The following is a 72,089-nucleotide window of genomic DNA, read 5'->3' on the forward strand; positions in this document are numbered from 1 at the left end:
GATACAGAGCCATGCCCATTCATTGGCTGATATAATTTAGTGTGTACGTGTGCACTTGATTTGTGTATAAGCATAATGAAGCATATGAGCTTATCAGAAACTCCCTGGCTTAGAGCCAGGGACCTTCTCATACTGACCACTGCTCCTCCAGGTTGAGCCATAGGAGGAACTGGTGTTTTTAGCCTGCCATGTTATCTGGAAGTCCTTTCCCATGATCCAGGTCAATTATGGGCTATTTAAGCCTATTACTGAGTTCCTGTCTTGTAAGTATGTTCCTTGCCCTGTCCTTGTTCCTGAATTCCCTGCTTTGACTTTGGTCTGTTATAGTGAATTCCTGATATAACATACAGATGTGTCTTGCCTCCATATGTTTGTGAGTGGTAGTTACTCAGCACATCAGCTTCTCACAACTAGTTTAACCAACAATCAACAGAGTGAGGACTTGCCTTCAGAGGCCTTGCAGTGTTTCTATTTGGGATTATCCAATGGTTTATGGTTTATGGCTATAAAACAGAAATATGTATTTGAATATTATTTATTTCATGTTTTACATATGGACTGTTTGATGCAATATCATTTATTGAGACCTGAAATGTTCAGAGTGATAGTTTCCCTTCAATTTCAGTTTCAAAAATATTAGTGTCAGAAATACATCTTTCCAAAAATGAACTTTCCAAGTTCTTGTAATCAAGTTTTTTTCATATAATCAAATGCAACCACCTTTGATCCCATTAGCTCAATATAAGGTTGCCAATATATAAAAACACTGCTGTATTTGCAGTTTTCCCACATTCCATCATAAATAAAATTAAGACTGTGCTTTCAGAACAGTATAGTTAAGAAAATAGACATTGTGTCCAAAATACATCCTAACTTGCATTCAGACTTGGCCTCTTCTTCCACCCCTATTGGTCTTCCTAGATGGCCATAAGATAAAATGTAATTGTCATAAACCAACACTACACATCATTACAAAACACATTGCAGTGTCAGCATGTTTTTATATGTAACCGATCTTGCCAGATTCATTTAGTTGCCTTTTATGGGGAGGTGAGCAGCAACATCGACATTGGGATGGCAGTGGATGTGATCTACTTGGACTTTGCTAAAGCTTTTCATACAGTGTCACACAGAAGATTACTGGTTAAATTAAGGAATATTGGCCTTGGATAGAGAACTGGCTGACGGATAGATTACAAAAATCATTTTAATTGAACCTGTTTTGTTAGTGGAGTACCACAGGAGTCTCCCATTGGTCCTTTGCTTTTTAACTAGTTTATTAACTTATTGATTAATAACCTGGAGGGGGTCATTGAAAGTAGGCTAGTATGGGTATAATCTAGGTGTATGGAAAATGTTATTAATCTAGGCAATATTGTTACAAATACACTCACATGATTTATCACTGCACAGTTATTTTTTTCATTAATAGGGGTTATTAACTAAAGCTCAAATGTATCTCATGTTTTTATTAAAGCAAGCACAACCAAACTCCCATCCACAATTTTATCTTATTTATCAATAAAATAACTAAAAAAATTCGGAACGGGAAAAAACTATAAAATCAAGCAAAAGCACCCGAACCGATTAATTTTTTCAGCTAATTGCCCAGAAACCAAGAATTTGCTGGATTATCAGGCTAAACCCAGAGCAGACGATGATATGCTCAAATAGGGACCTCTCCCATTGACTTATACATGACCAAAAAAACTCAACCATAAAAAATTATGGTTTAGTAAATTACCCCCTTAATGTTATGAAACAGTGTATGTAATACAACTTCCTACTGAAAAAGGTGCTGTTGCAATAATACAACAATAAATTCAACAATGAATACATTTATATAATAATGAAGCATACTAAATTGTGAAATGTGAATTTATATTATTTGGATAATGAAATGAAGACAACATTTGAACCGCATAGAATGTTTTGGACATAAAATGGGGGTTGAAGATGTAAGAGTAGATGTTGAATTGGGAGATGAATCTGGGGGTGTGGTTTCTTCCCCTTAGTAGGTTTGAAGTAAAAATCCTTATTCATTGGGTCAGAAATAACAATAATATTAATTGCAGATATTAACTGTATACGTCACAGAAATAAACTATGTTGCTGTATCCCTCAGAGAGGAGGGGGAAATAACATAACTCTCTGAGGGATACAGCAACATTGTTTATTACTGTGAAGCTTTTGTTTGGGCAGAGGAGGGCCCTAAAAGAAGTTGCTGGATTTTGGGGGAACTTCAAAGTCCCTACTATCAGCAGAAAAGTTGGATAACACAAATATGCTGAATAACACAGCAAATTTAGTGGTGAGGGTTGAATGCTGGTCCCTTTTAAAAAGTTTTGACCATCTACCTAAAATTGAAGAAATTTGACTGATGAGACTCACAACCTTCTCTATCACAGCTCCTTCATTAATATCTAGTGCCTTCTTCAGGTGCAACATTGACGAGATATTCGTCCTGTGGTTGGTACTTAGGAGCATCTCAAAACATGTGTTGATGATATAATGTGTCCTCCACCAGAAGGTTAACTATGCATGAGAATGTTGGAAGCAACAATTTTCTAGATGTGACTGTGTATAAGACTGGGCTTTCAACTGACTCCAAACTAGAATTTGACAGAAATCAGCCAATAGAATTTCTTTGTTAGGTTATACCAACAGTAGTTCTTAGCATTTCTCGAACTCCCATCCATGATTATAGAGGGATTTGGGTAAGGAATTAATTCCTGAGGACAGGAAAAGGGCCTTGGGAAATATTTCAATACATTTTCTAGAAAGGTGATACCCAGCGGAGTGTGCGGGCAGGAAAAGGGCCTTATGCATTCTGGGGGCCTCTGAGGATATCTGGTAAAGAGAATGGTCCAAGGAGTGTCTTGCTTTGGTGCCCAATCTACAGGGTGAGCCAGGAGAGGTAAAACTGGCCCTTGCAGAATCTTCCAGAGAGAGTGAGCTGCCCAGAAACATAGACAAGGGTGTCTGTGTAAAGATGATTTGGGCTTGGCTTGGAGAAGAAGCCTAGAGGTCCAGCTATATAGGAAGAATCCTTCTTGCTCCCTGCCCAGCTTTGTAAGTTATGTCCCTAGTGTGTGATCCACCAGAGGAAAGTTATTGGAAGGCACCAGTGTCTGTTCCTCTGTGTGAGGACAGGTCCTTACTGTGAGCCAGCTACATGGGTACAACTGCCTTCTCCAAAGGAAATTAACTTTGGGGCAGGTAGTAGTACCTGGGGTGGATCAAGAGCATTTGAAATGGAGTGTGGGACTGGTGGCTCTTTAAAGACTGTGCTAATGAGTTAAACAGAACCACAGGTCCCCAGTGCAGGGATTCTAATTGCATTCATAATTGTTGCTTGCTTCATCTTTATATAAAGTTTATTTTTTTTTCCTGCAAAACTTTTTGTGATAATTATTTCCATGTGGAAATCCCCTGAAATGTACTCCTTAGTGCCCATTAGGTGGAGGCCAATACTGTGAATTCCAATTCCCCGTATATTTCATAAGCAAAGAGGTACAAGTGTGCTGAATTATCACAGGAATCATGCCAGAGTTAAAGTGAGTGTGATCCAATTCTACAGGAGTTTGTCAAGAAAGGGTTACAGGTACTGTATGATGGAGATTAAAGAGGAATGGATATGATCATACAGATGTCTGAAAAGGGCAGCACACAAAATTAGTCTGAATATAGTTTAGCAGGATGTTCTTTTATTCCTTATATGTTTTTGGTTTATAGCTAAAACTAAGGGACAAAGGTCCACACACTCATTGTGGTTACTACTCTTGGTTACATGGTGTTTCTGTGCTGTTATTTCTTTGGGAAATCATTGTTTGTACTTTCCATTTTTATTATTTACAAGTTGTGTTGGAGATCTCTCCCTCAGGACACCAGATACAGTCATAGCAGCAGGTAAACATTCCAGACCTTGGGGCCTTTCTGAAGCCGGGGACACAACTGTCAGAGCATTGAGATCTGGGGACCTAATAAAAAGAAACATCAATTGCAAAAAGATATGCTCAGTAATGAGGTCAAATGGATTGTTGTCAGAAATACTGATAAAAGATTGACTGATTTTAGAAGCCACAGCTTTTTTGATGTAAGTTTTAGCATTCATATGTAATAAAATGCAATACATTTCCACAGGAGCAGTAACCATGACAACCAATAAGATGTTTGCTGTTAAATCAAGACCAGTTAATGCTACCAGCTGATTGGCTATTGGTGATTAATCTAATAGCAAATTTTGCCTTTTAGTCTCAGTTCATCCATCTGCCTCTAACAACCGCCTTTTGCTTTGGGAGGAGCCCTCCGCTACTCAGATGCCCCACGTTTTCTCGTGAGAGGACGCAAAGGGAGGAGTTCTGAGCAGGCAAGGGAACCAGGGTGTAAGAACAGATGGACGGGATCAATCAGTGCATAGTCAGGGGACAGACTGAGATCAATACCTTGAGAGCAGCATAATAACAGAATCGGTATCCAAGTCATAGTCAGGGGCAGGCAAAAGGTCAGGACAGGCAGCAAATATCAGAGTCAGAAGCAGGCAAGAAATCACACATGAAAATCAGATCCAATTCACAACCAGGATCTAAGCAAACAGAACCTACGTTGGGAAGTGTGTTCTTGCCCATGGCCCCTTTAAATATTAACATTTTGCTCCACATGCAATGACGTCCACTGGTGCATGCGCACAAGAAAGACCTGATTGCAACGATTGTGTGCACTTGGGTCCTGCAGGCTTCCCAAATGCCTTCACACTGGACCACCAGGGACCACTAGACCACCAGATACTCTTACATTACTGCCCCTCTAGAGGGGGCCACCAGACTCCTAGACTTATTGGGAAACTTGGCATGAAATAGGCATGAATATCAGAAGCAAGAAACCCAAGATCTCTCCTCAGGACCATAACCCCTCCAGTGTACTGGATACCGTAATTTGCCTCGGGATAGGCGAGAGTCAATTCGTTTCTGTACTAATTATTCATAACTGGAGGAGGAGAGTGCTGATGCACAGATCTGGCAGACTTCAACAACGAAACATAAAATTATTATTAAATTTACGTTTGGGCTGCAGTTTGAGATGAACAGAAGCAGGATTAATAATGTAAGAAACAGAAAAAGGACCAATAAATGTTGGTCCTAATTTAGCAGAAAATAATTTTCAAAGGAATATTCCTAGAAGACAACCAGACTTTATGAGACATTTGTTTGTGGGTGATAAGGCAGCTAGAAAAGGACAATTCAGTGGCCATAATCAATCAAAAAGCCCCCCAAAATTTGGAAAGAAATTGAACCCCTCTATCCCGCAACCAAATTCAATGGGAGCACCATGAAATTAGAATATACAGATGCAGCCAGCCTGGTTTGTACGTTTGGCACGCTGTAACTAAGCTGGATAGGGCGCCCTATTCGCGCTGAAATGAAGATCCTCGCGCTGCCTTGATGAAGCAGAAAGATTTCCACTTCGTTTCCTTGAACTGCAATTCTTTAAACAGACACCAGGTGGCGCATGGAACACTTACGTCATAGGACAGAACGTATTGCAGAGAGAGATCCTTCTGGTGTGCAAACTTCTCATGTCTAGCACTGAGCTCTATTGTAGCCTAATGAATAGGACTTGAAAACTGCAGGTCTTGAGTTCAAAACCTGTAACATCTACTTTTTTAATTAATGTTTGTAAAGGGCAACTAAGCCCAGTATTGACAAGCCACTTTTAAAGGGGAACTAAACCCAATATACGAGATCACACTTTTTATAGGGGAACTAAACCCAATATATGAGATCACACTTTTTAAATGGGAACTAAACCCAATATAGGACATCCCACTTTTAAAAGGGGAACTAAACCCAATATAGGACAATCCACTTTTTAAAGGGGAACTAATCCAAATATATGACATCCCACTTTTTAAAGGGCAACTAAGCCCAATATACAAGATCACTCTTTTTAAAGGGGAACTAAACCCAATATATGACATCCCACTTTTTAAAGGGCAACTAAACCCAATATCTGACACCCCACATTTTAAAGAGCAACTAAGCCCAATATAGGACAATCCACTTTTAAAGGGGAACTAATCCAAATATATGACATCCCACTTTTTAATCGGCAACTAAACCCAATATATGAAATCCCACTTTTTAAAGGGCAACTAAACCCAATATATATCATCCCACTTTTTAAAGGGCAACTAAGCCCATATACAAGATCACAATTTTTAAAGGGGAACTAAACCAATATATGACATCCCACTTTTTAAAGGGCAACTAAACCCAATATCTGACACCCCACATTTTAAAGGGCAACTAAGCCCCAATATAGGACAATCCACTTTTTAAAAAAGGGGAACTAATCCAAATATATGACATCCACTTTTTTAAAGGGCAACTAAACCCAATAAATGAAATCCCACTTTTTAAAGGGCATCTAAATCCAATATCTGACATCCCACATTTTAAAGGGCAACTAAGCCCAATATACAAGATCACACTTTTTAAAGGGGAACTAAGCCCAATATACGACATCCCACTTTTTAAAGGGCAACAAAGCCCAATATATGAGATCACACTTTTTAAAGGGGAACTAAACCCAATATATGACATTCCACTTTTAAAGGGGAACTAAACCCAATATATGACATTCCACTTTTAACTCTTTCAAGTAGTACTTAAATGTCACCAAAATCACCAAATTTAGGAAAGGCTTGTGACTTGGTGCTTTGGAGTACAAAGACATGCATACCCAATTTGGATTTGCAGGAATGTGTACTTTCCAAAAATATGTTTTTTTGGGTTGAACTCACTTTTTTCTACTTTTGCCCCCCCCAGTGATGTAAATGTGTTGATTTTGCAGTACTTGAAAAGACCAACCATATGGGGGGTCTTCATTTTGGGGCCTGTATATACCACGTGCTTGGGGTGCACTTATATGTATTGGGCATCCCACAAATCCAAACTTATGTGCTGCTGCCCTTAGTGCCTACCATTGACACAAAGCAGAACAGCAGGAATTGGGGCTGTTGATGTTACCTGCCCACCCCCTCTCCACCATGTCTCAGTGTCCTGCTGGGAAGTGTAAACTGGTAATTAGCATATGTTAAGAAGGAAACAAAAAGTAGCAGCTAGCTTTCTGATTGTTGGGATTGCCTGTGAGAGGAGTGGGGGATGGGTTTAGAGCAAGGTGATCTCAAGTTACAGCTTCAGACAAGCATGTGAGGAGTCTCAGCAAATGGAGCTCTGAATTACAGAAAACCTGTCTCCCATAGACTCCAATAATCCAAATTTTTAACGAATGATTTCCTTTTTCTGTGTAATAATAAAACAGTAGCTTGTACTTCATCCCAACTAAGATATAATGAATCCTTAGGGTAGGGGCACACGGCAGATTCAGGTAAATTTAGTCGCCTGGTGAATTTGAATTTGTAAGTTCGAGTGCATAGGATAGACTTGCAAATTTTAATCAAATTTAAATTGAATATGATTCAAATCTTTCACAAAAAAATTAAAAAAATCTTTTTTCCAAAAGTCCACCAAACTACTCCAAATTGATTGTAGGAGGTCACCCATAGGATAGAAACACAAATTTGGCAGGACAGACTGCTGCTTACAATGGGGATCAGATAGGATCTGTGCAGCCACTGGGACAGAATGTTCTGTTTATACAGATAGCTAGAATCTCAGCTGCCAATAAAGCAGGACAGGATGCTGTTACAATGGGGATCAGATAGGATCTGTGCAGCCCACTGGGACAGAATGTCTGTTTATACAGATAGGCGTAGAAGTCTCAGCTGCCATAAGCATTACAGGACTGCTGCTTACAATGGGGATCAGATAGGATCTGTGCAGCCACTGCGACAGAATGCTCCATTATACAGATAGCTAGAATCTCAGCTGCCATAAAGCAGGACTGTTGCTTACAATGGGGATCAGATAGGGATGTTTTATTTAAAATAAAAACAATACAAAGCATAACAAAATCAAAGTATATCAAAATTACATTATATTACAATATGTACATTATTTACAAAGAATTTGACCAGAGAAATCAAAGTTCAACCAATTTTTTTCATTTAAGCTTTTTTTTCTGAATCTCATTGACTTTAATAAACACATTTTCCCTTAATATTTTACTTATTGTTTGGTCTATTGATTGATTGTCCTTTCCCAAAGGTTTTCATACATCGGATAGACCACAGATGGTATCGAATGACTGACAGTATAATAAATACAGTCTCTTGGTTTATAGCGGGTGCTTCCTATGAAATGATCCCATAGGCTCTTTCTGCATAGTCATTAACACATATATTATAAATACCCAACACCTTCAGTACACCCTCATATAAACTGTTTGACACCGAACAATCCACCAAAAGTGCTCTTGGACTCTCCTCCACCCCACACCCCAGGGACACTCTTTTCTTACATGACTCAGATATTTCATGTTGCCCCGCACGTACAGCTTGCCCTGCAGTGTCAGCCAGGAGTTTATCACCCAGTTTTGGGGGGAGTCTCACGCTGTTTAAATACTTTAGTATCTCCTCCCAGGGTTTTGCTGGTACAGTCTCTTATAGCCCAGTGGGACAGTAAAGAAGGAGGTTAGTACCCCTGGCATAGATTTGCTTCCTTGGGTTGATGTTATTTCTTCTGCCCCAATGTCCCACCTCTTTATTAGCTTAAGGGCATGGCAATGTGTGGTGGGAAATAGCTCTGTCTTACACGGACCTCTTTCGCCCTAGCCGCCCTGCAGCCAGTCCACGATAAAAGACGATGCCCAAGACCTGATACAACTTTCCCACAGAAAGCTTGTTCCTTGAGTCAGACCCCCAAAGTTAAACTTTAGGAACATGACACCAAAGAAGGTCACAGGACAGACCATCCCCAAACCTCCCTCTTTCCTCTGCAGGAACGTTACCCCTCTTTTGACTGGGTTTAGCCTATTCCCCCAGATCATCTGGAAGAATAAGCTATAGACTCGAGCATAGAAAGATTCTGGCAAAGGGAACACACAGGACACATACAAAAACAACGGGATCAGAAAAGTCTTGATAAGGTTAACTCTTTCCCTATAGGTCAGCTTCCACCCTTTCCAACGCTGAACTTTTGCCAAAACCCGGTATCCAACTTCTCTTCCCAATTTAGCCTGGCATTATCTTCCCTCCAAATTTAACCCCTAGTATTTTTTACTTGAGAGGAGGCAACAGGGAAGGTTCTTAACTCCAAAACTGGGCTCATCCTCCAAACTCCACAAAGCTTCCGACTTTTCACTATTGACGCAGAGACCCTGAGGCCTCTAAGTAGCTTCCTGATGCAACAGGAGACTCTCTCCACCTCTTCAGGCTTTGAGATAACCACCGTCACACTCATCCGCGTAGGCCACGCAACCTCAGGCGCTGACCACTGGGTGCACAGATACCCTCCAAGTTACCTTCCTGCAGCGACCTAAGAAATGGATCTAACGCGAATGCATACAGCAAAGGACTCAGAGGGCACCCCTGTCTTACTCCTGCCCCAACCTGGAAGTCCTTCACCCTCCAACCCGTTAATCAGTGGGAAGCCTCTCGCCCCTTTGTACAAAACTTTTATCCAACTAATGAACTGAACCCGGGATACCGTATTTAGACAAAACAGCCCATAGGTACTGGTGATTCACCCTATCAAAGGCTTTTGACTGATCTGAACACAGAAAGTATTTCCCCCCACCTATGAGCTTTGCATAATTCCAGAGCCTCTCTAATAGTAAAACAGCTCCAGAAATGCTCCGCCCCTTCACCGTGCAGAACTGACAGTCCAGACAATAAAGTGCTTGAAAATAAACTTAAAACGAAAGAAAATAACCTTTGCGAGAATCTTTCTATCTGTATTTGAGCAGGGCAATCGGCCTCGCAGTTCTCAATATGCTTCTCGTCCTTTACCTTTTGACAGCAAATCAAAGAGGAAAACTGCATAGATGGTGGGAGGTCCTCCTTCCTGTAAAACAACAGTTAAACACCTCAAACAAGTGCCGGAGCCAACAGATCTTTAAAGGTCTTATAGAATTCTGATGTTAAGCCATCCAGACCTGGAGCTTTCTTATTCTGCAGACTCTCTTTGCCAACTTTACCTCCTCCTCCGTGATTTAGCTGTCAAGGGGGGAAAAAATCCAAATTATTTGTGTCAGGCCTGGGGTCGTCTCTAAGAAAGCTGTCATCCTTTCCCCTCTCCAAAGTTCTCTCCCCAAACAAAGCAGCATAGTAGGATCTCACGACCTCCACTATTCCCTCCCTTGTCTTTTGCTCTTTACCCTGGAAGTCAATGAGACCCCTCACCCAGTTTCCTTTTAACTGACTCTTTACAGTTCCTAAAAGGATCTGGGGAAATTTTCATACCCAGAATCCCTCTCAAGAACCAGAGACCTCTGGCGGCTGTACTGATACTGCTTCATTGGTTCTTTAACTGGGTCACTTTTTCCCCCACCACCCCATCCGAAATATAGGACTCCAGCTTCCTTTCTCAGGACTGGTACTGCCATTGTCTATTTCCCTCCCTTTTAACAGATAGGGACTTGAAGAAAGCCCGAAATGACCTCACTTGGCCTCTTCCCACCACTGTGTTGGTGAATCATAAAAAATCATTTCCGACAGAAATATTTTGTACAACAAACTCACAAAAAGGTTTTTGTTTCCTCATCCTTTAGTATTTCTAAACCTAACCTCCACAGACCTTTACCAACCCCCAGACTATCTGATACCCCATATTCAAAGAAAAGAACCAAGTGATCAGAAAACCCCCACTTCAATCTCCTTAACCCCTGAAAAAGGGGCACCAGCCTTAATATAAATCTGGTCAATTCTACTACTGCGGGAGCCACAAAATACGTGTGCTTGGCCTTCCTACCCCCTTCAGTAGCCACATCTACCAACCCTGCTGTTTGGACCACCTCATTGAGAAATGCTCCCTCATATTTCCTATACATACCAGATCTATCCCCTGGCCCTGTCACTTGGTTGAAGTCCCCGGCTAGGATGACTGGCATTGAGGTGTGCAAATATTGTCTCATTTCTCTTATGAGTTCCTTCCTCTCCACCACTGATTGGGGCCCATACATATTAATTAATCTTAGATCTTCCCCTTCTATCTTAATATCAAGTAACAAACACCTGCCCATTTTAACCTCCACCAACCTCTTAACTTCAATTTGCCTGTCACCATTAAACAGAATCCCCACTCCTCCCGCCTGTTCCTCTGCTATGGACCAAAATGAGGGCCCTTTCTGCCAGTCCTCTTTGCATTGTAGATATTGGTATCTATTAGTTAGGTGAGTCTCCTGAACAAAAATTATATCTACCACCAAGGAAAATAAAAACTCAAATGCTACCAATCGTGCCTTGGGAGACCTAATGCTTCTCACATTAAGGGTACAAAAAGAAATTGGGGAACCCATCATGTTTTAGGGAGTTTTGCTGAAGACTCTTCCCCTCCTTCCCCACATCTCTTAACTTGCATCCCCTGAGATTCATCCCCTTCTACAAAAACCAGAAACTCCTCCTCAAAGGAACCTCCTTCCCCAGAGTCTCTCTCCTTCCTCTTTTTCCCCTGCTCTTCCCACAGTAACTTCTAGAACTTCTGGGATTCTTGGAGTCTGGCCTGCATCGGGTTCTGGGGATATTCTTCCTTCTTTTTGTTTTTCGCCTTTCTTTTTCTTTTTCTTCTCCTCTCTGTCCCTTTCTTCCTTCTCTATCTGCCTTTCTTCCTCCTCCTCCTCCTCCTCTGCCATCTCCCCCCAACTCTTCCCACCTGGGAGGGTAAATCTGTTTGATGTGCTCACACCTGCCTTAACAACCATCTTTCCCTGTTGTTTATTCCCCTTTGCTCCTACCACAGTCCAGTCCTCCTTCTCTGTCCCTTTCTCCTTCCTTTCCTTTCCCCTAGTTTCCTGAGGGACTGCAGGCTCCACTACTCCTTCCACCCTGGTCTCCAACTCCATTTCTTCCTCATGCCCCCTCCCTCCTCCCGCTCCTCCTGAAATTCCCGCTCCAGATTAGGGCAATCTCTGACAATGTTATGCCAAGCATTGGGGCAGTCCTGTGTGTATGACCCAGAGCATTACATAGGTTGCACCTGACCTCATTACATTCCTTGCTGGTATGGCTTTTAGCACCACACAGAGCACACACCTTGGTTTCACAGTTAATGGCCAAGTGTCTGTTTGACCCACACTTAAAGCATTGGCGAGGTTGGCCTGGGTAAAAACAAACCCCCCGTTCTCTTCCTATGAAAAATGAGTTAGGGAGGCGCTTGGGGACATTGTAATGAACCTCTAGTTTCACTTGGGCTTTCCATCCTCCTGCCCAAAAACCTTCCTCATTATAGATCTTGATGAGAGGGGTTAGTACTGTGCATTGTCTCTTTAACCAAACAAGGATATCCTCAGGGGGGACTGATTAGTGTTTGAAAATGATGGTTACATTTTTGGTTTCAGGACGTGAGATTGGGATTGCCTTAAAATTTTCCCACTCTTTTGTGTTTTTCTTTTGGTCATAAAGAGCCCAAAACCTCTCCATCCCCTGGGACAATTTAAAGCTGAGATCATATTCAGTAACAGAAATATCAAGAAAAGCATTGACATCATTGGTAGTGAAACCCATAGACTCTTTCACCAAGTTACGTGCCACATATCTCCAACCTGCGGAATTTGTCTCGCTCCCCCTCCCATTTAATTCTCACCACATTGCGCCTCTTAAACACCGGCCCATCAAAGGATCTATTTAGCCCAGATGAGTTAGCGAACAGCCTCCTCCTTTCCCACACATTCACAGGTGCTTGGCTTCTCTCTTGCCCAACCTCTGGAGCAGCCTTACTGCCCCCCACAGTCCCCTCTCCCATCCCCCCACACCAGCACTCTCACCCCCTGTACCCCTTCACTCACAGCCTCTCTCTCACCACTTGCCCCACTCACCACCTGCACTCACACTCACACACTCTGGCTGCACAACAACATTCCAAGCAATGTAGTGTGGATTAGCACACCCACCTTCTAGGTCAGCAAAGATATGCCTGGTGCACGTGGGTGGAGGCTCGGCAACCCCCCAAAGCAGTAGTGTAGAAAGAACCTCACGGCACACAGGTCTGCATGAAGTTTTCAGTGATTTATTGAAGCGGAGTGCACTCCGCTTCAAGAAATCACTGAAAACTTCATGCAGACCTGTGTGCCGTGAGGTTCTTTCTACACTTCTGCACAACAACATTAGCAGAGATATTAGAGGAAACTTTAGAAGAAAAAACGTTTCCCTTTTTCCATCTGCTCAAACCTTTCCCGGTTCTTATAAATCTCTTCCCATGGTTTAATTATAAGGAAAGTCTTTTTAATTTCTTCCTCCAGTTCCTCCAACTCTTTATTGTACATAGCAGTCTTTTTTATTCTCTGCCCTCTTAACTCTCCAGTCGCTTTGGCAGCCAAACTAAGTTCTTTTGCAATCACATTATTTAGTTCTTTTTTCCTCTGCTGCAAAAACTCCATAGTCTTTAGAGCTTTAGCAATTGCCTCCTGATTTACAGAGTCTTTAGAGGTGGGAGACCCCAGAAAAGTCTTTAGAGACACAGTCTGTAGCAGCAACAGTCTCATTAGAGGAAACCCCCTCCCCCACACAGGCAATTAAGGAAAAGTCAGTTTGTTTGTTACCTGCAGATTTCTCCTCCCAGCACCTGTAAAGCCACAGTCTCTGCCAGGTAGTCCCAGTCCATGCTTGCCTCCATTCCTCCCTCTGCTGAAGCAGCAGCAGTCCGGTGCCATTTGTGGGGGGGTTCCCTGATTCTTTGCTGGAATCTTTCCTTTCTTACTGTCTCTGCTGGACTCTCTGCAGCTTTCACTGGGGTGGGCGGAGCATCCCCTTTGCTGTGCACAAGCCTGTCTCTGCTTCCAAAATGGCGTCCTCCTTCCCAAGCACATGGCCGGCCTCCATTACAGCAGTGCAGCTGGTACCTATTTTCTCCCTCAGCTGGGGGTCACTGTCCATAGCAGCAGCTGCTTGTGTGTCAGTACAGCCGCTTGTACCTTCCATTTCCCCCAGCAAAGCACCGCTCCCCTCTGCTCCCTGACTGATGCAAATACCAGACCAGGGGCTCCAGTCTACGCTGGCCACAGGACTTTCCTCCTCCATAGCTATGGGGGGACCTGCTTGTTCCTTGGGGGATGCTCTCTGGGACACAGGTAGCTTGGGATTCACCCAACCTTTGCTGAAGCTCCAGATGCAGAGACTTGTAGTTCCGCAACATGTTGCACAGGGGGCTCAGATGCCGCAAACCCAGACAGACTTGACTCAGGGACCTCATCCAGCTTTTCTTCCTCCTCACTCTCCACAGACACCTCCTCCACCTCCTCCTCCTTTGGCAAAACTTTCCCTTTCTTGTTCACTTTCTTTACAGTAGCAGCCATTTTCTTTTCTGCACCAACTACAGCTTTCTGGCTCACTGCTCACCTGCTGGATCCCAGCCTTGCTCGAGTATTCATTGCCCCTGCTTCCTCAGTTGGGGGCAACTTCTTACCCCATTTCCAAAAATAAATAAATAAAAAAATCAAACAAAAATGAAAAGTAAAGGCTATAAAGCCGCAAAAACAGGTGAGAAATCAACCTCCCCAAACCCAGAAGGGCCTGGGTAAGTCAAGATCACAAGTTCTCTCTCAAAATCACGAGCTCTCTCCAAACACGTCTGCTCCCTACGAGGATCAGATAGGAATCTGTGCAGCCACTGGGAACAGAATGTTCTGTTATACAGATAGCTAGAATCTCAGCTGCCATAAAGCAGGACAGGACTGCTGCTTACAATGGGGATCAGATAGGATCTGTGCAGCCAACTGGGACAGAATGTTTCTGTTATACAGATAGCTAGAATCCTCAGCTGCCATAAAGCAGGACAGGACTGCTGCTTACAATGGGGATCAGATAGGATCTGTGCAGCCACTGGGACAGAATGTTCTGCTTATACAGATAGCTAGAATCTCAGCTGCCATAAAGCAGGACAGGACTGCTGCCTTACAATGGGGATCAGATAGGATCTGTGCAGCCACTGGGACAGAATGTTCTGTTATACAGATAGCTAGAATCTCAGCTGCCATAAAGCAGGACAGGACTGCTGCTTACAATGGGGATCAGATAGGATCTGTGCAGCCACTGGGACAGAATGTTCTGTTATACAGATAGCTAGAATCTCAGCTGCCATAAAGCAGGACAGGACTGCTGCTTACAATGGGGATCAGGAGGATCTGTGCAGCCACTGGGACAGAATGTTCTGTTATACAGATAGCTAGAATCTCAGCTGCCATAAAGCAGGACAGGACTGCTGCTTACAATGGGGATCAGATAGGAATTTTTTATTTACATAGATTATAAAAACCCTTTTACAAAATAAGGCACACCTTCAAATTACAAGCATGAGGCAAACACTAATTAATGAGAGTCCATTTGTGGCAGTTCATGTAGTATGTGACACCAAACCACCCAATCCACCCTCCAGAGGATAGTCAGAATCCATTGTCCAAACTCTGTCCATACTGACATCCTCCCCTCCCTATAATAAAGGACATTCATATTCAAGTCCAGAGTCTGCTTGAAATGTCCTCGTAACACACTCCCTCCACCCTTACCCCGTCCCCCACCCAAAACAAAGGACCCCCAAGGACAGAACAAAGCAGTCAGTAATTCTCCTCCAAGGTGTACATAATAAAATAATAAACATTGAACAAAACGTCAGGTTTAAACTAAACATTTGAATATGAAATCCCTCCATGAAGAAATATTGGATGAGGATTTCGATCTTTCCATCTGTCTTATAAAACATAACTCTCTGAGTATAAAGGACACTATCCTCTCTGCACTCATATCCATCCCAAAAGTGTATTTGCAACGACCCTGCCAAAGGTGATATTTGTAGGCAGTAATAATGAGGTACACTGTCTCCCTTTGATATGAAAGGTCTCTTGCCAAAACACAATATGCAAGTTCAGCATAGTTCAGGGAACTTAAAGATGGGGCAGATATGGCCTGGGAAACTTGATGAAGGACATTGCTTGAATTGGGACACTGCAAAAGAAAATGCTCCTGGGTCTCCTCCACACCACACCCCCAGGGACAATTTGTATCTACTGCAGACAGGTATTTCACATTCCCCCTAACAAAGAGCCTTCCCTGAAGAGAGAGCCATGCCAGATCAAAAAACTTTGGGGGTAATCTCTTACTGTTTAGGTAACGCAGACTCTCCACAAGAGTTCCCCCTACACAGTCCTTCAAGGCCATTGGAACAGCAAAATAGACACTCAACACCCTCTTATAAAGATCACGTCTGGAGGCTGTGCCAAGTTCGCCTATCCTAATGTCCCAAACTCTTAAAAGCTTCAGTGCGGCAACAAAATGCAGTGGGAGTTGACCATGTCGCACCCGCACCAACTTCACCCTATCGCCTTGTAACCATTGCCCTATAAAAGGGGATGCCCAGGCCCTGACACTGTTTTCCCACGGAACATCAGTTCTTTGGCCCAGATTCCCAAAATTAAATTTCAAGAAAATTGTGCCAAAGAAGGCCACAGGACATAACATGCCCAGCCCACCCTCTTCAGTCCGCAGGTAAGTGATCCCTCTTTTGACATGATTCAGCTTGTTCCCCCAAAGGAGCTGAAAGAACAAGCTGTGGATCCTTACATAGATAGCTTTTGGCAAAGGGTAAACGTAAGACACATACAGGAGGATAGGAACCAGGTAAGCTTTGATGAGCTTCACTCTTTCTCTATAGGACAGCTTCCAGTTTTTCCATCGCTGTATCCTTAAGTCGACAGCATCCAGTTTTGACTCCCAATTTAACCTGGCATTATCACCCCTCCCGAATTTGACCCCTAGAATCTTTATTTCACTGGAGGCATGCTGGAAATCAGGGAGCGGAAAATCCGGCTCACCATCCAAGGTCCAGAAAGCTTCCGACTTATCAGCGTTGACCAGAGAGCCTGAGGCCTCTGAGTAACTTTCGATAACCCCGGCCAACATCCCAACTTCTTCAGGACGGGAGATGACAACCAAGACATCATCCGCATAGGCTACCGACTTCAGGGGCAGGTAACAGGGGACCTGGAAGCCCTCCAAATCCAAAGCCTGAACTCCACGAAGAAATGGGTCAATCGCAAAGACATATAGCAGTGGACTAAGAGGGCAACCCTGGCGTACCCCAGCCTCAACCCCGAAGGTTTCACCACACCACCCATTGACAAGTGGGAAGCTTTCCCCCTCCTTATACAAAACAGAAAGCCAATCAACAAATTGGTCCGGGATGCCATACTTACGCAAGGTCGCCCACAGATAATCATGATCCACCCTATCAAAAGCCTTAGCTTGGTCAAGACCTACCACATACTTCCCCTTATTTTGGGCTTTACATGTTTCAATCACTTCTCGTACAGATAAGACTGCCCCAAAGATGCTCCGCCCTTTCACCGTGCAGAACTGCTCACGGGACAATAACGTGCCTGAAAATAAAACAAGCCTAGAAAAAAAACCTTTGCCAAAAGCTTCCTATCTGTGTTCAAGAGGGCAATTGGCCTCCCAGTTCTTGACATCTGTAGGATCCTTGCCCTTGGATAATAACACCAAAGAGGAGATTCTCATGGAGGGAGGCAAAATGCCTCTTCCCAGGCAGTCTTTAAAGACCTCCACAAGAATCGGGGTCAAAAGGTTCTTAAAAGTTCTATAGAATTTGGCTGTTAGGCCATCTGGACCTGGGGCTTTCTTTAATTTTAGCTGCTCAATTGCCTTTTTGACCTCTTCCTCTGTGATGTCCTCAATCAAGGGTGAAAAATCCAAATTTTTCAGGTCTGGACCTGGGGTTCCCTCCAGAAAAGCTTTCATCCTTCCCCTATCCAAAACCTTACTTCCGAACAAACTAGCATAGTAGGTTTGAACAACTCGCAGGATCCCACCCTTAGATTTCTGAACTATACCCTGAGAGTCCTTCAAACCAACAATCAACTTCCTCGTCACAGCTTCCCTGCAATTCCGAAAGGGATCCGGGCAATGGAATCCCCCATAATCCCTCTCCAGAACCAAGGACCTGTAACGACTATACTGATGCCGTTTGATCTGAAGCTTTAGTCTGGAAACTTTCTCCCCAACCACCCTGTCCGAAAATTAAGGATTCAAGCTTTCTTCGTAGGGTAAGGTACTTTTTATACTTGTTTCCCTCCCTTATAACAGATAGTCTGCGGAAGAAGGTGCAGAATGACTTCTTGGCCTCCTCCCACCACTGCGACATTGAGTCGAAAAACACAATCTTTGTCAACTCACACTGAAGGAGTGCCTCAAAGGAGTGCTGCACAGACTCACTCTCCAGGTATCTGAACTCAATCTCCATAACCCCTACCTTTTGTTTGGAACCGAGGAGACCACCCAGCAAAAAGATAAGGCAAGGTGGTAAGAGTAATCAACCAAGATTTCCTCAGTCTGTGTAAAGATCTCCTCCTTTCGAACAAAAGCCATGTCAATCCTGCTGCTTCGACCTGCACAATGGTAAGTATGCTTTGACATCCGACCACCATGGGTAAAGACATCAACCAAGTCTGCTTGCTCAAGTATGTTTTTAAGAAAATTACTTTCATATTTGTCAAAAGAAAGCCTTGATCTATCTTCTGCTCTAAGGACCTGGTTGAAGTCACCAGCCATGATGACTGAAGTGGAGGTATGGAGATATGGCTGAATTTCCCTCAAAAGGTTTTTTCTCCCATGCCCAGACTGAGGCCCATAAACATTAATAAGTCTCAGTCTGCGTCCTGCAACAGAGACGTCTAATAGAAGACACCTGCCTACTTCCACCTCTATAAGGCGGTGCACAAATATTCCAGAAAAGCCTTTAAACAAAATACCAACACCGCCCCAGGTTCTGCAGCAATTGAAAAAAAAGCTGGACCCAAAAGCCAATCTTTTGATGCTTTCTTGATATCTGCAGTGGTGGTCAGTCTGGTCTCTTGCAAGAAGATGATGTCAGCTGAGGTGTGGCTTAAGGCTTCAAAGGCTTGATATCTTGTACTGGCCACTTTAATGCTTGCAACATTTGTTGAAATAAACCTGGGGGGGCAAGAAGCCATAGTTAAGTGTTATTAAGTTTCTTGTGCCTCCTCCTCCTTCTACTCCTTCTCTCATCCTGACTATCATCTTGATCACCAAATCTTTTAATCTGTGTACCAGATGGGATTGGATCATCATCTCCTAACGATATCATCTCACTTGCATCATCAGATAAAGCCTTATCATCTTCCCTGAACTCAACCGAGACAATTTTCCTGCGGACTTGCAATTTGTTACATTCCATGTCAGACCCTGAAACAACTTCCTCCTTTCCCTTACTGTCAGTATCGCCTTCAGCACCACTATCTGTACCCACATCAGCCTGACCATGACACTGTTTCACACTTTGTTTGTCTTCCATATCTATCCTTTCCAATTCATCTTGCTCTTCCATAGCATCTGCCCAAGATTTTTTCTCTGCCAAAAGTTCAAATTTGTTTTCTAGGCTGATTTGCATAGGTGGAATGTATTTTGGAGGGGACTGCTTTCCTGAAAGGTCTTTGTTCTTTATTACTGTCCAATCTTGTGAGAAAGGGGACTTACTTAAGTCTTACTGGTGGAATTACCTTATCTGCTGGTTCACAATTTCCCTTTCCAGACTGTGCAAGAGGTTTCTGTCTCTGGGGAAGAGGCTGTATTCCCAAAGGCTGAATGATGGGGGACTCTTTTATAGAAACTGGCAACTCATTTTTTGCTCCCTGAGACAAAGAGGAAACAGTCAGGGGAACAGAATCTCCTGCATCTCTTGCCACAGCTGACTGATCTTTTACAGTATCATGAAGCTGAGATGGGGGAATGACCGATGGTTGTGAATCAGACTGGAAATAATCCATCTCATCCCTTATCTCTTCCAACAAATCCTTTGCCATCTCTTCCTCTAACTGAGGGCAGCTCTCCATTATGTTATGAAGAGCCTCTGGACAAGCCCTATGTGAGTGGCCATAGCTTCCACACAAGTTACATTTCACATCATTGCAATCTTTCCCTGTGTGTCCTACATCACCACATAGTGAACACTTGACCACTGCACAGGCACTTGCCCGATGTCGGTAAGAACCACATTTGAAACAGGCCCTTGGCTGACCCGGATAAAAAACCACCCCTCGCTCACTACCAATGAAGACAGAGTTTGGAAGATGCTGCGGCACATTATACCTCATGTACAATTCCACATTAGTACACCACCCACCTGACCAATATCCATTATTATCAATGTCCTTCTTCAAAGGGGTAAGCACCTTACAATGATGTCTAAGCCATATTAGAATATCCTCGGGTGGGACACAATCATTCTTAAACAAAATGGTGACCTTCTTTGTCTCAGGTTTAGTGATTGAGATGACTCTAAAGCTTTCCCACAGGCCTGCATGTTTAAAGCTGTCATAATCCTGCCAAAAAATTTTTAGGGCTTGTGATGTTTTGAACACAATGTCATATTCTGTGTCAGAAAACTTTATATAAGCCTTGACGCCTGCAGGTGTTAAAGTACTTTGCTTAAGCAGCATCTCCTTGGCTATCACATCTCTAGAAGGCATTTGTTCCTTATCACCCTCCCACCTGAGCCTAATCACATTTTTTTGCTTGAAAACCGGCCCAGTGATATTGTTTTGCACTCCAGGCACCCTCACCCTATTCAGTGGCCTATTCCAAGCGTTTGGTGGAGGTGGTGGGGCCACATTTCTCCTGCCTGCACTTTCTGAAGGAATTGACTGCTGACCATTTGGTCTTCTTACAGAGGAAGAAACAGGTGCAGAGACAGAACTTGGCTGTGCGGAGGGCACTGTAGGCAGAGGATTCTGAGAAACAGCTGGAGTAGTTAAAGGGGAAGTTGTTATTGGAGAAACTGTAAGGGCTGGGGAAAAGGTTGAGGCCATAGAAGAGGTGGTGAGTACAGGAGAAGAAGATGAAATAGAAATTAAAGCAGCAGTACTTAAAGGGGTGGTACAAGGAACAGGTTGTATCACATCGGCCAATGAATTAGCATCACCAAGCACAGATTCCACACACTGCCTTTCAACACTTTCACAGATGTCTCCACCTCCACACTCCATATCATCACTTGCATTCACACAGTCTGCTCCAGCCTCCACTCCATCCACTCCATCCTTCCCAGACTCTCCCACACCAGCAGCTGCCGTCAATTCCTGCTCACTCAGCTTCCCATGCCCCAGTGCCAAGGACATTGGGGCACTCTGCACAACTGCAGAAGTCTCTGTATTATTGGCTGATGGTTGAGTGAAGGTCTCCTTGGATGCTGAGGGCTGATGGGCACAGTCATTCTGGGAAGTAGAGGGAAGGGAGGGAAAATCCTGTTCTGAGAAAACAAAGCTTTCCTCTTCCTTATGAGCAGATTGGCTTCTCTTTCCCATTTTATCTTCTATATTATTTGCCTCATCCAAGCTGAAGATAAAATTGGGTGCATGTATCTGAGCAACAACTGATTTCTTTGGTTTCAGCTGGCCAATCCTTCTAGTCTCCTTGTCACTATCAGAAGTAGATGAAGCAGATGCAATTTGCCTCATGGACCTGTATTTAGCCGGCTGTTTAAGAGCTTGCCGAGAGTCCTCAAACCTTCTCCTGTTTGTATAGACTTCAGAAAGGGGACCAATTTTTTTATAATTCTGCAAAATCTGTTTTTCTAAGGTTCTGAACTCTTCATTTATTTTGTTGACTTTTGCTAAATAAAAGTCTTGCTTCTCCACATCAGCAGTTGAATAGTTATAAAATGCTTTTTGCAACTCAACTTTAATTTTTTTTTCGCTGCAGCTCCTGCTAATTTGCCAGTTTTATTAATTCAACCAGTTCATCAGTGGTAGGTGTTTGATCCTGGTTGTGACTTGAAACAGCATACTGTCCCTTTAAGAGGCTTTCTGCTTGGGGTTGTTCATTTATATCAGAACAATTGTTTCCCTCTGATGTGGGAGTACCAAGATGGCTGTTCCCTGTGAGACTCCTATACATCTCTACAGAGGGAGTAGCAATATGGCTGCTGGAGTTTGTTCCTACTGCCTCCCCTGACTCCACACCAGCTCCAGACACCACCCGCACCCCCGCACATGAGGCAGTTTTTGTTACCAGAGCATGGGGTGCTTGATGCCTCTCAGGGGAAGTTTTAGAAGCAGCCATTCCTCCCCCACAATCAGCCACTGGAGACTGCATGTCGGCCGCATGGTGCAAAGCAGCTGCTGCATATTCAGCCCCTGATTGTTTGCTGGGTTTGCTCTGTGCTGCCTCTCCACCCGCAAACTCACAGTCTTCCCCTGACACAGATTTCATAGAGGCAAAGAGATCAGGAGAAATAAAATGCTGACTGCTTTCCATTTTATGTTTTAAGACACAAATATCAGAACTGACATTTTGCACACAACCCTCCATGTTTGTCACAGATACAATTTCTGCTTTACTTTCCATTTGTCTTTCTTTACCAACAATCTCCTTCCTTCCCTCCCTCTCACTCATCACACACTTTACTTCCCTGTCAGGCGTTTTCACAGCACTGGCAGCTGCCTTTCCCAAATCCTCCATGTCTGTGGAAGAAATCCTTCCCAAGGAAACCGATCTTGACCTTCTTGCTGCTCCTTTCCTTTCACTCCCTGCTGCTTTACTCCTTGTCTGCACCGTCCTGGTGGATCTCACACCTTCCAGTGTAGGCCCCAAGGCCTGGGCCTCACGCTGGGGGTTTGCCCGCCCAGGCCTTGCATGGCCTGGGCTGACACTCTCCATCCCTCTGGTTCTATGAGAGCTCTCTGATGCACGACTGCTTTCACTGGGGATCAGATAGGATCTGTGCAGCCACTGGGACAGAATGCTCTGTTATACAGATAGCTAGAATCTCAGCTGCCATAAAGCAGGACAGGACTGCTGCTTACAATGGGGATCAGATAGGGATTTTTATTTAAAATTAAAAACAATACAAATGATAACAAAATCAAAGCATATCAAAATGACACTATATTACAATATGTACATTATTTACAAAGAATTTGACCAAGAGAAATCAAAGTTCATCCAATTTTTTTCATTCACACTTTTTTTCTGAATCTCATTCACCTTAATAAACATGATTTCCCTTAAGATTTTTTTTATTGTTTGGTCTGTTGATTCATTTTCTTTCCCAAAAGTTTTCATACATCGGATATTCCATAAATGATATCGAATGACTGACATTATAATAAAAACAGTTTCATGGTTATAGCGGTGCTTCCTATGAATGATCCCGTAGGCTCTTTCTGCATAGTCATTAGCACATATATTATAAATACCCAACACCTTCAGCACACCCTCATATAAACAATTTGACACAAAACAATCCACCAAAAAGTGCTCTTGACTTTCCTCCACCCCACACCCCCAGGGACACTCTTTTCTTACATGACTTAGATATTTCATGTTGCCCCGTACATACAACTTGCCCTGCAGTGTCAGCCAGGAGTTATCAAATTGCTTTGGGGGGAGTCTCATACTGTTTAGATATTTTAGTATCTCCTCCAGGGTTTTGCTGGTACAATCTCTTATAGCCAGTGGGACAGTAAAGAAGGATGATAGTACACGGGCATAGATTTGTTTCCTTGGGGTTGATGTGATCTCTGCCACCCCAATGCCCCACCTCTTTATCAGTTTAAGGGCATGGGCAATGTGTGGTGGGAAATAGCTCTGTCTTATACGGACCTCTTTCGCCCTACCGCCCTGCAGCCAGTCCATGATAAAAGACGATGCCCAAGACCTGATACAACTTTCCCACAGGGAGCTTGTTCTTTGAGTCAGACCCCCAAAGTTAAACTTTAGGAACATGACACTAAAGAAGGTCACAGGACAGACCATCCCCAAACCTCCCTCTTTCCTCTGCAGGAACGTTACCCCTCTTTTGACTGGGTTTAGCCTATTCCCCAAGATCATCTGGAAGAATAAGCTATAGACTCGAGCATAGAAAGATTCTGGCAAAGGGAACACACAGGACACATACAAAAACAACGGGATCAGAAAAGTCTTGATAAGGTTAACTCTTTCCCTATAGGTCAGCTTCCACCCTTTCCAACGCTGAACTTTTGCCAAACCGGTATCCAACTTCTCTTCCCAATTTAGCCTGGCATTATCTTCCCTCCCAAATTTAACCCCTAGTATTTTAACTTGAGAGGAGGCAACAGGGAAGGTTCTTAACTCGAAACTGGGCTCTTCCTCCAGACTCCACAAAGCTTCCGACTTTTCACTATTGACCAGAGACCCTGAGGCCTCTGAGTAGCTTCTGATGCAACAGGAGACTCTCTCCACCTCTTCAGGCTTTGAGATAACCACTGTCACATCATCCGCGTAGGCTACGAACCTCAGGCGCTGACCACTGGGTGCACAGATACCCTCCAAGTTACCTTCCTGCAGCGACCTAAGAAATGGATCTAACGCAAATGCATACAGCAAAGGACTCAGAGGGCACCCCTGTCTTACTCCTGCCCCAACCTGGAAATCTTCACCCTGCCAACCGTTAATCAGTGGGAAGCTTCTCGCCCCTTTGTACAAAACTTTTATCCAACTGATAAATTGACCCGGGATACCGTATTTAGACAAAACAGCCCATAGGTTACTGGTGATTCACCCTATCAAAGGCTTTTGACTGATCCAGACAAAGAAAATATTTCCCCCACCTATGAGCTTTGCATAATTCCAGAGCCTCTCTAATAGTAAAGACAGCTCCAAAAATGCTCCGCCCCTTCACCGTGCAGAACTGACAGTCAGACAATAAAGTGCTTGAAAATAAACTTAAACGAAAGAAAATAATCTTTGCGAGAATCTTTCTATCTGTATTGAGCAGGGCAATCGGCCTCCAGTTCTCAATATGCTTCTCGTCCTTACCTTTTGACAGCAAAATCAAAGAGGAAAACTGCATAGATGGTGTGAGGTCTCCTTCCTGTAAACAACAGTTAAACACCTCAACAAGTGCCGGGGCCAACAGATCTTTAAAGGTCTTATAGAATTCTGATGTTAAGCCATCCGGACCTGGAGCTTTCTTATTCTGCAGACTCTCTATTGCCAACTTTACCTCCTCCTCCGTGATTTTAGCCGTCAAGGGGGAAAAATCCAAATTATGTGTGTCAGGCCCTGGGGTCGTCTCTAAGAAAGCTGTCATCCTTTCCCTCTCCAAAGTTCTCTCCCCAAACAAAGCAGCATAGTAGGATCTCACGACCTCCAGTATTCCCTCCCTTGTCTTTTGCTCTTTACCCTGGAAGTCAATGAGGACCCCTCACCAGTTTCCTTTTAACTGACTCTTTACAGTTCCTAAAAGGATCTGGGGAGATTTTTGTCCCAGAATCCCTCTCAAGAACCAGAGACCTCTGGCGGCTGTACTGATACTGCTTCATTTGGTTCTTTAACTGGGTAACTTGTTCCCCCACCACCCCATCCGAAATATAGGACTCCAGCTTCTTTCTCAAGGACTGGTACTGCCATTGCCTATTTCCCTCCCTTTTAACAGATAGGGACTTGAAGAAAGCCCGAAATGACCTCTTGGCCTCTTCCCACCACTGTGTTGGTGAATCATAAAAATTATTTTTGACAAAATGTTTTGTATAATGAACTCACCAAAAGGGTTTTTGTTCCTCATCCTTTAGTATTTCTGAACCCATTCTCCACAGACCTTTACCAGCCCTCAGACTATCCGATAGCCCATATTCAAAAAAAAGAACTAAGTGGTCAGAAAACCCCACTTCAATCTCTTTAACCCCTGAAAAAGGGACACCAGCCTTAATATATATCTGGTCAATTCTGCTACTGCGGGAGCCACAGAAATAGGTGTGCTTGGATTTCCTACCCCCTTCAGTAGCCACATCCACCAACCCTGCTGTTTGGACCACTTCATTGAGAAAGGCACCCTCATATCTTCTATACATACCAGATCTATCCCCTGGCCCTGTCACTTGGTTGAAGTCCCCAGCTAGGATGACTGGCTTTGAGGTGTGCAAATACTGTCGCATTTCCCTTAGGAGTTCCTTCCTCCCCCCCACTGATTGGGGCCCATAGATATTAATTAGTCTTAGATCTTCCCCTTCTATCTTAATATCAAGTAATAGGCACCTGCCCATTTTAACCTCCACCAACCTCTTAACTTCAATGTGTCTGTCACCATTAAACAAAATCCCCACTCCTCCCGCCTGTTCCTCTGCTATGGACCAAAAAGAGGGCCCTTTCTGCCAGTCTCTCTTTGCATTATATACATCATATACATTAGTTAGGTGAGTTTCTTGGATAAAGATGATATCTACGGCCAAGGAAATTAGAAATGCAAAAGCTACCGATCGTGCCTGGGGAGACCTAATGCTTCTCACATTAAGGGTACAAAAAGAAATTGGGGAACTCTTCATGTTTTAGGTAGTTTTGCTGAGGACTCTTTTCCTCCTTCCCCACTTCTCTTAACTTGCATCCCATGCGATTCATTCCCTTCTACGAAAACCAGAAATTCCCCCTCAAAGGAACCTCCCTCGCCAGAGTCTCTCTCCTTCCTCTTTTTCCCCTGCTCTTCCCCAGTAACTTGTAGAACTTCTGGGATTGGAGTCTGCCCTGTCTCGGGTTGTGGGGATATTCCTTCTTTTGTTTTTCGCCTTTCCTTTTTCTTCTCTTCTCTGTCCCTTTCTTCTATCTGCCTTACTTCTTCTTCTATTTTCTCCTCCTCCTCTGCCATCTCCCCCCAACTCTTCCCACCTGGGAGGGTAAATCGGTTTGATGTGCTCACACCTGTCTTAACAACCATCTTTCCCTGCTGTTTATTCCCCTTTGCTCCTACCACCGTCCAGTCCTCCTTCTCTGTCCCTTTCTCCTTCCTTTCCTTCCCCCTAGTTTCCTGAGGGACTGAAGGCTCCATTACTCCTTCCACCCTGGCCTCCTGCTCCATGTCTTCCTCATGCCCCCTCCCCTCCTCCTCCTGAATTTCCTGCTCCAAATTAGGGCAATCCCTGACAATGTTATGCCAAGCATTGGGGCAGTCCCTGTGTGTATGACCCAGAGCATTACATAAGTTGCACCTGACCTCATTGCATTCCTTGCTGGTATGGCTTTTAGCACCACACAGAGCACACACCTTGGCTTCACAGTTAATGGCCAAATGCCTGTTTGACCCACATTTAAAGCATTGGCGAGGTTGGCCTGGGTAAAAACAAACCCCCCTTTCTCTTCCTATGAAAAATGAGTTAGGGAGGTGCTTGGGGACATTGTGTTGAACCTCTAGTTTCACTTGGGCTTTCCATCCTCCCGCCCAAAAACCTTCCTCATTATAGACCTTGATGAGAGGGGTTAGTACAGTGCACTGTCTCTTTAACCAAACAAGGATATCCTCAGGGGGGACTGACTCATGTTTGAATATGATTGTTACATTTTTGGTTTCAGGACGTGAGATTGGGATTGCCTTAAAGTTTTCCCACTCCTTTGTGTTTTTCTTTTGGTCATATAGAGCCCAAAACCTCTCCAACCCCTGGGACAATTTAAAGCTGAGATCATATTCAGTGACAGAAATGTCAAGAAAAGCATTGACATCATTAGTAGTGAAACCCATAGACTCTTTCACCAGGTTACGTGCCACATACTTCCAACCAGGGAATTTGTCTCGCTCCCCCTCCCATTTAATCTTCACAGCATTGCGCCTCTTAAACACCGGCCCATCAAGGGATCTATTTAGCCCAGATGAGTTAGCAAACAGCCTCCTCCTTTCCCACACATTCACAGGTGCTTGACTCTTCTGCACAACCTCTGGAGCAGCCTCACTGCCCCCCACAGCCCCCTCTCCCATCCCCCCACACCAACACTCTCACCCCCTGTACCCCCTCACTCACAGCCTCTCTCTCACCACTTGCCCCATTCACACTCACACCTGCACTCACACTCACACTCACTGGTTGCACAACAACATTTGCAGGGATATTAGATGAAACATTTGAAAAATAACTTTTCCCTTTTTCCATCTGCTTAAACCTCTCCCGGTTCTTATAAATCTCTTCCCATGGTTTTATTATGAGAAAAGTCTTTTTAATTTCTTCCTCCAGTTCCTCCAACTCTTTATTATATATGGCAGTCTTTTTTATTCTCTGCCCTCTTAACTCTCCAGTCACATTAGCAGCCAAACTAAGTTCTTTTGCAATGACATTATTTAGTTCTTTTTTCCTTTGCTGCAAACGCTCCATAGCTTTTAGTGCTCTGACAATTTCCTCCTGATTAACACAGTCTTTAGAGCTAGAAGCCCCAGAAAAGTCTTTAGAGACACAGTCTGTAGCAGCAGCAATAACAGTCTCGTTAGTGGAAACCCCCTCCCCCACACAGGCAATTAAGGAAAAGTCAGTTTGTTTATTACCTGCAGGTTTCTCCTCCAGCACCTGTAAAGCCACAGTCTCTGCCAGGTAGTCCCATTCCATGCTTGCCTCCATTCCTCCCTCTGCTGAAGCAGCATCAGTTGGTGCCATTTGTGGGGGGGTTCCCTGGATCTTTGCTGGGTTCTTTGCTGGAATCTTTCCTTCCTCTCTTTCTTTGCTGGACTCTCTGTAAGTCTCACTGGGTGGGCGGAGCTTCCCCTTTGCTGTGCAGCTTGTCTCTGCTTCCAAGATGGCGTCCTCCTTCCCAAGCACATGGCCGGCCTCCATTACAGCAGTGCAGCTGGTACCTGCTTCCTCCCTCAGCTGGGGGTTACTGTCCATAGCAGCAGCTGCTTGTGTGTTATTACAGCCGCTTGTACCTTCCATTTCCCCCAGCAAAGCACCGCTCCCCTCTGCTCCCTGACTGATGCACATACCAGACCAGGGGCTCCAGTCTGCGCTGGCCACAAGACTTTCTCCCTCCATAGCTATGGTGGACTCGCTTGTTCCTTGGGGGGTGCTCACTGGGACACAGGTAACTTGGGATTCACCAACCTTTGCTCCAGATGCAGAGAGCTGTAGTTCCGCAACACTTTGCACAGGGGGCTCAGATGCCGCAAATCCAGACAAAACAGACTCAGGGACCTCATCCAGCTTTTCTTCCTCCTCCTCACTCTCCACAGACACCTCTTCCACTTCCTCCTCCTTTGGCAAAACTTTTGCTTTCTTGTTCACTTTCTTTACAGTAGCAGCCATTTTCTTTTCTGCACCAACCACAGCTTTCTGGCTCACTGCTCGTCTGCTGGATCCCAGCCTTCCTCGGGTATTCATTGCCCCTGCTTCCTCAGTTGGGGGCAATTTCTTACCCATTTTCAAAAAAAATAAATAAAGTCAAAAATAAAAATAAAGAAAAGTAAGGCTATAAGCCACAAAACTGCTGAAAAATCAACCTCCCCAGACCCAGAAGGGCCTGGGTAAGTCAAAATCACAAGCCTTGTCAAAAATCACGAGCTCTCTCCAAACACGTCTGCTCTCTATGGCGATCAGATAGGATCTGTGCAGCCACTGGGACAGAATGTTCTGTTATACAGATAGCTAGAATCTCAGCTGCCATAAAGCAGGACAGGACTGCTGCTTACAATGGGGATCAGATAGGATCTGTGCAGCCACTGGGACAGAATGTTCTGTTATACAGATAGCTAGAACCTGCTTGTCTGTATGAGCCCTTAGTGATCTTAGATGAATCTCTGCTCAAAGAATTGAAGGCCTTGTAAATGAATTTGAATGGTCTGACACTTGAGTACTTAGCACATGGTATAGTATAACACACACAACCCCCACTCCTTCCTTGTTGTTTGGACCCTATTGTGCATTCCTGTGTCTAGGAGTTTGGTACTAATTATATCTAAGCAAAGTACTGACCATTAATTGCACTCAGCTCATTTGCATTTAAAAAGCACATGGGTTTGTTTATATTACAGTGTTTACATATGTAGGACTTTTGTTGGGGGGAAGGTCTGTTAAAGGAGAAGAAAATTCCATGTCCACACTGTGATTTAATAAAGGCCCTGGAGTTTCAAGTAAACAGAGGCCCAACCAGCCCCCCAGCAGTAGACTAAATAGTGAGTGTCTATGGCAGGGGGGCCCAAGACGTCAATCACAGTCGACCAGTCGATCCCCGTCCTGTTCCTGGTAGGCCGCAACCTGCTATTAGTTTCAATGGCGTGTTAAATTCTGCAACATTTACATTTACTTCCAGTGATATGGCTGTCTCTCCCCCCCCCCCGAAAAAAAGATCAATGAGCATGTGAATATGAATTCTAGGTGGAGGGGGAATGGGATGGATTTAGAGGTCTCTCCTTAGCATGAGGAAGGGGATGGAGTGGTGGTGAGTGTAATCTCAGTAGACCAGGAAGCAAGAGATCACATACACTGTGCCGGCCGATAAATGTGGTCTGGTGATTGGCAAAGGTGGTGAAAATATCAAAAACATAAAGCAGCAGTCAGGGGCTCACGTGGAGCTGCAGAGAAACCCCCCTCTTAACACAGACCCAGGTGTCAGGATATTTATCATCCAGGGTGTCCCAGGTCCAACAATAGGTGGCCCCAGCAGCTTTGGTCAGAGAGCTTTCAGTCAGGCACATGTTAAGGTGGCCATACACAGAGAGATCCACTCGTTTGGCGATGTCACCAAACGAGCGGATCTCTCCCCGATATGCCCACCCTGAGGTGGGCAATATCGGGCTGATCCGATCATGGGCCCTAGGGCCCAACGATCGGATCCTAACAAATGGGAATGGGGGTCGGATCACGGAACAGCATCAACGAACAGATGCGGCCGCGATCCGACTAAATACTATTATTTTTAATATGAATAAATCAACCGTTAGAATCTTTCATGAAAACACTGTGCAACCTTTAACAGTATGAAGTTTAAAAATTATTTAAAAAAAATGCAGAACTTGAGCCCATGACCTTGTCCTTCATAGGTCATTCACCTAACCACAATGATATGAAGCCTTTTGGTGCTGAAAACTTTTCTTTAAGGCTAATAGTGAAATACAATAAAAAAGCATTGCTATATTTAGGCTGATGCCAGGGGTTCTATAAAACCTTACATAGATGTATGCATTTTTTTTTTTAATTATTATTTATTTTTTTTTTATGGGGGGAAAGTACTCAACCAAGTATTTTAATGCAGTACTTTGCAGATTACCAAAGCCTAGAACAATGACCACAATGACCATTCATTTATTAGTTATTTAGATTCTAGCTTTTCTTAACATAGGGACATGGCGGTTCCCTGCACTCAACGTGATGAGAGAATTTAGCTTGATCTGTTACATCGCGCCAGACGGACAATCCATTCTGGCTCCATCTATACCCTGATAGTGTAAATTGAGGGTGCCACTATGTCTTATCAATCCTTGTGTGTTTTAATAGGATTCAGTTAAGGTTCTGTTACATTGAAAATTTTACTTTTGAACATAAATTAGAGGGAACAAAAAAAAACATACTTTGGGGATTGAACACTAAACCCACTGGTCAAAGGCAGGGACTTAATCCACTGAACCACCATATATACTGTGTACAGGTATGGATCGCATTAGCTAGTGCTTGGCGACATCTAGTGGCCACATACTTGTATTACATGCTGGTAAACTATGAATGTGATGTGGAAATGCAGCACAACGCACTTGCTGCTGCTTATCTAACCTTACAGCGCGCCAGATGTACCATCCATTCTGGCTCCATCTGTACTGTGCCTGGAGAGACAGAGAGTGTGAGAGGAATATAGACTGTAGGAACAACCAGCAGGAGATTCCTATCTGAGCATCCAAAGGGGCTGGTAGTCTCACTGTATGTCTGACTGTGCTGGACTCACCTAAAGAGAGCTCTGAAGTATCCAAAGAGGATTTGTGAGTATCCTGTTTAAAGGGACAGTACCCTAAAGAGCGCTGAAGATAAACAGACTGTGTATTAAAGGACATTAAAGGACTTTACCTTTTTTCTTAGTTAGCTAGACAGATTGCACTAGCAAGTTAGTTAGTGAGGCCCTATTGCCAGTGGTTAGGAGTGCTGCATGTATTAGGTGCCCATTTATTTTATATAAACTGTTATTTAGTTTAACCAATAGTGTGTGTGTGTTATTACTGTATTCCTATTGGGGCCAACCGTAGGTGCATTCCCGGATCCCACTAGGTGAAGGCACTGTGCTAGTAAGTACCAGGTACCCAGTCTCTCCCAATACCACTGCAGAGTGGCTCAGGTTTGTCCCGTGTCATCAGGTAAGCACCACACGTGGAGTGTAACACAGACAAAGGGGTGTCGAAAGGGTTACATATATATTTATTAGGTAGCATTTTAAGATGTCCCATTTTTCTTCTGTGTTTTTCTTCCAGTAAAAAGCCTTTCCCAGTTAATATGTTGCAGAGATGCCCTTGGCAAAGTTTTCATGTATATTAAGTGTTTTAGTTGGTCCCTTATAGAATTGCTTCTGCAACAAACTCTCAAAGGAGACCATGTTATGATCACTATTCCCTAAATGCCCCTCACCCACACAAATACTAGAGATAAGTCCAGTATTATCAGTTAGTGCAAGATTCAAAAGAGAGTTATTTCTAGAAGGTTCTTGAACAAGATGAAATAAATTTGTCATTCAGCATATTTACAAACCTACTAGCTTTTTCTGCAACCCCATTACTCTAGCCAAAGTCTGGATAACTGAAGTCACCCAAAATAATTGTCCCATTTGTCCTGACAAACTCTCTGCATACAGTGGATGTTACTACTTTACCCTCTGATACTTACATTATTTAATAGAGTCTGCCCCTCACTCCTCCCCCATGACCCCCTAATAATCCCACTGCCCAGTCTACCCTAGTTTCCCCATAATTCATTATGTATGAATACAACCATTATAATTTGCTGGATGCTAAAGAGAGGCAAAGTGGATGCCAAAATTATACTGCCACTAACTTCTCACAGAACAATATAATTTATCAGTTGGAGACTGTATCTATATTCTATTATATTCTCACACGTACATCTCCCCCTAAGATCATTCCCCATATAAATTACTCTGGGGTGCCTCATAGACAGGCCCGGACTGATAATCTGTGGACTCGGGGCCGCTCTGCTTTGTGTATAAGTGGGCGCCGATGTCTGTTTAGATGAGGAGCAGCACTTCTCTTGTTTACCATTAATCAAAGCCCGGCAGCAGCATCCGTACCTGTCCTGAACAGAACGGCGGGTCCAACTAATTAGTTTATCTTTAAGATAATCCCTGACCCGCCGTCTGCTTCGTGTTCTCCTTTCATCCCTCTGCTCTTGTCTCCGGTTCCTCCCTTCATGGCAGGACAAACTCACGTGATCTCAGCCCCTCCCACCTCCGCAGAGCAATGTAAGAGAGAGGGGGAGGGGAGGAGTGAAGAAAAACGTTGAATTTGTGGGTGGGACAGTTGCGTGTCTTCAGCACACGCTGCTTTATTTACAAATAAACTGGGGAGTTGTATTATTCCTGGGAAGCTGTGGAGAAGTATTTTTTGGGGCAAAGCAGAGCTGATGCTGAAAGTGGACCTGTGGTTTGTACTGAGAGTGGAGCAGCAGAGTCTGAAGAAACAGCACAAAGCTCTCAGGAGCAGCATGTCAAATTCTTTGTTGGGCAGGGGGGGCATTTCTACTGTACATTGTGAGCTGTGGGGCACTTTGGATTTAGTTTAGTCTCCTTCAGACACAACTTTTCCCATACAGACAACCCTTGATTTTACATGTTCAAGTGGAAAAGGAAAAAAAGCAAGAAATGTAAAGGAGTTCTGTAAAATTATGGATTAACTGCAATTTAGAAGGGGAGGCAGCGAGCAGTGGTTTTTTTTATCAGGAAAACAGAAGCTGTGACAAATATATTAGCCTAATGTTCTAGTCATAAGTGTGACATGGAGGCTGCACAGTTTTACTGGAGTGTGTTATAGAATGTCCTATTTATAGCAACCTTGCAATTGGTCTTTATATTTCAACGATAGAATGTCCTATTTATAGCAACCTTGCAATTGGTCTTTATATTTCAACGATAGAATGTCCTATTTATAGCAACTTTGCCATTGGTCTTCATATTTCAACTTTTTATTAATTATTTGCTACCTATCTCTGCTTTCAAATGGTGGTCACTTACGACCAAGGCTCTGAAAGGCTACACATGTAGTATTATTATTAAGTAACTCATGTATTGCTATTCATAGGGGCATAATTATAATTATATAAAAAGTGAAGTTAGAGATCACCACAGTTCACAGTAGTGAAATTCCGCTACTCTCCATTCATTTCTATGGGATTCTTATTTATCAAAGGGTGAAACTTCACCCTTTGATAAATATGCCTTTAAAAATCCTATAGAAACGAATGGAAAGTGGAGGAATATCACTCTAGAGAACTGTGGTGATCTCAAACTTCACTCTTAAAAAACCTCTGAAAAATATGCCCAAGTCTCTCATTCAAGCCACTGCCTGGTTTCTAGGCTAAATAAGACCCTAGCAACCAGATAGCTGAAAAACCACAAATAATGAATAACATACTGTAACTTATTATTGGAATTACCTTGGCATCTTGCCTTTATTAAATAAACTGGGGCTGATTTACTAACTAATGCTGAATTGCAGTAAAAATTAGAAGTCAGCACTCAGCTACAAAATTCAATAGAAGAAGGTGCAGGACTATGGTAGCCACTTCCACCTGTTCTGTATACACAAATCAGCAAGTAGACAGCACCACACATGAAGTATTTTCTATTAAAGGCTTTATTGAAAAGAGCTTTTTTTATTTGGTCGCCGGTGTAAAATTTTGGTCACCGGCGCCCAATTTGGGTGCGCCGGCATCCGTTTCAGACGCGTGGCATCAAATTCCGACGTGCTGCGTCAAATTCGGTGGGTGGGGGCCCCTGTTATAAACGGCACGTTCTGACGTTAGAGCGCGCCGTTTATAAGGATATAATTTATAGTCTGGTCCTATAGGGAAATGACCAGACTGTAGATTATTATATATATCAATAAGCTTAGACATGGTGTACACGGACAAACAAAAAACAATGCCTGTGTGCTGGTTAAAGACAACAATAGTAATAATCAAAAAGAAAACCGCACCAACCAGGTCTTTATATGAAATATACAAAAAGGTTTATTTGATCAACGTTTCGGCTCAACAGCTGGAGCCGTCTTTTTAGTTCCTGAAGACGGCTCCAGCTGTTGAGCCGAAACGTTAATCAAATAAAACCTTTTTGTGTGTGTGTGTGTGTGTGTGTGTATATATATATATACTCATGTGTTAGTAAAACATCAGCACACATTTTTGTGTGGGCTGCTTCAATTTTTTTGCCAGGGCTGCTTTTTACTCCCAGTCTGGCCCTGCTCATAGACCTTGATTTCTACCATTAATACCACTATCTATCTATCTATCTATCTATCTATCCTCAACTATCTGGATCGCTTCTCTGCCTTTTGGCTAAGATCAAGTGTAGTACCTTTGGAACCACTTGGTCCTCTGGCTGGCAAGACCAAAGAGGAGTATCTGTTCTTATGATCCTATCTGAAGAACGGAGAAACCATTGGTCCTCTGGACTAGGCTGACAAGCGGAAGCTTGATGAAAGCTGGGTCACTGTGCTCCATGAGGGAGGCAACTGACTTGCGTTTTGAGTCAGGGGAGATGCACATGCACCCATGCTTAATCAAGCTTCACTTCCTTTGCTCTTACCATTAGGTGGGCGGGAAGTCTTTTCTTTTTCTGGCTGCCAACCAGAGCTTTGCAAAAGGCAACCAATGGCTTTGCACCGCCCACTCCAGCACCCTTTTTGTGTCCGGTTTGAGCACCCTGGATGGGGTCACGGTCTTTTGGCTGGACATGACACGCCCTGGGGGAAGCTTCGGCAGAACCCAGGGTATACGGGACTCCCCCAAGCTTCGGCAAAGGGGAGTCCAAACGCCCCCAAACCCCTTCGGGGGGCAGGGATGGTGGACCCACCTGTTTGAGCTGTTTGCTGGTGGTAGCTGGGAACAGCTTGGGCAACGGAGCCCATGCCTTCGGGTAGGACTCGGAAGGATGATTCAATATCTGGATCTTATGGTCTCTCCTCAAACAATGAAACTTACAGTTTATCTTTCTGGTAGAGAATCCATTAATGTTGTTCAAGAGCTGAACCATAATGGCTGCCTGTAGTACTTTTCCCCCACTCCAATTGGTTTCTAATTGGTAAAAACAAATAACCTGATCAACACTGCAGAGTTATGTATTTCCCTGACAATTCCTATTAACCCCATTTTACAAAGTCAGGAATTCACATACAACCTGATATGTTTTGTTTAATTTGTATTATATATTTTCTTTATTGTAATGAGATTCCATCAAGACTTTCCCCCTCATTTTCAGACAGTGAAAACTGCTTCCACTGCCCAGACATGGAATGGCCAAACAAGAAGAGGATTCAGTGTATTCCCATGATGGAAGATTTTCTAAATACAGTAATGATGCAATTTCTCTACTTTTTTTATCCATCTTAGTTCTGTTCTTCCTTATTACTGATGCCAATGTTGGGAGTTTTTATTAAATACAGGACCACACCCATAGTGAGAGCCAACAACAGGAGCCTGAGCTTCCTCCTCCTTGTCTCCATCAAGCTGAGCTTCCTCAGTGTGTTTCTGTTCCTCGGTCGCCCTGTGGATATAACCTGCATGCTGCGTAACATCACTTTTGGAATCACCTTCTCCATAGCTGTCTCTTCTCTCCTGGCCAAGACTATCATGGTTTGTGTTGCTTTCAAAGCCACCAAGCCAGGGAGCTCATGGAGAAAATGGGTGGGAGTCAAACTGTCCAATTCTGTAGTCTTGTTCTGCTCATCCATTCAAATAATAATCTGCATGACTTGGTTGGCCATTTCTCCTCCCTTTCAGGAACTGGACCTTCACACTTACCCTGGAACCATCATCATTGAGGGCTCAGCTATTGGCTTTTACTCAGTTATTGGGTTATATGGGGCTTCTGGCAGCTGTTAGTTTTGTTTTAGCATTTTTAGCTCGGACATTACCGGACAGTTTTAATGAGGCCAAGTACATCACTTTCAGCATGTTGCTCTTCTGCAGTGTTTGGATCACAATGATCCCGGCCTATCTGAGCACCAAAGGCAAAAACACTGTGTGTGTGGAGATATTTGCCATACTCACCTCAAGTGCTGGACTTTTAGCCTCTATATTTCTGCCTGTAAGGCCCAAAGGCCTCAGAGGTAGTAAGGACCAAGGGAGGAGATAACAATGTCCAAGTTCGCAGTACAGATAAGGATGAGACGAGAGAATGGTCAAACAGGCAACAAGATCAGTCCAGGCAGAAGAGGTTCAAGGTCGAGGAATTCAGGCAAAGGTTGGTACACGGATAACAAAGATTTCACAAGATCACACCCAGGAGTAGCAAGCTAAAACCTATAATTGGCACAGGTGAATTCCCAGAGCTCCTTAATATAGTCCCAGGTTTGGCGCCAATTTGGACGCATCGGCGTCATAACGTGCGCCGCGGACGCGCTGGCGTCAGCGACCGACGCGCTGACGTGTGCGACTGACGCCGGCGCCCATTATTGACGCCGACGTCCGTTCCGTCGCCGGCGACCAATCAGATTGCGAGAAGAGGTCGTCATCGTCCGACTGCGTCCGTGAGGAACCTGGGAGCCGCCATCTTGGACGCCATCTTGGCCACCATTTTGTAAGCTGAATTCGGACTCCATTACAGTACCCCCCCTCCCTAGGGGGGCCTCAGGACCACCTGGGTTAGAAGGAAACTGCCGATGAAATTTTCGGACCAGGAGAGGAGCATGGACATCCAAACTTCTTACCCAGGAGCACTCCTCAGGGCCGAACCCCTTTCCACTCCATGAGGTATTGTAGGGTACCCCTCGAAACCCGGGAGTCCAGGATTCTTTTCACCTCAAATTCCTGATGACCGTCCACCAGGACAGGAGCTGAGGAGGAAGAAGAAGAAGAAGTACCTGCAGTTTGAGCAAGGAGACATGGAAGGGCGTTCGGAATCCGAATTTCCGGGGGAAGTTGCAAACGGACCGCCACCGGATTGATGACCTCAGCGATGGGGAAGGGACCAATAAACTTGGGACCAAGCTTAGGAGAGGAACTTTGAGACGAATATTCCGTGTAGACAGCCAAACCTTGTCACCGGGTGCCAGGGCCGCCATTAGAAATCACGGGGCCCCGTACAACAAAATTTTTGGGGCCCCCATGGGCCCCGTCCACGCTGACGGACCAAGCTCCACCCCATATCCCGCCTACTCCACATCGCAGTTAAAAGACCACACAGACATCAGCGCTAAAAAGTAACCCCCCCCCACACAAGTTGTAAAAAGCTATTGATGGTCAGGGCCCCCTTATAAAAAATTGGGGCCCCAAAAAAAAAAATTTTAAATTTTTTTTTTTTAAAAAAAAACATTGGTGGCAGGGGCCCCCTTATAAGTTAAAAAAAAACTTGGGGCCCCAACAAAAAAAAATGTAAAAAAACTAAAAAATAAACAAACATTGGTGGCAGGGGCCCCCTTATAAGTTAAAACAAATTGGGGCCCCAAAAAAAATTTGAAAAAAATTTTTTTTTGAAAAAAAAAAAAAACAAACTGGTGGCAGGGGCCCCCTTACAAGTTAAAAAAATTTGGGGCCACCAAAAAGAAAATTAATTTTTTTTTTTTAAAAAAAACAAATAAAAAAATACAATGGTGGCAAGGGGCCCCTTACGAGTTAAAAAAAAATTGGGCCCCAAAAAAAAAGTTTTAAAAAAAAGATTGGTGGCAGGGGCCTATAGAATATTAAAATAATACATTGGTGGCCAGGGGATTAAAAAAAAAAAAAAACACAAACTGGTGTTCAGTAGGATTGAACTCATGTCTTCAGTACTTCAACTTCGCCTCCTTTCGTGACTTCGGGTCTTTTCGCCGCTTCAGGACTTCAATTTCGGCTGTTTTCGTGACTTCGGGTCTTTGCGCTGCTTCAGGACTTCGGCTTCGGCTGTTTTCGTGACTTCGGGTCTTTTCGGCGCTTCGTGACTTCGGCTTTTTCCGTGACTTCGGGTCTTTTCGGCGCATCGGCTTCGGCTTTTCGGCACTTCCGCATTCGGCACGCAAGAGGCAAGACGTACGGCTCGGGCGCTCGTAAGGGGGGCCCAGATCTTCAAAAAATGCAGCGCTGCCGGGCCCCCCTTCATGCCGGGCCCGGTACGCTTGTCCCCCCTGTCCCCCCCTGATGCGGCCCCTGCCGGGTGCATACGGAGGGGAAGGAATTCTTCTCTGATCAGCGAATTTCTTCTGACCAAGGAACTTTTTCCAGATTGACGACAGTGGCATGCCAGATGGCCGACATGTGGGCAGCTTGGTCATTGGCGGCAGGGACTTGGTAAGTAATAAGTCCTGAGGAAAAGCCAAAGCGATTAAGACCATACATACAGAAAAACTGAGATTTTCCAGAAGAAACATGTAAGGCATTATTATGCGCAAATTCAGCCCACGGAAGCAGATCAGCCCAATCGTCCTGGCACAAAGATACGTTGGCATCGGAGGAATTGTTCAAGGGCCTGATTAACCCTCTCTGCCGCTCCATTAGACTGTGGGTGATAAGAAGAGGAAAACTGAAGAGAAACACCAAGGGCTTTACACAGGGACCTCCAAAACTTGGAAACAAATTGCGATCCACGGTCAGAGACAATTTTGCAGGGGAAACCGTGGAGGCAAAAAATGTGTTTAATAAACAGTGAGGAAAGTTCGGGAGCAGAGGGGAGTTTCCGAAGAGGAGTAAAATGTTGCCACTTTGCTGAATCTATCAATGACCACCCAAATAACTGTGTAACCAGAGGAATTAGGGAGATCCACAATGAAGTCCATAGATAGATGAGTCCATGGGCGGGAAGGAATAGGTAGTGGTAGAAGTAACCCCTTAGGAGGGGAATGTCCAGACTTGGATACAGCACACACAGAGCAAGAAGAAACAAAGTCTTTGACATCTTTTCTTAAAGAAGGGCCACCATACAAGACGAGACAGGAGTTCAGTGGTCTTTCTGATTCCTGGATGACCGGCCTGTTTGGAGCTGTGGGACTGGGACCAGAATGGAATGACGAAGTTCCGGAGGGACAAAGGCAACACCAACAGGAGTTCCAACAGGAGCAGAAGATTGAACAGACAATAATTGAGAGGCCAAAGAGGGAAATAGAGCAGCGATGATCTTTGTAGGAGGCACAACGGATTCCGGTTCTGCAGAATTGAGATCTTCGAGAAGAAAACTTCTGGAAAGAGCGTCCGCCTTCTTGTTCCTAGCACCAGGCCGAAAGGTTAAAATGAAATTAAAGCGAGAGAAGAATAGTGCCCACCTAGCTTGATGAGGATTGAGGCGTTTGAGTGTCTGGATATACTCTAGATTTTATGGTCTGTATAGATGGTCACAGGAAAGAAGAACCCTCCAGCAAATGTCTCCATTCTTCTAGAGCAAGCTTGACGGCCAGTAACTCACGATTTCCCACATCATAATTTTGTTCAGAAGAGGAGAATTTTTTCGAAAAGAAGGCACAGGGATGTAGTTTTCCATCAGAAGATGCTCTTTGAGACAAATTGCTCCAGCACCGACATCTGAAGCATCCACTTCAATGAAGAATGGTTGGAGAGGTTCTGGGTGTCTGAGAATGGGAGCGGAAGAAAAATAAGTTTTAAGAGTCTTGAATGCCTCCAAAGCTAAAGGTGACCAATGCTGAGGCTTACCCCCTTTTCGGATGAGGGAAAGAATGGGAGCAACCTTGGACGAAAACCCCTTAATGAATTGTCTGTAATAGTTGGCGAAGCCAATGAATCTTTGGATAGCTTTAACAACTGGTGGGGAGAGGCCAGTCTTGGATAGCGGAAACTTTAGCAGGATCCATTCTGAAGCCTTGTTGAGAAATGATGTAACCAAGGAAGGAGATGGACGAAACTTCAAAGGAACACTTCTCCAACTTGGCGAATAAATTATTTCTCCGTAGACGGGAAAGGACTTCTTGGACTTGAAGACGGTGCTCAGCAAGGTTCTTGGAAAAAATAAGAATATCGTCCAAGTACACCACCACGTATTGACCCAACAAATCTCTGAATATGTCATTTACAAATTCCTGAAAGACCGCGGGGACGTTGCAGAGGCCGAATGGCATCACAGATACTCGTAATGCCCGTCACGAGTGTTAAATGCGGTCTTCCACTCGTCTCCTTCTCGACCCGGATTAATTGTAAGCCCCACGAAGATCTAATTTGTGAAAAGACAAGCCCCCCTTGAGTTGGTTGAACAGTTCAGAGATGAGGGAAGGGGATAACGATTTTTAATTGTAATTTTGTTTAAACCCCTATAGTCAATGCAGGGCCGCAAACCTCCCATCTTTCTTTCTACAAGAAGAGCCGGCTCCAGCCGGGAAAGAAAGAAGACGAATAAAACCTCTTTGCAGATTCTCTTGGATGTATTCCTTCATGGCACGGGTTTCAGAAGGGGAAAGCGGATAGGTGCGGCCTCTGGAGGCATGGTTCCAGGAAGAAGTTCGATGGGGCAATCATAGGGGCGATGGGGAGGCAGAACTTCGCCGACTTTTTATTGAAGACATCAGAAAAGCTTGGTAAACAGAGGGCAGAGAAGAATTTGGAGACACAGATGAAACTTTAATGATGGATTTGGTGGGTAAACAATTTTGTTGGCAGAAAGGACTCCAACGGGAGATTTGAGACGAAGGCCCAGTCTATTACTGGGTTGTGGGTATTCAACCAGGGCAGACCAAGCACAATGGGAGTGAAGGACAGTCAATTAACAGAAAAGACAATCTTTCTAGATGCATGGTTCCCACAATAACAGAAAGTTCATCGGTGGAGTGAGAAATAATAGCAGAAGATAACGGTCGATCATCAATCGCCAAAGCACAAAGGGGAACAGCCAGAGATTGCAGGGGAATGGAGTGACTTTCAGCGAAGACTTTATCCATGAAATTCCCAGCTGCGCCGGAATCAAGGAAGGCTTCGGAAGAAATCGTCTGGGTTCCAAAACGAATCTGCACAGGAAGGAGGAAGCGTTGAGCAGAAGAATGGGGAGAAGGACCAATTCCACCAAGGTAAGTCTCCCCAGTCTTACCTAGGTGCTGGCGTTTCCCGGCTTCACTGGGCACTCATAGGCGAAGTGGGATTTTCCACCACAGTAGAGGCAAAGTCCAGCAGCCCTTCTCCGAAGCTTTTCCTGTTCGGTTAGACGGGCCCCGTCCGATCTGCATAGGTTCTTCCGTAGGCAGGGAAGAAGAAGCAGAAGCCGCAGGAGTTGGAAGAAGGCAAGGTGGAAGCCGGATTGGGAAGGAAGGTGAAGGGGACAACGAACTGACTGCTACTGGAACCTTTGGATTTCGTCTGACCAACAATGCCTAGTATTCCGGATCCGGGGAACTTGCACAAAGAAACACCAACGAGTGGATCAGAATAACAAGTTCCGTTTATTGTAGTCCAAACATAGGCTTATATAGGGTATAAGCAAAGACATCCTAATATAGTGACGTATTAGCAAAGTATATGTCTTGTAATAGGTTCAGCATTCAGGATTGGAAAGAGAGAAATAGCAGACAAATATGTGCGTGCATATTAGCTGAGATATTTTGGCTAAGGCAAGCTGATAATATTGTTTTTAGTACATGATGATACTTATGCAAGGTTGTCTAAGAAGAGACAGTACGGTGTCGTACAGAAAAACAAGTACAGAGGCTACAAGGGTCGGCACGTAGGCATGTTAACCCTTCAACCCCCTCTTTGATCATAACATGATCATCTAATGTGAAAAAGACATATGAGAATGTATTTTCTTCAACTGAGAGTTTTCTGAAGTACGTATCATAGATCGGATACGCTTCCTAAAAGAACAGGAAAGATATAAATTGAAAATAACAAGAAGAACAAAAATGACTGTAACAATAACAAGGGGATAAATAATAGAATGCATGATAGCAGAACCAGTAGGTCAACCAGTAAACACATTATATTAATGGTGTTGTAAATCATCTTGTAACTGAGAACCTAAAGAAATTAATCTGTGTTTGGTAGGCAACAGTATCGTAGAATTTATCAGTGTGTTTGTGATATGCAGCAACAGTGTCAGTATGATGATGAATAAGTGAATGACACAGAATAAACAGGGAGTTGATAATTAGCAATAAGTAAATTAACCTAAACCATAAACTCACCTAAATGCAAATAACCGTATTGAGACTACTATGCTCTGAAGAGGGGCTAGGCCTGTCTTCAAAACCAAGAACTCATTCTTGACCAGCAGAATTAACACAACTACATGCTGGAGAGTTCCTAATCCATCCCAATCTTGTTATTTGCCTAACTATACAAACTACTTCAGTTTAAAAGAATTATCATGAAGTATTACATATCTAATTCTACCAACACCCAAAAGATTCCATGCCATGTATTTCGAAATATTGCGTTTAGTAAACATAAGTCTCTTTATCCATGTTCCAGTGCCATTTAGAAAAGATGGTTTGAATAAAGGCATCTGCAAAGGTATTGTCCCAATTATAGTTCTTAGAAGTGATGAACTTAGTATACTTGCATCTCCATGATATAGGCGTGTTCTTGTAGAGACAGGTGTCATCAAACTTTTTCTATATAGTGCTTTGGAAAGAGACATGGAAAAGACGTCCGGAATTAAAGGAACTGTGAAATAAGAATGGTTCCCATCTATCACCGATTTTGAATTATCAATAAAGAGTGTTCATTTGAAATCATCATCATCATAAACATGTAGCAAGAAAAACGATTGCCAAAATCTTCCACATGCTCAGTTGTTCTATAGAAGTAAACAAATTATAATGTTAGAAACTACTTTTATAAAGATTTCAGAGTCAGGATCTTGAATCCTGATATGGTAGATTTGTTTAGCCTTAGGTTTTGTACTTTGAGAAATTATAAACACTAAGTTTATAAAGGGCATAAAATTATAGCAATATAATGAAAACCATGAACAAGAAAACACTAGCTTGCTTAAGTAAAACTAAATATATTACTAAATTGGAAACCTTTAAAAGGGTTCCACCCCTTATGCTTAATTGCCCTTGCTTCATATTGTAACTCTTTAATCTTATTTACAATTCCACAAAAAACATTAAACTTTACTATGTCAAACAATTCTCTTAAAAAGATTGTGGTGTGGTGATTAAAAAATTTGCTGTTACATTATCCTAATCTACAATTGCTATGGCAGGAGCTGAAGTAGCAATAATACAGGTACCGTAACTATTCTCTGGTAACCAAACATAAGCCCATGTACCACATATAAAGTAGTAGGTAGATTTTTATGTAATTAATCAATAAATAGCTAATTTTATTTTAGAATAGAATAGGTTCCAAAACTCTATACTTTTCTTAAAGTTAGTATCTGTCAAATTAAGAGTTGTTTTATAAATATCATCTTCTGCTCGATGCTAAATTCATTAGCTTCATCTTTGGTTGCCTGTAAAAACACACTTAGACCAATCATTATTTTCCATGTGTCATTTAAACATGTTTAATGCTTTAATAGTGCTATTTTCCAAGCCGTATATAAATAATAATTGTTATTGTTAACCTAATGTATGAGCAGAAATTTGGAAAACTACCATGGGTAGTCCCATTGAATCAGTTGGAATAATGCCAAACACCCAACAATTAGTTCTATTTGCTTCCTTAGTTATTCTTTTTTTTTAAAGTTATGTAATGATTTGATTGTTCATAAAAATTACTTTTGCTAAAGGACATATGAAAGAAACCAAAAATCAGTAGTACTCAAAATACAAATACATGTTTGTCGGGTACACTTGCTCTACTACAATTTGAAACATGTATCTATATATCTTTGTTATGTAATTTTACTGAAGTAGGTATTACTGATTGCACTTAGAAAGGACCTTCAAACCTTGGGTCCAAGCTGTTCCTCACGTAATTTCTAATCACTACTCAGTCACCCAGTTTAAGATAGTGTGAACCAGTATTGACATTTGGATCTGGAATAGAATCAAAAACATATTTGTGTATTTTATTTAGACATTTCTGTACAACAGCTACATATACAATCCCATTCTTAGGGCTGACCCAGACAGAATGTCATAGGGTGACAGTTTGTAAGGGCCTCTTGGATTGGTGCATATTGAGAACAAATCAATGGAAGGCAGTTAACCCAAGATTTGAATGTTTCTTTCAGAATCTATTAAATTTTATTCTATATAACACCATTTAGGCTTTCAACCTTCCCAAAACTCAGAGGGTTATTTTTATTTAAGACATTATCTGGCCTGTAAAATGTGTACCCCGTTACTTTCAATGTAGGTTGGTAATGAATTCCTACAGATTACCTCATTTAAAATTTCTTAGCAGTTGCTTTTGTTGTAGCCTTAGCAACATGGCCATGCCTCAGGCCATCCTGAGAACATGTCAATACATACTGGTACATATTCATATGGACCTACTTTAGGTTGGCTGGAAGGGTTATTCTGGTTTAGCAAAGTGCTGTCTCGGAGATTTGACTATCTGACCAGGATTATGACGTAAACAGGTAACACAAGAAAATACACATTTTGCAACAAATGCTGGAAACCCAGGTGCTATTCAACTTTTCTGAACTGAAGCAGCCATTGCATTCTTACCTGAGTGCGCAAGTCCATGAGTTAGATGTGCCATCATAGCATTCACTGCTTTTGATAGACAGTATAATAGGCCATTTCTCCATGTCATCCTTGGATGCTCCCAGCTTTGACCACTTTCCTTTTTCCATCTCAGGGGCCTAGTCCTGTATTGTAGCCAGGATATCCATGTGCAACGGCCCTTTGTGGTCTTTCTGGATGCAAATTACTGTCATTATAGGCAAGAGGGCAGCTGACTTGGCTCTCTCATCAGCTTTTGCATTTCCTTTAGCTTCTGGAGTTTGAAGCTTTGTGTGTGCTTGTACTTTAAGAATGGCTACCTCAGTTGGAAGCTGTAATGCTAACAATAGCTGTTTTACTAAATTTGTATTTGTATTCTTATTTGGTTTACCTGATGATGTCATAACATTTCTGGCCCTCCAAATCAGAAGATAGTCAAGACAAATACCAATACAGTACCTGCTATCAGAAAAGATATTTTCCCTTTGACCTTCCACTAGTGTGCATGCTGTGATGAGTGCTTGTAGCTCAGCTTCTTGAGCTGACATATGTGGAGGTAGACTCTGCTGAACTAAAACATCAAACAAATGTTACAACAGCATATGATATTTAGCATCCTCAGTACAGTAGCGAGAACCATCAAAAACAATTCACAATAAGGATTTAACAAAGGTTCATCTTTTACATTATCAAACCCATGTACCTCACTTTGTCAGGGTGTGTGAAGAATTTGGTATATCCCAATGTCTTTACAGATTTGTTGAATCTATCTGCAATATCTGAAATGGGTACATTGATTGTACATATTTGGCTGTGATAGATAAGAACCCGGGGCAAACCACACTGCATCACACCTCCCCCTTTTTGAAATGTGGGTGAGACCATGTGAGGCAGCAACCAAATATGGTAACAGAGCACGGGGTGCAACGGGGCAATCGCCTAAGCGCAAAAAAGAAACATCACCTTCTGGAGTTTTGCAACCTGCTTTGGTAGTCAGATTAGGCACTACCCGATGGGATGCAATAACATCTTTAACTGCTGTGAGATCCTGAACAAAACTCATTCTTGCCGGGCTTTTTAATTGGCAAGATGGGCTGATCTTGTGAATTAACACTCCCCTGTTAAGTAACCCTTGAATGACTGGGCGAATCCCCTCTCCTTGCGCCCTGGACAGTGGGTGCTATGGGATTTTGGGCAGGGGGGGCCATGGGTCTACTTGTTTGGACACAGGTGGGATGGATGACATCAACTAAATATCCGTCTGTGATAAAGCCCATACATCAATTAGGACACATTATAATTCGGGAGGTACGGAAGGTTCCTCCTTAGACATTTCTTTTAGTGACAAAAGATTTACTGTATGTGGGGTATTACTCATCTCAGACACTTACTGAGGTGGGACAGAAACACACACTCAATCCGGAATGCAGTATATGGTGCACCCTAGTTTACAAAGGATGTCCCTACCTATGAAACTGTCAGGGATGGGGGCACTGATAAGAAAGGCAGCTTGTGTAGATACGGGACCCCTACTTGGGCTGGGTTAGCAGGGTTAGTGTCCTAATTCATTTTAGCTAGCAGATGTTGGTAATCCGCTGGACCACATATATGTTTGATTACAACTAACATATGAGTCCAATTAGAGTAATGGGCATTATGGATAAACAAGAGTTCCTGTCCAAATTTGTGTGGATTAGTACGAGGCTGTGGAACGTCTTGAAAAATCCTTCTAAGATTTGGTGCTGTCCATGGAATGTGCTATCTGTCTGTGTTAATGAGACGTGCTGCAGAGACGCCCGCCACCCCTCTTCTCTACGGGTGGGGTAGAGCTTGGCTGCGGGGCTGAGAACTGCCTGTATCAGCGCTGCTGTTTTCAGCACTGAAAGATAAATTGTCTCTTCTCACTATTCTCTATTTTCTAACTTAACCCTTCTACTAGCAGATTTTCTCTTTGCTTTCTAGCTTCCTCTGATTCTACGGCACTTTCTGATTCTTGCTCTCCCCTGCTCTGATTACGGGAAACATTCCCAGCATAGGGAGTTGATGGCTCTATGTATGCCATATGAGTTACAACTAGAGATGTCGCGAACTGTTCGCCGGCGAACTTGTTCGCGCGAACATCGGGTGTTCGCGCTCGCCGGAAGTTCGCGAACGTCGCGCGACGTTCGCCATTTTGGGTTCGCCATTGTTGGCGCTTTTTTTGCCCTCTCACCCCAGACCAGCAGGTACATGGCAGCCAATCAGGAAGCTCTCCCCTGGACCACTCCCCTTCCCTATAAAAACCGAAGCCCTGCAGCGTTTTTTCACTCTGCCTGTGTGTGCTGAAGAGATAGTGTAGGGAGAGAGCTGCTGCCTGTTAGTGATTTCAGGGACAGTTGAAAGTTTGCTGGCTAGTAATCGTTTTGATACTGCTCTGTTATTGGAGGGACAGAAGTCTGCAGGGGTTTGAGGGACATTTTAGCTTAGGTAGCTTTGCTGGCTAGTAATCTACCTTCTACTGCAGTGCTCTGTATGTAGCTGCAGTGGGCAGCTGTCCTGCTTCTGATCTCATCTGCTGACTGCTGCAATAACAGGCAGATTTTTCAGATACATTTTGCCCTTGATCCCCCTCTGGCATGCCACTGTCCAGGTCGTTGCACCCTTTAAACAACTTTAAAATCATTTTTCTGGCCAGAAATGTCTTTTCTAGATGTTAAAGTTCGCCTTCCCATTGAAGTCTATGGGGTTCGCGAACCGTTCGCGAACCGCTCGCATTTTTGCGCAAGTTCGCGAATATGTTCGCGAACTTTTTTTCCGACGTTCGCTACATCCCTAGTTACAACCACTCAACTCTTGTGGGGCTAGAGCTTCTAATACATCACTTTAACATTCCCTCTTTGTTCGGACCAAAATTCTTTGTGTAAACATTTAGCAACTATGAACCACGCATCAGCGGTCTCTACAAGACCCTTATCATTAAGATAGACAGAATTGTATCAGCGTCTGGATACCACACACATTAATAACATCTAATTCTACTCTCTTAGAAAGAGAATATCACAAAACATAAAACACAAACCCGGGTAATAGATAGCTCTATACAGGTTCAATAAAGAGCTGCAGGCAAGAAAATACCTGTTTTTGCTGGCTGCCAGGAGTCGATTTAGACAACAGGTATGAACAATAATAGCAGGTTTGACACGAGTAAGAAACTATAAAAATAGGTCTTCCCCTGTCCCGGAGGTGATCAGTCTCCGTCCCGTCCTCTATTGGTCAACCTGTGTCCTTTGTATCGGCTGATGAGCAGTCAGAACCTGCAGCCTCACTATGGGCATAAAATTGCTAAGGACACAAACAGTCCTGAGGATATCTATTCCCGTCTTAATTAGATTATGGGTGTACACCAGAAGAACCATACTGACACAAGATGTTCAGTATAGAAAAAAAGCTTCTCCCCATCCTGCTATTTTATCAACCCAGGGATCAACATAAAACCCTACTGTGGGACTGCATGGGTGGCAATTTCTTTGAATTTTTCGCACCCATATTGAAATAAAACACGCTGTTTGCTTGCACCAAATAAGTAGTGAGTTTCTTAGTGAGAAAAGAAGAGAGGGCGGATAGAAATACTAAATTAAATGTATGTAGTGTTACATGCAACTCGCAGAGTTCCTAAGGAAGACTGCTTATTTGAAAAAATACTATATAAGTGGTTATTACAATTTATATCCTAGATTTCAGAAATAATAAAAAAATACAGCCTGTCTCTGGATGGCAGAGCTCATGTGCACTAATAGTGATTTATAGGGAACGTGTGGTTTCTAAACTCAAATACTACTACTGAGCACAAGCAAGACGTCAAAAAGAAATAGAGTAAAGCGATCGCAATAAATCAAAACAATTTACGAGCTGTCTTGGGATCGAGGGTCCCAACAAAACCTTGTCAACTCACAGAGGTATTCCTTAATATAGCGATCGTTTTACATGTATTATACACAACAAAAAATATGCCTTAACCTTTAAACATTGTCATAACATACAAACATTAAAACACAGACACAGACAACATGCAGTTGAATACAAGGCAGTGACGTTACAGCAGAAATCCGTTCCAGGAGTAATAATATATGAACCGGGATCCTAAAACTTGTGAAACCGGGAGTTTACCTAAAACTCCAGAAACCGGGAGTTTACCTAAAACTCCTTTGGATTCCCCCGTCAGGGATTTCCTTGTTTTTTATCTTGAATCCCTCGTCAGGGATTTCTTTTGTCTCCCCTTTAAGCTTAAGAATATAGCATTAAGCATATACGGATGGTAAGAAAAATATCGTCTATAAGACAGATGCTTTCTTACCTGTCCGTGCCGCTTGCTATTTCCAGCTTCTGACACCAGACTGAAGGGGACAACGAACCGACTGCTACTGGAACCTTTGGATTTCGTCTGACCAACAATGCCTAGTATTCCGGATCCGGGGAACTTGCACAAAGAAACACCAACGAGTGGATCAGAATAACAAGTTCCGTTTATTGTAGTCCAAACATAGGCTTATATAGGGTATAAGCAAAGACATCCTAATATAGTGACGTATTAGCAAAGTATATGTCTTGTAATAGGTTCAGCATTCAGGATTGGAAAGAGAGAAATAGCAGACAAATATGTGCGTGCATATTAGCTGAGATATTTTGGCTAAGGCAAGCTGATAATATTGTTTTTAGTACATGATGATACTTATGCAAGGTTGTCTAAGAAGAGACAGTACGGTGTCGTACAGAAAAACAAGTACAGAGGCCTACAAGGGTCGGCACGTAGGCATGTTAACCCTTCAGAAGGGTCTTTGAAAACGAGGAGCCAGAGTAGGTTGAAACCTGTGGAATCTCTTGGTTGGGGAGCGCTCTCTGTCGAGCTCAGCTTGGAACTCCCTCTGTCGAGTATCGACCTTTATGGCCAAGGCGACTAGATCTTCCCAGCGGGATGGAATTTCCCTGGACACCAGATCATTCTTTATACGTATCGCCAGGCCGTTGTAAAAGGCAGCGTGATACCCGTCATTATTCCAGGAAGTTTCTGCAACCAGGGTGCGAAATTCGATGGCGTACTCTGATACAGAGCGAGTTCCCTGTTGAAGATGGAACAGGCGTGCGGAAGCAGCTGTGGCACGACCCGGAGCATCAAACACAACACGAAGTTCGCGGACAAAGAGTCTGGCATTGTCAATAATAGGATCTTCCTTCTCCCATAGCGGTGAAGCCCACTCCAATGCCTTCCCTTGCAGGCGGGAGAATATGAAGCCCACCTTGGCATGTTCAGAGACGAATTGGCTGGGTGCGAGTGCAAAGTGGACCTCGCACTGGTTGATAAACCCGCGGCAAGCTTCGGGGTCACCACTGTAGAGTGGTGGAGCTGGAATGCGGGGCTCAGAGACTTGGAGTGGAGCCACGGGTACAGGTACAGGAACAGGATCAGCAGGTGTTAGGGCCGACAACTTTGCCAGTACAGTTTCCAGGGCCTGACAAAAATGAGACTGCTGTACCTCATAGGACTGCATCTGGGAAGCCAGACCACGAAGCGCTCCACCGACATCAGGTGGCGCTGGGTTTTCCTCCGAAGGGTCCATGGCCCAATTATAATGTAAGGCCCAAAGGCCTCAGAGGTAGTGAGGACCAAGGGAGGAGATAACAATGTCCAAGTTCGCAGTACAGATAAGGATGAGACGAGAGAATGGTCAAACAGGCAACAAGATCAGTCGAGGCAGAAGAGGTTCAAGGTTGAGGAATTCAGGCAAAGGTCGGTACACGGATAACAAAGATTTCACAAGATCACACCCAGGAGTAGCAAGCTAAAACCTATAATTGGGCACAGGTGAATTCCCAGAGCTCCTTAATATAGTCCCAGGTTTGGCGCCAATTTGGACGCATCGGCGTCATAACGTGCGCGCGGACACGCTGGCGTCAGCGACCGACGCGCTGACGTGTGCGACTGACGCTGGCGCCCATTATTGACGCCGACGTCTGTTCCGTCGCCGGCGACCAATCAGATTGCGAGAAGAGGTCGTCATCGTCCGACTGCGTCCGTGAGGAACCTGGGAGCCGCCATCTTGGACGCCATCTTGGCCACCATTTTGTAAGCTGAATTCGGACTCCATTACACTGCCCATATGTTACATCATCATATTGAGACCTGATATTAACACAAAATCACAGTTACTGAGAAATGAAGCTTTATGATCTGTAGTTGATCTGTGTAAATGAACCTTAGAAGTGTCATCATTGAGTATCGGTAAAATGGTTCCCAGTGGCCACTGTCAGAGACTCTATGATACACAGCACTAAGGTGTTAAGTGAATGCTATTTTATTGTTACTTATATAGAAACTCACTTTTAAATACTTAGCTGTTATTTATACATACTGATTATAACAACAACCACCCCATATAGTGTGATCATAATAAGGAGTAACTTTAGTATCTTTCTTAGGGAAGGATTAACATGCACCGATAACATAAAGGTGTTAATTATCATAGAAATTATTTTAAAAAGAATTTGAACCCAATAAGTAAAACATGTTCTAGAAAGATTATAAAAGTCATTTATTATTCCACGTGGGAACAAGTACTGGAGCAGTAATGGGAGCCAAAGTGGTACTTAGTACTGACCTACCAATCGCTTGTGCCCCAGGAAATGATGCTGCCGCCACCCTTCATGGATCCCACATTAGGTGCTGGGTGCAGAGTGTAACACCAGGGAACACAGGCCAGATTTATACTGTGGGTACAAGACAAGTTTGGGTACATTTTCTACACCATAAAGAATATACACATTGGTTCATAAGATTTACTGTGGCCAAAGGTAAATATTGAAATGCACCAAATGCTCATTTATCTGACCATATATGGTGCAGACCTTATTAAAGAGGAACTATTGCAAATATGAAAATTTGATATAAGCTTAATCAGACTGAAATAAGAAACTTTCTGAATACAATCAATTAAATAGTCTGTACCATTTCTGAAATAATCAAGTTTATCTTCACTATTCCTCTCTCAGCATCTGTTTCTCTTCATTCTCTTTTCATGCAGCAGTTGGGTGTCAGATATTCACTGACAGTTAGATCCAATATATCTTATAGGGGGCTCCTTTCCTAGCAGATGTATTAAAGCTCACTCAAATAACTGATTCCAGTACAAACAAAATCTAACAAAATAACTGCCTTTTGTACAAATTCTACATGTAGAGAGACATGATGTCTGGTGAGTTTAATAGAGTGACCTCTAATACAAAAGGAGGCAAAAGGAGCCCCCCTATAAGATATATTGGATGAAATAACATCTGCTATAGAAGCTGATAGAGCAAGACTGATAATTAATCACAATTAGAATATGCAGACTGTACTGGTTCCTTTATTCCCATGTAATCTAATGTGGATTTTATAGTTTTTTTGTATTCTCTAATAAAACGTTTCTCCAGTACTCCAGAGCCAACGGTGTCATTAATATGCAAAATAATCCTCCAATGAGAATCCCAGCTGAGTTGGAAGCTTTAAGCCCAGTTTCCCAGCACTGAACAAGGCTGTCCTTTATCCCCATGTCTCATTCCAGTGTCATATAATAACCTTAAAATGGCACAATAATCTCTGTATGTAAGATAAGAGCAAGATGGCTGACATAGTGTTGGGAATCTAATTTTCTTGCATCTATAATTAAGTTTCTACAATATCTATAGATCACTAGGGAGATTCAGAAAATGTTCTCTGGAGGGATTCCCATAAATGATACTGAGCAGATACATCCCCAGGACATAGAGACACAGGTGTATTAAGGTTACAGGTACATATAAACCAGTGCTGCCTCTTATATACATTCATTACTGTATTCCATAAATGCTGTATGTTAAAACTGTGATGAACCACAAACAATCAACAGGTTAAGTTGAAGGTATTTATTTAGATTCATTTGAGCATTGTCTAAAAAAGTATTTGTGGGAGGATGGCAGTCATATGTTAAAATGATTAATAGATAAATAATAATATAAATAAAAAATAAATATAATATTATTAGTAAAGATGAATAAATGCCAGCATTTTGCTGCTTACATGTGATATATTTGTTGGAATACAGGATATGATGTCACTGGATGTAGCTTCATTGTATCAATTTGCAAATCAGAAAATGGCGAAAAAGACTTTGTCAAAAAAGGGTAAAGACTGGAAACTTGGGGGAGTGGTTACCTACCTGATGTGAGCAGTCGCATATCTGGCGAGCTCCGTCCCTTGACTGCGTAACTATCCTGATACAGGTCGGTAGACCCTTTATTACCCTGCAACGTGGATCACATTTGGGATCCCCTTCCACCACGCCACTTAATGGGGCAAAATCGGGCGCAAAAAAGGGCGTCGGAAGCAGCCGCAAAGCTGGGGAAGTATGCCCGTGATGGCCGTGACCAATAAAATGGCGCCTCCACCTCAGGGCCTAGCTCTCCGACTACCGCATCAGATCCGAATTCCCAGGAGCTGGCCGAACCATCGTTGAGGGATGTTCTGGAGGAGATTTGCTCAACTAGAGACACCTGTGCCTCACTCACCAGTGCTAAAACAGATGAAATTAAAGTCGACCTCTCCATTATAAGGCACGACATGCAGAAAATGCGTGAGCGGGCAATGGCGGCTGAGCAGCGGAATAAGCAACCTAGAGGACTCCTGTCTTCCCCTACAGGGTAACGTAAAAGATCTACAGAAATCCCTGCAAATGGCCCAACAAAAAGCGGATGATTTGGAAAATAGGATCCGCAGGAATAACCTAAGATTTGTAGGCTTTCCTGAGAATGCGGAGGGTGATGCCCCTGAACTGTTCCTGGAAGAATGGCTGCGTGTTACCTTTGGGCCACAATCCCTCTCTCAGGCCTTCACGATCGAAAGAGCTCACAGAGTTCCCACTAGACATGGTCCTCCTGGAACTCCTGCTAGGCCACTCATTGCCCGGCTCTTGAATGCCCGTGACCGTGATGGTTTGCTAAAGCTGGCTAGGCAGAAGGGTTCGATTACTTTCCAGGACAGTACAATTTCTATATATGCTGACTTCTCGGCCGAAGTACAAAAGCAAAGGGCCCAGTTCATCGACTGCAAGAAACGCATGCGACAGAAAAATATACAGTACGCAATGCTATATCCCGCCAGGATGAGAGTGATATCAGAAGGCTCCACTCACTTCTTTCCCAAAGATTTGGGAGACTGGCTGGACCGTAGACCCAGTCAAGGGGACGAGTAGGGCCAGGATCGGCCACAACGGCAGCAGTAAGAATTTACCTTCGGCTTTCTATCCTGCCTACATGATATTTGCTCCGGATGTCATTTTATTTTCTGGAACAGCACACTCCTGGAATTCGCAAGATTGGTGTTTTTTTTTTCTCTCTCTGTGCTGCGCCAGGCCTGTCGATGGTGTATCGATGTTGTACATCCTCCTGCAGTTGGTACCTGTTTTCCCTTGCTGTATTCGGCAGGCCAAGAATCACCAGTTCAATAACATTCACTATGTACCAATGGATATCAGTTTTCTTCTATATGTTTCATAAGTAATACGCTCTAGAACATTACCTCATGCTGTACAAGTTGGTTTGTACATTGCTTTAAGGATTTTTACTCCTGTTGGCATTTCCTTTTCTTGATCAACATACTTCTGATGTCCTAGGACTGTACTCGGTTCTCTTGTCAGGTACTGCATGTTCCTAATTCTATTCAAGGAAGGGTTTTTTTTTTTTATCCCTAATCAGGATGACCGTCCTACTGTTCCTTGCAGTTTTCTTTTTTACTGTTTTTTTTTACAGGCCACGTTTCATCTGTGTTCTGGCGCCTGCCAAGTCCAAGTGGGTAAGAACTTCCTATTGCACGGGACTTACGTCACTTTGACTGAAATGTTATTCTTAATTCTATCGTCTGTAAAAACCTGTTAACTTCACACTATATGTTGGGGGACGGAGGGAGGCCACAGCAACTGGCCTCATTTGTGCGCATTTCTCACAACTCGGATTGAGCGGTTGTGCTAACACCCCCACAAATCTATTGTTATCTGTTATGGGTTCATTTCTACTTAAAGTTGGGCACCAAAGTAGAAGGGGTGGGTGTAGGATGGGAATGTTTATCCGGTTTGATGCTTTATTTGTTCAACTCAGGTGTTTAATTTTCAATATGTTGACTGTCAAATTGCACGTGCTTCCCCAATGGTTTTGGAATCCCCCATGACTCTCAAATTGTTAAGCTGGAATGTCCGTGGCCTTAACAACCCTATAAAGCGTAGACTAGTGCTCAACTATGTGAAACAAAGGGGGTCGGATGTCATACTTCTACAGGAGACCCATTTGGAGGGTAGGAGAATACTAGGACTCAAAAAGCCTTGGGTAGGATGGCATTATCATGCTACATACAGCTCCTTTTCATCAGGTGTTGCTACCCTGATTTCCAAGCAAGTACCCTTCCAACTTCTATCGCTAAAATCAGACCCTAGGGGTAGATTTATTTTTTACATGCAAATGTTCATCATAAAGAATTTGTGATTGCTAATTTATATATCCCTCTGCTGTATGACTCATCATGTATTTCCCAACTTACACAATTCATAGCTCAATTTCCCCATGTCAGAGTGATAGCCGCTGGGGACTTCAACACCTTGATGGACCCGGCCTTGGATAGACTGCGTACTTGTCCTAGTGACATTACAGACTCTCAATCCAACCTAGCCTCACTTACTAGAAATGTGGGCCTTGTCGAAGCCTGGAGATTCCTACACCCTGGTCTTAGACAGTTCTCCTGCTTCTCGTTGTCCCATTCAGTGCTCTCCAGGATAGACTTAGCATTTGTCAATGACAAGGCCCTCTCTGACTTACATTTAGTGGAGTACCTACGTAGGGGTATCACTGATCATGCCCCCCTAGAGATACAACTTACTCTACCAAGTACCCAGATTAGACCTCGCTGGTCTTTACATCCTCTGTGGCTAACAATCCTTAATAATGACAAGGAACATGCAGCCACTATACAAGAATTTTTTCAGTTAAATCAAGGCTCCGCTGACATTAACATTGTTTGGGACTCATTTAAAGCCTATCTTAGGGGGTACTTGAACAAAGAAATCTCCTCATACAAAAAGCAATCCAGACAAGCCCAGCAGGCATTTGAGGGTGAAGTCAAGCGCTTAGAAAATGCTCTCTCAGATAACCCTTCCCCAGATTTGGTTGCCCAATTGAAGCTAGCCCAGGGAAACAATGCAAAGGCAATGTGGGAAAAATCCCAATATAAGCACTTGTTTGCCAAAGCCCATATCTTAGAACAAGGTGAGCGGGCAGGCAGGATTCTGGCCCTGCTCAGTAGAGCGAAGACTACTCCCCCCACGATAGCTAAACTCAAATGAGCTGACTCGGTAATTATCACAGACCCCACTGAAATTAATCAAATCATGACAACTTTTTACACAGATCTCTATAGTTCTAAACTGGATCAATTTCTCGATGGTTTGAGGTTTCCTACCCTAACTGAAGAATTTAAACAGTTCTTAGACCAACCTTTGTCAATAATTGAAATCCAGGAGGCAATTGACTCTTTCCCTGCAGGTAAAGCTGCGGGCTCTGATGGCATTCCAATTGAATTTTGCAAAAAACATGCCCCTTTACTAGCCCCAAAACTTTTAGAAACCTTTAACAACTCCTTCAACATCCAAAGGCTTCCTGCCTCAATGTATGAGGCAACGATAGTACTTTTACCCAAACCTGGCAAAGACTTAACATCCCCGGAGGCCTATAGGCCAATATCGCTTTTGACAACAGATGTTAAAATCCTGGCGAAGGTTCTAGCCAGACGACTAAACAAAGTAATAACCCACATAATCACTGAGGACCAAACTGGTTTTATCCCTCAAAAAACCACCGCGCACAATATAAGAAGGCTGATGCTCAACTTATCTGTGGACCACTGTAATCGGGGTCAGAGAGCAGTTGCTGCTTTGGACATAGCCAAAGCTTTCGATACAGTTGAATGGGCGTACCTGTGGCGTGTCCCCAAAGCATTTGGTGTTGGCCCTCACTTCATTTCGCTAGTTCAACTTCTCTATAAGACCCCGGTGGCATCCCTAAGGCTCAATGCCTCACAAACTGAGAAATTTACCTTAGCAAGGGGTACGCGCCAGGGGTGTCCACTGTCCCTCTTGTTGTTCGCCATGGCCATCGAGCCTCTAGCTTTAGCAATTAAACAAAATCCACGTATTATTGGCCTACGACTGGCAAACAGAGAAGAAAAGGTACAAATGTATGCAGACGACACTTTAGTGTATTTAGGGGACACACACAATTCACTGACGGAACTTCTGACGTTAACGGCCAACTTTGGATGAATTTCAGGCCTCAAAATCAACCCCTCAAAATCAACCCCTCAAAATCAACCCCTCCAAATCCACTCTTTTTCCAATTGACCCCTTAACTGGTCCCCTGAACCCGGATTGCGCAAAACTACATTTGGTTGATAAATTTACATATTTGGGTATTCACATTGCTACCCCTATATCCTCCTATTATACTCTTAACGTTGCGCCTTTACTCTACTGGGCTCAAGCCAAGTTCCAGGCATGGGAACTTCTCCCTTTGGGTCCGACTGGGCGCATACAACTTATAAAGATGGTGATTGCCCCGAAAATTCTTTTTGTACTGTGGCATGCGCCTATTAAGATTCAAGCCCCCTTTTTTGCCAACTTAGCATCCCTCTTTCGGCAATTTATTTGGGGGAAAAACAGATGCAGACTGTCCAGAAAAACGCTGCAGAGACCCAAAACTGATGGGGACATGGCCCTCCCAGACATGCATCTGTATTACCTCACAGCCCAACTCTCACAAATCCGTACTCTGAAAAGTGCTCTGCCTGAGGACGCTCTAGTTCAGCTGTGGCAGTGTTTATTAAATACTGATCTCTCTCCATTCTATGCCATTCTGGCCCTAAACCTGTATAAGACAAAGCAGTTGGTGAGTAACTGCTTCCAGGTGGAATCCCAAAAACTCTGTTTGCAATGGTCTCTCCAACTGGTCCAACCAGTAGTACTAGAACTGCAAACCCCTTTATGGTATAACTGTAAACTGGCTCTTCTAGATAAGCTGTCCTCTCCAAAGGAGTGGATCCAGGCAGGGATATGGTCTATAGGCCAGGTTTGGTCCGATAACGGCATTTAATGAGTTAAGGCAAACCTATTCATTGCCCAATTCTCAATGGCTAATATACCACAAAGTGAGAGCTGCACTTTATAGACTGAATAAATCCAAGTGTCTGCAGTTTGGTACCTCCTTCATAATGGAACAATTGATACCAGAGAATTCCAGGCACTCTATCACTCATTTCTACAAAGAACTACAAAATTTGGTTTTAGGGAAAAACTCAATAAAAGCAAGGACGCACTGGGAACACTCCATTGACTATATAACTGACGATCAGTGGGCCCAGGTGTTGTTAACCCCACTGTCTATTTCACCCATATATAAATATAGCATTTTGCAACTGTACTTGATACATAGGGCGTATTATACAAGATCTCGGCTGCACAAAATCCACCCTGATATTGCGGATACTTGTGTTAGGTGCAATGCAGCGGAGGGAACTTTACTGCACACGTTCTGGTCCTGCCCTGTATTAAATGACTATTGGGCCAGGATACAAAAACGTATTACCACCATCCTAGGCTTTGGGATTCCACTTAATCCCAAGTGGTATATCTTAGGTATGGACCCACCCAATCAGCTGACTCGCCCTGCAAAAAAAATACTTCATAAAATTCTATTTCAAGCGCGTAGACTCACAGCTCAAGTATGGAAATCTCAACTCCCCCCTCTATATGCGGATTGGGAAAAATCGGTTCAAAACATGTGTAATGTGGAACAACTAATTGCTAGGCATAACAATAACTCTGACCAATGTATGAAAATATGGCAGCTGTGGATTCTGGAGAATAAAGTATAAATTCTTATGTTTACTGTATGTTCAGAGAAATGGAGAACTTGTTTTTTGAAACGATTTGTCACTGTTACTCTTTATGACCTGTCAACATTTGTATGATACGTGAAAGGTTTAATATACCTGTGTGTGTAATTTCTTTTTACTATACCAAATAAAAATCTCACCTGAAATAAAAAAAAAAAAGACTGGAAACTTTCCGATTTTTCACATGATAACTTGAGGAAAAACACACCTGGCCAAATGGTACAAATGTTTCCAGTAATAAGGTATTTTACCAACACAGTATATTACTTGACCTTTAGTCAATTGATGATTTTGTCAAAAACACACAATTTGCTCTTTAGTAAATTTGCCAAATGTCTCTCAATGTATTTAGTAGCCTATGAAACCTTTCTCCACTGATGTTAATAATGTCACATTCAGTCCTGACATATTAAAGTTTGGAATTAGAATGTGATACAGTTCAAAAATAAATTTGACCACAGTCTAAATGTCAGTTACACGTACTATTCCCAGAATAGAGCTGAGCTCCCCCAGGTGACTGTGTCTATATTCATTCTACTGTGCAAATCCTCTCTCTGTTCTCTATAAAATGAGGGTTGGATTAGCCGGGCCCCTTACTCCGGCACCTGCACCCTGGGGCCCCTGTGTCTCTCGGTGTTACTGCTGCTGCTGCTGCTGGGAATCTCTCTGACCTTCCTCTCTCTATTAGATACATTGGACTGTATGAGAACATGATGGGAGTCACAGCTCATCCCACTGAAATACTGATTTATTGTATAATGTTTTGTGTCAGACCCTGCACATCTGGGCTTCAACCTTTCAGTGAGGCCTGTCGCTTGCAAATAATTAAAGCACATAATGAAGTGAAATATATAAAGGAAGGAGATATAATGATAGGAGGCCTGATCACTGCACATTTAAATGCCTTCCTTGTTCCATTTAGATCAAATGGTTATCATGACATTTTCTGTATTAAGTAAGTTATATATTTTTTTTTTATTTGAGTTTTATATTGATTTGTATTGTATTTGTATTTGTATTGACTTTAAAAGTAGGTTTAACAAATGATAGTGACAAATTGTTTCACAAGGTTGTGTCAATGGGCATCATAATGTGTCACAGTTCATTGTATCAATTAAATAATACACAGCGACTGTGCTGGGTGACACCACATTATATAATATATCAGTTGTATTGTGTTGGGAAATAGAGGCAGGTAGGGTTGGAGAAAGGAAATATATCATACTCATCATATCCATCATAATTATTATACTCATCATACTCATCATACTCATCATACTCATCATACTCATCATACTCATCATACTCATCATACTCATCATACCTGTCATGCTCATCATACTCATCATACTCATGTTACTCATTATACCCATCATACCTGTCATACTCATCATACTCATCATACTCATGGTTGTTGTGTTACATACAGAATACCTTGGGTTGTGTCATTGTCTCTCAGCTGCAGGCTTTCTAGGTGATGAGCCCATGGAAACCATTTCCTCTTCCCTTTATATCTCCTGTCCAGAAGTTTATCTCTGATCCAATTTACTTTAGTAATCAGTGTCTGTGATCCTGGGATCTGTGGTTGTTTCCAGTTTGTTGCTAATAGGGATGTGAGTAACTAGTCTGTGGAATGTTTGGGGTGTATGGCTCTTACTTTCATGACTAGTAGAGATGTGAGTGGGGCTACTTGTATTGTGTGAAGTAAGACCTCAGAGAGTAGAGTCACTACCATCTTCCAGAATTCCTGATCCAGGTCCAGTAGGTATAAAGGACCCCCATTCCCCACACCCTCTGAAACAAGCTGAGAGGTCTGGATTGCCCCTGAGTCTGCAGATTCATGAAGGAGTGTGATATTATTTGTATATGATTTTGTAGACTCTTCACTAGAGGCTTCACAGACACATGGATTTTTTGGAAATTGTCCTCTTTGTGTGTGTGTCATGTGATGTTAGGCAGGAATATTGATTGCTATTGTGTTCCATAGATCTAGTGTATGCTTTGATGGGGTCTGAATGCCTAAAGGTGGTCTCTTTACTTCACGTGTGCTAATTGCAGGGGGTGTGAAGTGATTCTCAATTTCTTTCCATGGTTACCCTGATATTACATGTGTATTGACTATAGCTTCCAGTTCACTTTCATTTTTCTGTTGTTTTTTTTTTTAATTGCCCCCCGAAAATTGGACATGGCTTTCTGGGGAGAAGAGCTTGTCTTTTCAGGGAAATGTTTTGGCAATGCTCTAAACAGATTTAGGAGTTGTGACTGTAGCATCATCTTGACATCTGCTATTCTGTTCAACCAAAAAATATGATAGATGTGCCATGTTATCATATCTATCTGTTTGTTATTCAGTTTGGGGGGGTTTGGCTGTATATCAAATGTCATATGCAGGAAAAGACAGATTTCCAAGTATTCCAGTGAGTCTGTTTATCATCTATAATCAACATTAAGTTGCAACAATATTCATTTTGAGTTGAGCATTTTCAATGGAAGTGCATTTGAATTTGTTGGATTGATTTTTGTATCCTGAGATGCACTGGAAGCATTCAAGGGTCTGTTGTAAGTTTGGTAATGTGGTTTGGGGTGATGTTAGAGTAAGTATAATATCTTGATCATATGTTCCATATTCCCCACTGTAAAGCTTTAGTCTAGACTGATTGTGTGGGCTAAGGGTATTTTTGCAACAGTTTGATGTCTGTGTTGATAAGCAAGATGGGTCTGCGACTATCTTAGAATTAAGGGTCTTTTCCTTCACTATCATTACAATGGATGCTGTTTGCATGTGCAGTGTAGGAGGTGAACCCTCAAGAAGCAATTGAAAAAGGTCTTGAAGTACAAGGTTAGGTGTTTTAAGAGCTGTTTGTAATATTTCACTATGTAGTGATAAGGACCTGATGCTTTTCCTGATTTGGAGTCTTTGATGAATTGTTATACTAAATCTGTATCCATTGGTGAAGCTACTGTAGCATCTCTCCCCATTCTTTCTCTGAAAGAACTTCTTTTGCAGGTGGTGTACATCCGTAGCACCTATCGACATGCTTTGCAATAGTATTCATTCTCAAATGTAAAATCATTTTTAATCAACACCATTTAAAGACAATCAAGAACAAAGAAAATCTTCTGGTTTTGCAGATTGGTTTCTAATAACACTTCCTCTATACAGGCCATACCTTCACCAAGAGGGATAGAGGAATGTCTCTATTCCACATAAGATTAACCATGGTGGAAGTAAATCTAATTTATTGAGTCTGCAAAGAAGGTCTGTAGTGTCTATAAGGCACACATTCATTTTCATTACTTCTTTTGGTAAAAAGTGGGGTTCTAGTACTGATCCAATACCTGAAACTATTGGTCTACCTGGAGGGTTGACAAGGGTCTTATGCACTTTTAGTAGGTAGAGCACCTGAATCCTCGGGTTATCAGTGATCAAAAATTCTTTCTCTGTGTCATCTATAACAGAATATAGCCATGCTTCTTCTGCCATCAGGTCAATTTGCTTTTTGATATTACTGGTTGTGTCATGCCCAATTTTAGTGTATTGCCCTTGAGTATTCAAATATCTTAACACCTCACTATTGTACTTTTCTTTGTCAAGTACCACAATTCTTCCCCTTCTTCAAATTGTACACACATTTCTCATTCATAACCCACACCATTTTCATTTCTAAAAGGTCAACATGTTCAAAAGCCTGAAATAATCATTATTCACATATTGTTATGAAAGAAGTCCCAAACCCAGAGCTAGTGCCAAGGTCCCAGGTGATCTCATTCTTCCACCTATAACAGCCACCTTTGGCTTTGAGACAAGCCCTCAGCTACTTGGGTGTCACCAGGTCTTAATGTAAGAGGACCATGGAGAGAGTTCTGGGCAGACAAGGTAACCAAACGTTGTAACTGGAACGAAAAACAGGAGCATAGTCAAGGGACTAGCCTGATTGATACCTCCAAATACTCTCCTTCACGCAACCTTCACTCTGTTTCTGATCTTCCCCTCTCTTCTCCTCTGATCACTTCTGCCCATTCTCGTCTACAAGACTTCTCTCAGGCATCTGCTTTTCTCTGGAACTCTCTGCCTCGAGCTGTCAGACTTTCTCCTTCTTTCCAAACTTTCAAGCGCTCCTTAAAGACCCACCTGTTTAAAGAAGCTTATTCAATGTACCCTAATTAATCAGTCATTGCTGTATCAAAAATCACAAAATTGTTTCTAAAATCCTAATGTCCCAATTTTACCTTAACTTTTACTTTGTAAACTCTATTGTAGAGCCCTCTAATCCTATTGTATCTGTAACCCTGGTTTGTTATCCACCATTTATTCCCTGTTTGTTATAACTTAGGTAAAGCACTGCGTATCTTGACGGCGCTATATAAAAAATGATGATGATGATGATGATACTAGGAGAAGGAGAAGCAGTACAGATTCAAGACTCGAGAGAGTAGCCAAGGTCATACATTGATTCAAACACACCAATATTGCAGTACACAACAAGATCCAAGAGAGTCATGTAGGGTCAAAGGTCGGGCAGCAAGCAAGAGAAGGTCAGGGACAGGCAGTGTCAAGTGCAAGGATCAGACAATATAAGGAACTATGAAGATAGGCTAATTATTATTGCCCATGGTCCCTTTAAATATTCAAATTTCACACCAACCGCAATGACTTCACAAGGTGCTCTGAAGAGAAAAGGATCAACATGCATACACATACACGTCAACCGGGATCAAGCATGCATTGGTGTGCAAAGGAGACTGGCACTGTGGGTGTCCCCGCAAGGAGCATGGCATTCCTGCTGCCCCACTGGACTACCAGGTATTCTTACACTTCTGGTATCATTGTACTTGATTTTTTTTTAAATACTCACTGGTTCAGACCCATTACACTCTGAATATCACATTTTAAGTTTCAGTTTACGAATAAACGTAAGAAAGTCGATTTCCCAGTCCTCTACATTCACCTTATAGGTTGGTACAAACCCTTATCCCTTGTTTAGGATCGAGAGTTCAGAGGATGATAATTCATAGGAGGACAGAGTAATAAGTAGGTTATAACTATTCTGCCTATGGGCTTCTGGGACTCTAAAGGGATTAAGATGGACCCGATACAAAAGTTACTCTGCACAGCACATCATTAGTACAGACACTTACGGTTTGCAAATAAATGATTTAATAAAACATATAATTACAACAATGTATAATTACAAAGTCATTAAAACATATAATTTAGTACATACCAAACACAGCACTCAGGCTTATAAGGTGAACAAGTTGGTGTATTGGAGAACACCCCAACTTTCAGACACCAAGTCCCCTTTTGACAAGGGGTTTCTTGTGTCTATAGCCCAAAGCAGTGATGAGGGAAATTGTTTGCCAATTTTCGCCGTAAAAATGATGCCTATGGACTAATAATTGCCATCCGTAGACTTCAATGTATCTTGTTAATCTGGTAGCAGTTGTAATGGGCAGTACTATTTCCAAACCAAACATGGCTTCCCTGGCTCTTCTATTATACTGCACATGTGCCAGATCTTCATATCTTATTCCCCATGTGCCACCTACTGGATGCTTACCCTATTCATATAACCAAATACTATAACCACAGTTAATATCTCTCAATGAGAGGAGGCATAATATAACAAACACATCTCATGTAACACAGATTAAGATTAAAAACACATTATAAATAAAGAAAAGTCATATAAAGTGTTAAATGTATAATCTATAATAGCACTGCAAGTGCAAAGAGTGCAAGTAAAGTGCATACACCCGACACTGTGTACTCTGGGTGAGGAATATAATGACACATCAATCTTAATTTCTCTTCAACAGGTCTGTCTTCATCATATTAATATTCCATATATATTAATAACCAATTAGTGAAAAAGTGAGCTAAAATCAAAGAAAAAAATGGAATTATTTAAAATAGGATTAAAATACACTAAAGACGATACTCCTACAACAAGCTTTGGTTAATGAATATACCGTCATCAAAAAAACCATCATCGAGATTGTGGAGACCTAAGCTATTGTCTCAAGCAATTAACAGACTATATTTGTATATAAATCACTCTAGGAGACAATGGGTTAAGGGGGAAAGGCTGGTGGTTACCTTGTAGTATCTGCTACAGGTCACATCTGCTTGAACAATGGAAGCAGGACTCCTGCTACACCCTGGAGGAGTAAAGAGGAAGACCAGCCAATGGAATGATAGCAAGGGGGTGGGGTCTTAAATCCAGGGGATTTTCAAACTGGACACAAAGGACCTGGGCGAGGCAGTTGTTACAGAGTTGTTGTTGGACATAGTGGCTGCGGTGCTATGTCTGATATTGTAAGTATTGGCAACCCGGGGACGGAGAGATTCCTTTGGATAACTAACTGCACTTTGGGGGGTTGGTACTTGGTCCATGTTGGATATTCTGGTGGTCCTATGTGGAATGTGGAACATTACTCCAGTTGAGGAGAATTACCAGCCAGCTACTCGTGGATTTACTCACATCAGGAATTTTCCCAGCATGGAGAGAGAGTTCCATTTGGTTGTCCTATTGTAATTGTATTGTAGCTTAATAAAATCACTGAACCCAATTGGTGAACATTTGGGCCTTGTCATACATAACGTCACAGAGATTATAGTAAAAACCATGCCACATTTGATATCGCTCCTATGTTGTCCCACCCTTATAATAAGTGGCCTTGTAGTCTCCCCAACATACAGTTTCCCACAAGGACCATTTTAAAATGTAGATCCCAAACCATTTTATAGTTGATAAATTTATAGTTAGAATATTTTTCCTGTCCTACGGTGTGAACAACTTTTGCAAAATGCACACACTGTCCATGTGGATATCAGGATTTTAGATTAAAATAATATATATATGGGTATGTATTGTATAAATTGCAATGATTATAGAATAGGACACTGCCACAGAACAGCTGTGTTAGACTCTACACTTCAAGGTTAGAGGCCTTTCTACTAATTAGGGTTGTAGAATGTTTACATAGAACTAAGAATACATCTGTTGTCTCATGTCACAAGTATTCCTAGTGCAAGGTTAAGAAAGACACTTATAGCCCCAAAAACACACCCATTGCACAGATACCATTCTGGACACTGTGCTGACACAGTAGATGGACCTTATTTGGCTATTGTACTGAGACTGTGAGTCTGTCCCTAGATGGAAATAGTGACATAGTTATGTTAAACCAAGGACGATGATTGGATGTCAAGGGATCAGCCCCATGGAAGAAGAAATGGTTAAATAATCATCTGTTGTATTGCTTATTGTCCCCCAACGTCCTCACGAGCTTTCAGGGCGTGTGAGCTATTATTTAATACTCTGTATTGTAATACTCTGTATTAATGTATACCTCAAATAAAGCTGTCTGGTTAATTTCCTGAGAGAATCTGTTTGGTTCAAGTCAGGCCCAGGGGGAACTTCGGGGCCAGGCTCGATTTGAGTAAGTATTTATTTAAATCCAAGAGGGACTTACTCATCGTGGCTGAGAATCTTATATCCCTGGAGGACTATAGGAGCATAAATCCGACAGTCCACAGCTATACATACCTTTGGTTCCTAATAACCATGTACTCTGTTCCTTTGGGGGATCACTCAAGGCATGTTCCAGACAATCTTTCAAATTCTTTCCTCGTCTGTTCTTCTCTTTTAATTGCCTTCTACTTAATAGTTTCTCTCTCCACTTTCATTACTTTCTCCAAACCATTCTCCAATGTAATCTAACCATTCCCCCTACTCTTGAAATGTGAAATAATTTCTGCCACCGTTACTTCAAATCTTTCTGGATCATTTACAATGCAGCGGGCTCTAAGTAGCTGGCTATATGGAAGCCCATTAGTGTTGTGGGGTGAAAACTAACAGGGTTAAGCCAATATTATCTTAGACTTAAGAAAAATATCTGTTTCCAGCCTCCCATGCTTCATTTATACAGAGACATCCAGGAAGTGCACCACCTGTCTTGAATCCAGATACTCTTTGAATTTGTCCAATAATTCCACTTCACTTTGCCAAATGAAAAACAGGTAATCTATTTAGCATGGCCAGGCACATATATGGGACCAGTATTCAATAAATAAATCCTCTTCAAACTGAACCATGAATAAATTAGCATAGGTCTATGCTGCATTAGAACCCAACAACATGCCCTGGCTCTGCTCATAGAACTTACCCTCAAAACGAAAGTAGTTCTTGTTCAAGACCTAATGCAAAAATGTTAAAAGCATTTCAGGTACTCCCTCTGGTAATTCCATAGTGTTGAGAACTTGCTGAATCACCATCATACCCCCATCATGGGGGATGGAGATGTAAAGAGATGTCACATCTATTGAGCACAACATTGTATCATCTGGAAGATCTGTGATGACCCTGATTTTGTTAATAAAATTAGTAGTGTCGTTAATTTAGGACTTAGTATTGACAACAACAAGATTAAGGTGGCTATACAGGAAAGTGGTCATTGGTTGAAAGACTGATGCCATCCCTACAACATGGGGTTTGCCAGGTGGATTACAAAGATCTTTAGGAAGTTTAGGAAGCAAATAAAACACTGGAGTAATTGGGTAATCCACTTGTAGAAACCTTGTGATTTTCTCCAGTTAAATGCCAATTGTTTCAACTCATGAATATATGCATCTATCTCTAGCTTAATATAGCTTACAGAGTCTTTAGCTAGTAAATGGAAGTGGTCCCTATTGGTGAAGAGCAAAATCTTTCACAAATTTTCAGTGAAACAAAGAAGGTTAGATTCACCCATCACTAGTCGCTATCACACAGTTGTCTGTCACCACAATGGCGCCTCCCTTGTCAGCTGGTTTAATAATTAAAGAATCATCTTTACTCAAACTTTGTAATGCTTCTTTTTCCATTTTAGTTACATTACCACTCTGGTTGATGGGGGGGGCAACGTAGTTTGGCAATATCCCTCTCAACTTCCTTAATAAATGTTTCAACCACATGGTTATTAGTGGGTGGATTAAACTTTCTTTTAGTGCGATATTTAGAGTAGTCAAACCAGCTATTCTCATAAACAAATTCATTCTCTTTGTTGGTTTCAGCCATGTTTTCTGATTCAGTGGTATTCTTGCTGTCACTTGTCACGCTCGGCACCCAGAATCCAGAACCAAAGCTAGGCTCCCTGGTCTCGGCTCTTGCTTCTGCCTTTAACAGCCACCTTTCAACTCGGGAGGAGCCCTCGGCTAACTGGATGCCGCCAGGTCTTATAAAGAGAAGAGCCAAGCTAAGGGTTCTGGACAAGCAGAGGGGCATGATCATTAAACAAAGTCTTTAGGCAGAAGATCACAGTTCAAGGAGCAGACATAAAGCGTAGTCAAACAGGCCGGATTGGTGCGGGCAGAATTCAAGCAAAGTCAGACAGGCAAGGGTCAAAGCCGGGAGTTCAATCAGAATGGTCAAGACAGGCACGGTTCGGAATACGGATATCAGAATAGTCAGTTTAGCAGGTAGAGGTAGGGATCACAGAAATCAGGAAAGTCAAGGCAGGGTCAAAACAGTAATCAGAACGCAGGATAAATCAGGATAGCACCCAGGAACTCTCAAAAGATGAACCTAACAATGGGCAATGATAAAAACGCCAAGTCCCCTTTAATACTGTTTGAATTTCACACCATTGCGCGCTGACGAAAATACTCAGCACAAGTGCGCCTATAAAAACTCAAAGTGCGCACCGCGCGCCCTAAGCCACAGTATCACCAATGTTTTAAGGAAGACCAATGTTAAGGCGTCCCTGCTGAAGGTGCGGTGGGCATCTCCACTGGCCCACTGGACCCCCAGGGTGAGTTTTCGTCACATAAATCATTTTAACAAAGGCTTTTACTCTTAATGTTCTGAATATATTTTTGTACTTCAATATCTAGGGGGTTATTTACTAAAGTCCGACTGGAAAAAACTCAAAGAATGTATGATACCCCACTGCTGCAAAAAGCCAGAATCTGAAAAGCCACCATCTCAGACCTACATGTATCTCAAATTGAAGTTATTGGGGTCTTCAAGGGGTGGTTTGCCTGAAAATCCAACTTTTTCAAGAATGTTGGGCAAAAGATTCGAGTTTTCACTCAATTCTATCAAGTTTTTCTGTGATCCAATTAATTCAGGCTATTTCATAAATAAATAAGATCAAATCGAGTATGGGAGTTTGGTTGTGGTTTTTTTTTAAATAAAATATGAGATAAATTCAGATTTAAGTAAATAACCCCCTTAATGTCAATTTATCACCAATATTAGTAGGAACATACTGAAAGCCTTTATTAAGAACACCTATCTCTGCTTCAGACAAATCATATTGGCTGATATTCGCAACTAGAGTGCCTTCTTCTGGAGGATTGGAATATCACTGGGTTTTTTGCTTCCTCCTCCTTCGGGTTTTTTTTCCCAGACCTTAGTATAAAAAAGGGCTCACAGAGCTATCAGAGACCCCAAATGTACTTTCAATCTCTCTTTCCCCTGATTTAGAAGCAACCCGTTTCCTGTACCTTATAGAGAACCACTTCCAATTATACACCCGATCCTCTTGGTAATCGTTGGTATCCTGCCTAAGTGTATTAAGATTAATCTGTAAAACATCAGCTTTATGTTTCTCAAGGATGCCTTCTAGCCTCTCACTGAGCTTAGTAAACTTGGCCGTACTCTCTAATGTCATTTTTGTTTGAGCTCATTAATATCACTTTTGGTTTGAATGAATTGAGAAAGTCAGTCGGATGAGTAGCAAAATGCCTTTAAAGCAAAAGTAAAAAAATACAGCAAGTCCAGTTGATTTGACTTATTGTTATAGATATGGAATCTCTCCAGTTTTTTCACCCAAATTCAAGCACTGGTTACTTTGTATGTATGATTAGGTCTTGAAAAAGTGTTATGATCCGGTCTGAGTTTTTACTATCATCTAGAGGAAATTTCACCTTCCAGCCTTTGGGTGCTCAGATATTGTGCTCCTGATGTGTTTTCAAATCACCTTGTGCAAATGTCCATCCTCTCCCATAATTAATTACCTGCAAGTGAACATGGCATCTTATTAGGATACAGGACACAGAGGTCCAGCTTAGTGACTTCTCTAACTCTTTATAAAATGTTAACAAGACTGGGACTTGTCTTGCTCTGGTTACAGAATTTTTGTAATAAATGATTTGTGTTATGAGAAAGATTTCCTTTATTTCTATTCTAGTTTGCTTTTCTGAAAATAGTGACTGGAGTATTGGTACGGATGATTAACTGTAACAGCCTTTGATCAGGGCTGACTGAGATCTTTGTAATTGGACAAACCAGATAAAATACAATCCATATTATTGATAGAAGTAAAATCATGATGATAACATTTTGGGGTGCAATCTTATATTTGCTTTTTATTATTTCAGTCCTTATCAACAGGGCTTTCGTCATATTGTTGATTTTCTATTTGCCATTGACCAAACTAACAAGAATCCAATGTTGTTACCCAATGTGACCCTGGGATATTATATATATGATTCCTGTGGAGATTCAAGGAAAGCCATGAGGAATGTCTTCCACATATTATATGGTACCAGGGAGCCGGTTCCCAATTACTCCTGTGTGGGAAAGAGAAACATTGCTGGATTTATTGGGGATCTCACCTCAGAGACAACTATATCCATAGCCCAGATACTGACTCTGTATGGATATTCCCAGGTAAAAAAGGATCTGTCCTGTCCTGTAAACTGAAAAAAATAATCAAAGATATTTTCAAATGTTAGAATAGTTGGAATCAAGTCATAGTCCACATTGAAATACTGTAACTGATACTTATAAACATAAAATATACTGCACTAATATTTGTGTTTCTAATCACTGGCAAAGCAACACTTATGACTTGTGGCAGTCAAGTGGTTAACAATGGTGGCCTGGGTATTGAAAATGTGATTGTATTTGATAGTAATAGATATTTTCATTTCCAGCTGAGCTACGTGATTGTGTGACAGACCCATAACAGGCAGTTGGTCCATGAAACTCTAGTGGAATATCAACAGCAGTGATTGGCCAAAGCAAAAAAACGGCCCTTGTTTGCAGGGGTACATTGATAATATTACATTATACAGATTATAAAGATTACAGGGCAAGTCATTTAGAGTTACTTTGCTGCTCTACTACATATCAATGATTTGAGAACTTCTAATACATTCAAATGCATGTAATTCTGATAAAGATATAAAAATAGGAGAACTTCATATATGGAGAGATGAGGATAAATATAACATATATGTAGTCTATGATTTCCAGTATTTCAAAGATTCACAAACGTATTGCCATGTACATTAGACCTATAACATGGTTGTTTCACTGGTTGTTGTCCTTTATTACTGAGTGGAAGAAGAAATATCATTTAGTATCAATAGACATTGGTTATTTTAAACATATAAAAAGTCAGTAGTGCGGAGCCCTGAATGAATATCTACTAGAAGATAAATCATGTGTTTTGTTGCAACCCCCCTATGATTAAGTTTTTATTCCTTGAACTTGAAACATTATGTCTGTCTCAAAATCCACCTTTTGAATGAA

The 72,089-nt window shown here is 42.6% G+C and overlaps 1 protein-coding gene and 1 pseudogene across 2 annotated transcripts; one reads left to right on the forward strand and one right to left on the reverse strand.

Annotated features, from left to right (window-relative positions):
• Positions 1-3,752: 3,752 nt before the first annotated feature.
• Positions 3,753-29,557, reverse strand: LOC121401524. Of its 2 annotated transcripts, none has more exons than XM_041586614.1 (2): positions 28,401-29,557; positions 3,753-3,980 (listed from the first exon to the last, which is right to left on the reverse strand). In XM_041586614.1, exons 1-2 carry the CDS (start codon positions 29,266-29,268, stop codon positions 3,958-3,960), a joined length of 891 nt encoding a protein of 296 aa, XP_041442548.1. In that variant the 5' UTR covers positions 29,269-29,557; the 3' UTR covers positions 3,753-3,957. The 2 variants fall into 2 exon arrangements, with proteins under 2 accessions (XP_041442548.1, XP_041442542.1); XM_041586608.1 differs by lacking the exon at positions 3,753-3,980 and adding an exon at positions 18,638-19,075.
• A 5,814-nt stretch (positions 29,558-35,371) lies between these two features.
• LOC121396303 lies at positions 35,372-35,496 on the forward strand (annotated as a pseudogene).
• Positions 35,497-72,089: the final 36,593 nt, after the last annotated feature.

Source organism: Xenopus laevis, chromosome 1L, assembly GCF_017654675.1.
Source record: "Xenopus laevis strain J_2021 chromosome 1L, Xenopus_laevis_v10.1, whole genome shotgun sequence".
Classification (NCBI taxonomy): Eukaryota; Metazoa; Chordata; class Amphibia; order Anura; family Pipidae; genus Xenopus; species Xenopus laevis.

What these genes read in the sequence shown, in the direction of transcription:
- LOC121401524 (XM_041586608.1), bottom strand. Translation starts at nt 29,268, where the DNA reads ATGGGTAAGAAATTGCCCCCAACTGAGGAAGCAGGGGCAATGAATACC. An exon ending in GCTGGAGGAGAAACCTGCAG is followed by an intron (nt 19,076 to 28,400) that starts GTAATAAACAAA and finishes TTGCCCCCCCAG; the next exon opens with GTTTATTTCAACAAATGTTG.